At 41.2% G+C, this 72,089-nt stretch overlaps 1 protein-coding gene across 1 annotated transcript; it reads left to right on the top strand.

Moving 5' to 3' along the window:
- The first annotated feature begins 23,992 nt into the window (after positions 1-23,992).
- Positions 23,993-54,599, top strand: b3gnt2b (UDP-GlcNAc:betaGal beta-1,3-N-acetylglucosaminyltransferase 2b). The gene is made up of 3 exons (XM_083988758.1): positions 23,993-24,412; positions 44,166-44,327; positions 50,232-54,599. The coding sequence occupies exon 3, from the start codon at positions 50,257-50,259 to the stop codon at positions 51,454-51,456; it is 1,200 nt and encodes a 399-aa protein (XP_083844884.1). The 5' UTR covers positions 23,993-24,412; positions 44,166-44,327; positions 50,232-50,256; the 3' UTR covers positions 51,457-54,599.
- Positions 54,600-72,089: the final 17,490 nt, after the last annotated feature.

Below are 72,089 nucleotides of genomic sequence, written 5' to 3' on the forward strand. Positions count from 1 at the left end.
ATTTGCTCAGATTCATTTTTATTTTTTTATTACCACCATTAAAAGACTGCTGGTCTGAATCTACGTAGGGATTATGTTGTTGTTTTCAGCATTATATAATGACTAATTGTTATTTGTATATCCCCTTTAATACAATCTAATGTGATTCAAAGTGCTTTACATAGTGAAAATGGAAAATATGTCTTCTTGACACATCAATGTTTGTCTTACCCTTAAGAAAACCATCAGGGAAAACTGATGAAGAATGAAAATAGATGCACGTAAGCAAACAAAAAAAAGATAAAAATGTCCATTTCTTAAAATGTTTAAAACAATCAGCGAAGATATGATTATCAAATAGGGTCACAATGACAGACAGGAGGCCTATAGTATATCTGAAGAGGGAGAAAAAGGAACAATAGATAAATATTAGGAACTGAGTCAGACGAGGACTCACTCAGTAATCATGGGTCAATAATCAGACAGATATTTCAGACATTTCTGTGGTTTTACACATAGATAAGTCTCAACGCAAGACCAAGTCTCCAAAATAAGCACTGGCTCAATTTAAGCTCAGCACACACACACACACACACACACACACACACACACACACACTGTTCCAGTTCTGAATCCGTTACAAGTCAGAAAAACAACTCTTTGATTAGCTTTTATTATTGTTGTTAGCATTGTTAGCTAATACCAGGCCATAACTACACACTGCATGATAGTTTGGGTATGAAAGCAATATAACATGTCGACAGGTAGAAGTTGCACAACACTATTGACTACTACAACTAATTTAATAATGAAAAACAGCACTAAGTGGCTGATAAACAGTGTAATGTTCACCTTTTATTCACTGTTGATGCACAGAGCGGCCATATTGGATCGCTGTCTCGAGTGTTTCTAAAACTTTCATTCATTCCTCGGAAATGAATTGAAATCCTGACTTCAGAGTGCGTTAACGGAGACATAGTCAATGGAAACTCGATTGTAGTGTGCAATATAGTGTGAAGACATACTGTACTGTACAATCAAATAGTACAGGGGTGCAACATGGGTGATTAACAAACAACAGTACAATACTAACAAGATGCCAAATAGGCAAACAGAGAGGAGACGAGAACAAAACAAAAACAAGACAAAAAATAAAAGGAAATAAAATGAAATAATAAAATAAAGAATAAAAGGTTGGTTAAGATTTTTTCTAGATAGGTAGTAGTAATGTATCCCCAACCTTTAGACCTCCAGCTTGCCCCCGAGGGCCAAGACCCCCAGGGTGACTTCAGAAGTTCAAAAGTAAATCGTCTTTGTATCTGTTGATTGGTAAACTTTCTTTTTGTTTTTTTGTAAAAGTAAAAAAAAAAAAAAGTCTTGATTTACCCAGAATCCACTGTGCCTCAGTCTGGTTTCAGACTAAACTGCTTTGTGCAGCAGATAGACTCAGTGTGAATGTGTCAGAGTCGTTGTGACGCTGGTGGATGATGACGATGGACGGATGCAAATATTTTTCTACCGCCCTGAACGTCTGTGGGAGTGAAAGCAAACGCAGCGAAGCATGTAGCGTTCACTTCATCTTCATGGTCTGTTGAGTCATTAATTTGTTTGTGTGTAACTTCAGCTCCAAATCTGTTCAGACAAATGAAAACCGAGGACAAAGGCGTCTCTGTGGCTGTGGTCAGAGAGAGGGAGAGAGGGAGAGGGAGAGGCAGCGCTGTAATACGGCTGCAGTGATTCCCCTTCCCTTTTACAGGCATCACAGCGTCTTCCAAACAAGCGCGGGGTCAGATTCAGATGTATCAGGAGAGAGTTCCTCTTTCCTCTGGGTTTGTGCTCATACTTTTCTCCATGCGAATGTTTGTTCTGTGCAGCTTCTGTTTACATATCTTGAATTCAGCCCCCAGTCCTCAAACGGCCCCTCGTAACGCCACGCATGAGAGCAGCGTGCAGTGTTTATCCTCGACTTTCCCCGAGCCCAAAACAAGACCATGTGAAAGTCATGAGCTCTATTTTTAGTAACAACTATTCAGAAATCAGTGATGATAATAATAACCCCGGTATAAATTCTTCCCTTCTCTTTGATCGTCAGCATGAGAACAAAACCCAACAGTTTTTTCATCTAATATTTTATATTCTGGTCAAATTAAAAACATATACATTAGGTTTTCTTATTCTTCAACAGATGCAGCCCCGAGTAAAGACACAAACACTTTAATTTAGCTTCACTGGTGTTTACTACGACATATTTTCTAGCTTCATCTTCACTTAGTCTGAGAACACGGCGAGAGTTTCCCTTCATTAAACCATCAACAAGCAGCTGCAGGGTCACTTACTGTATGTGGACTCTCTCTCCCCTTCCCTCCCTCTCTCCCTCTCCGTGTGGTGGGGGCAGTGACTCTGTGGAGTCTCTGCTCGTCGCCACAAGACTTAATGACAGGAAGCTACTCGTCCTGGGAGGGAAATAGTCGGACACATATGATATCAATCTTCTCTTATACCTCTCAGCATGAAGACGGTGAATAAGCACTTTTCTTTCATCTCCATCTCATGCAGTTTCTGTTTGGACACAATTACAGAGTAGATCAGACCCACTTCTCTTACTCAATTATCTACTTTATTCACTTTCAGTGTCTTTTTTGTCTTTTATTGTGAAGCGTTAATGATGAATAATGAGTAAATGTTTTTAAAGGGATAGTTCAACATTTTGGCAAACTAGCTCGTTGCCATAATCCCTATAGTCGTAGCAGTAGCTTTGTTACCTTTATTTGTCGGTGCAAGCTATTTTTAAAACGGCAGAGCAGAGCGACGAGCTGCTCAGAGCTACGCTACGGAGGCTAATGGGATTTCTTGGTTTCCCTCATCAAACTCATCAAAAGCACAATCCAACAACTCCAAAACGCTCTGGTGGACAAGTTGTGACCTGCACATTCACCACGCTATGAGATAATAACGTAACGTTACCAGACAGAGTTGTTTTAGAGGTAAATGCAGAGACTGCTTGCTGAAAAACTGCCTCTGACGGGAACACATGAATGTTGTTTTGCATGAATTTACCTCTAAAACAACTCTGTCTTGTAGCGTAGCACTGAGCAGCTCACGGCTCTGCTCCACCGTTCTAAAAATAGCTTGCACCGACAATTAAAGGTGACAAACCTACTCCTAAAACTATAGGGATTATGGCAATGGGCCAATTTGCCAAAAAAAAGTTGAACTATTCCTTTAATACATACTGAGCAGGTTTATTTGTATAGCACATTTCATACACTAGGGCAATTCAAAGTGCTTTACAGAACAATAGCATAATAGTATTAAGAAAAGGATACAGATTTTCAATAAATAAGTACAGACAAAAAGTATAGAAGGTAAAAATAATTGATAAATAAATGATTTACAAGTCAAAAGTAATTTAAAATCAAGTTTAGAAATACAATAATAGTCACTTCAGGGTGTAAATAAGTAATGTTTCTAGTTAGTTTTTTTTAATCTAGGCTGATTTAGGCACTGTGTCAGCTCCAGCGGTGGAAACACCATCTCCTCTAGAGGCCGTGCACGATGTTCAGGGAGCTCTGATACCGTGATCTTTGAAGTTACACACTGTATCTCCTCCCGTGATGTCCCTCCATTCACACACACTCTGTCCGGTCAACACCCACGGCAGCGTTGATAACAGTCGGAGGAAGTGGCTCATTAAAGGCGATGGCTGCTTGATCTGAACTTGCTTTTTTGCGTAGATGTTTTTTGAAGTGTGCGTTTATGCATCTGAAACACTTTTGGCCGCTCGTGGGGCCTTTTAGTTTGTACAGTAGCTACATGTGCACGTGGACGTGATTTCGCCTGCAGCTCTGTTTGTGTTTGTGGCTCCTCCTGACAAAAGGACCTTGATGTTGTTCCAGCGGTGCTCTGCGGCGTGGTCCGGTCCTGCTGCAGCTCTCATCTCTTCCTCTAATCTCCAAAACACAACCTGACCGTTCTGTTCCTGCTCTGATTAGACGGCCTGGCTCCTCGCTGTGCGTCGCTGGCAGAGCCACAAAGTCTGCTCCGACGCACAGCCACACTGGACGCCTATTAATCTGTAGCTGCATACAGTACATCTGTGGAGCCTGCCTCGTGTCATCCTGTCTTTACTGACCATCAGAAAGAATTTCCTTAGATGCATTAGAGCAGGCATGCTTTTAATTTAATTAGTGCCACTTTAAGCTTCCAACGCTTCCTGTTGATTATTAGTCAGCTTTCTTTCTTCAGAGCTTACAAGATAAACTTCCGTGGCTTTGATGTGTCCTGGTCCCTCTGGATAATCCACAGGCTTGGCTGTGCACCGTTTTCCTTAGTAGCAACTGTGCAACCAGGGACCAGGACTTTGTCTCCGGAGAGACTATGAAATTTCATTTTTCTACAAAAACAAAACAAAACATCCCATTAAAATTTCCACATTAAAGGGATAGTTCACCCAAAATTGAAATTTCACTCATTATCTACTCACCCTCATGTCGACTAAAGGCTGGGAGAAGTTTCAGAGTTATCCGTGGCTTCTCTGAGTTACAGGGGGTCTCGGCGTAGCAGTGCATGTCCATATAACGGTTGCAAATGGATACCAATTGTCTTCGTAACAAAAAGACACACCAAAAAACATCCAAATACCTCCATAGTGCTCGTATGTAATGTCCGTCTTGTATTGAAGCCCCAAAATGAGAAATTGTCCCGAAAAAAGTTAAATAAGTCTATAGTATTTCAAGCTTGTTTGTAGTGGAAGCTCCTCTTCCCGGTTCGTCCAAATTTGATGAATATGTAGACTTATTTAATTTTTTTCGGGACAATTTCACATTTCGGGGCTTCAATACAAGACGGACATTATACTGTACATACGAGCAGCATGGAGGTATTTGGATGTTTTTTGGTGTGTCTTTTTGTTACGAAGACAATTGGTATCCATTTGCAGCCGTTATATGGACATGCACTGCTATGCCGAGACCCCCTGTAACTCAGAGAAGGCATGGAGGACTCTGAAACTTCTCACAGCCCTTAGTCGACATGAGGGTGAGTAGATAATGAGTGAAATTTCAATTTTGGGTGAACTATCCCTTTAATCTCCAGGATCAGCTGATAAAAGAAGCAATTATGGGAGGAAAAAAAAACTGTACACAAAGAACATCAAAAATCATGTGATGCCGCACGTCACATGTGTCATACAATACAGCACAATGTAAAAACTTGGCATGGCAGTGATGACTGACAGTTGAGTCACCAGAGCTAATGAGCCATGTGAGATGGATTAGCAACCAAACCAAAAGAAAAAACACATATTGCATGATGAAGGGGCTGCAGGAACAATGATTTTGTTGGTGCCGTCCAGCTGATTATGTGGTTGGTCAGATATCACCCTCGTCCATCCTGGCTGCCACCATGTTCATCCACATCTGGCTTCATCCACATCTGGCTTCACCATCCCTTCATCATCTCAGCTGAGAACAACCTCCATGTGCTCACAACAACCTTCTTTACCTGATCTTCTTACACTCATTCAATTCAGTCGCTAGTGTTTCCTTTACAGTCTCTTCCATCCCACATGTTTGTGTTTGTGAGTCACTTTGTATAAAAGTGAATCAGATTGATGTCATTCATAAAAGTCAGACTTAACTTGGAGTTAACATCCTTTCTCTTTTGTGTGTCACACTTTAAAAGGAAGTGAACGTGCAAAGCGAAGCATGCTTCTTACAGGCAGCGGTTACTGTAACTTTAGTTTTGCTCTGAGTAAAAACCAGAATGAAAAAGAAAAAGGTTTTCAGCTTCACTGTGTCTCCTCCTTTAGGGTGAGTCCCCTTCTTCAACTGCCATCAAAGTACAGTGTATACTATACACTTTTCTGGTGGTTTCCTTTTCCTGAGAAACAGAGTCAGCGAGGTTTTACTGAAATCTTTTTTGAAGCTCATTGTTCTCTGCTGGAGGAGGAACTGCATCAGGAGGCAAATAATTTGAACACTGTGTCTCAAACGCCTCATTGATTTTGTTCCAGTAAAAGGCCATGTGGTTTTTTTGAGGGGAAATTATTTTTAATTAAAGCAAAAAGTGAAAATTTGCACAAAGACAAAAAAAATTAAACAAAACTAGTTCAAAACCGTGTATATGGTTGAAGCATTTACAGTAAAATCTTAATTTTATAACTGCAACGCCTGACAAAATCACAAAATGCACAAATGAAAGACAAAAGCTACTTATCTTTCTACTTTTCAACTATTTTTGTCCCTCACAGCCTCCATATGTAATGTAATGTAACGATACCATTTTATTTTCCATAATAGAGGTGAAGCTCAGTGTATTGGAAGTGCTCCTCTGCTTCCTTGGAGTCAGTGATACTCAATGTCATAGGTCCCGCCAGAAATACTGGAAGCACATTCATTAATTAAATAATTAATGATAACAATCCACCCAATGATATAGCTTCACTAAATGTCTTTTAGCTGATGTTTAAAGGGATACTTCACCAAAAATTGATAATTCGCCAATTTTCAACTCACTGTCATACCAAGGAAGGGTTTGGAGAACTTTCAGAGTCATGAAAACGCTTTTGGAGTTCCAGGGGGGGTCCGGCTGGCAACGGATTTTCATATAATTGCGGCGGATAGAGTTCACTTTTGAATTGTCCAAAACACACACTATGAAACATCCAGATACCTCCATACTGCTCGTCTGTACTGACCCAAGTGTCCTGAAGCCGCCACATGAAAAAGTTGTTGTTAAAAAATTAATTTGATCTCTGTTTTTAGCCTTGTTGTAGCAGTAGCTCCCAGTGGCTGCGTGAGATTTGCTGCGAGATGTTCTTCCGTGTTTACATCATACATCCAATGGTTTACAACGACGAACGAACATCTCGCAGCAAATCTTGTGCATGCGCACAAACATCAACAGGGCCACTAGGAGCTACTGCTACAACAAGGATAAAAACAGAGCTCACATTAATTTTTTCCCAACAACTTTTTCATGTGACGGCTTCAGGACACTTGGGTCAATACCAAGGGGGCAGTTTTGGTCTGAGAAGTGAGAAGAAGCTCACTTCCGCGTTCAAAAAACTGCAATCCCCTCGGCTTCCTCTGGGTGCTGGCTCCAGAAGGGAGCAACTCCAATTGAGTCCCATGTTAAAATAGCCGACTTTACAGCATATAAAAACATATTTACAGCTTGGTACATTTTATTTTTTTGGTCTCAACCGATTTCTACCCCCGCACACACTCTGAGGGGGGTGAATTTTTTTTAAACTCTACCGTTTTACTATTATTAGGTTTAAAATTCTCGCCAATTAGGGCGCAGAACCGTTGAGTGACAGGTCCGAAGACCGCTGCTTCGAGGCCAGTGGGCGGGCCCTCGGCCAGCTAACCGCCGCACCGCTCCAAATATGGCAAGTAAAATCCAACATGGCGCAGTTCAAACCCCCGTAGTAGCGGCACAAAACAGACTCCCCCAAACCAATGGGTGACGTCACGGGTGCTACGTCCATTCTTTTTACAGTCTATGGTCAGTACAGACGAGCAGTATGGAGGTATTTGGATGTTTCATAGTGTGTGTTTTGGACGATTCAAAAGTGAACTCTATCCGCAGCCATTATATGAAAATCTATATGAAAATACCAGCCGGACCCCCCCTGGAACTCCTCTGAAAGTTATCCAAACTTGAAGTATCAATTTTGGGTGAAGTATCCCTTTAATTGCTGCCATCACTCGTTCTCTCACCTGCAGGTTGATCTCATCATCGTTCCAGGTGCTCGCCCCCATGCCCAGTCCTCGGCCTCCGTGACCTCCGTGTCAGCAGCAGCAGCACGGTGAAGGGCGGCGGTGCCTCGGCAGCAGGATACATTAGCACGTGGGCATTTTACTGCACAGCATTATGACTGGTGATGAAGAAGTCTGGCTTCTCTCTGATATTATCCATGTTCCCTAGAGTCAGCACTTTGTTGAAGAGCATCCACAGCCTTCCTGCTTACACCGGTTTCATCTTTCTGATTTGTTATCGGGCAGATATAGTTACAAAAGGTCACAAAGAGGGTATGTGGACCAGGTGATAACTGTATTTGACTTCAAGAGTTTCTTTTAAATACTTTTCTCTCCCTTTTTTTATTTATTTTTTACTTTGCTTTTATCGTTTCCTGTGAATAACACATTCTTGGAGGTTACTAAACATTTTTTTCCAGTTTCTCTTTCGATAAGTACGTCTGCTTGACAATACATTCCTTTAAAAAAGCCATTATTTATCAGGGCATCATTTGGAGAGCAGCAGCATTAAGCACATTAGAGTTAAAAAAGAAAAAGAAAAAAGCTTTCAGGAAATGCATTGTAGCCTATCTACAATCAGCACTGTCCAAACACAGGGAACAAGGATCTGGCATCTGCCCAGGCGTGATGGTGAGAAACAAAGGTGAAGAGTGTAACTGAGGGAAACAGGGAACATAAAGCAGCACGTACTGTAAGGTGTTTGTGTTTCCCAGTTCAGTGTTTCAACCAATCCTCCAGGTCAGTTCAACTGCTAACAGGGCAATTATTAAAACCCCAGGACTTAAAACATGATTTTTAATTCAGGCGATAATTTAAGATAAAAATATTCCTTTATTCATCCCACAATGTGTCCAGTATTGCAGCAGCAGACATCAATCAAAAGAATACAGAGTTGCACTTTGCGATGCAACGATAAGGACTTACTGTTATTTCAGCTCTTTGGACAACAGTGACAGACTCCCACTAACCCTCCATGTCTCAGAAATTAGCATGAAAAATATCAAAAGATGAGCTCTGATATAATATCCACTCTGTGAGGGAATATTTTTGTTGAAATCTGAAGCTACAGTATCAATTTATCAGTTTACTTAATGATAATAGAAAAAGTTGGCTAGCTTCAGTGAGGCTGGAGTCAGCTTCAGCACCTGTTGCAGTGTCAGCCCTCACATTCTTCCTGAGTTGCTGAGCATGTCCATGTTTTCGTGGTTAAAGTCAAACTCGTTCTTGAGCAGTTTTAACAACGGTATTTGGTTTTAAACGACCTTCAGGCCTGAAAAGAAAAACAAAACAAAAAAAACAGCAGAACTGACAGGAGGTCGGGCACAGACCGGTCGGTCCGGTCTTTAACGTTTAGTCAAAGCAGATGTGTTCAGAGCCACGGTGTGTGTTTCCCTCACACAGCAGAGTACACAGACTGTGGAGTGTGATTTAACACGGCCGTGGCAGCAGCGCTATTCATGAGCCGTGAGCCGTACGACGACATCACCTCCACTGTGTGTCAGGCAAACACACACTGACACACACACACACACACACCCGTCAGTTGGAAAAATGAACAGTGTAAACTTTTTTGCTTGAGCGAGTGTGACAAGTCTGAGTGCTGATACGCACAAGCTGCAGCTGAGTTACAGTAATTACTGCAAAAACAGAGCACAGGGACACGTCTGTGCTCGTTTTTCTGCATTGAAATCAGCACAATTAAGGCAAATCCCTATACGTGTGTGTGTGCGTGTACTTGTAAATGCTACATTGTGAGGACCAATACTATTTTCCCACAAAGTGAGGACATTTCTGGAAAAAGACATTTCCAATTGCATTTAGATGGTGACATTGGTGGTTTTAGAGTTAGAATCTGGTGTTTATTTTCTATACAGATCCTATGAAGTTTGACGAAGTTGGACGTTTTTTGTCGACGTGCTCTCAACGCTACGAGTTCAAATCTGTTCAACTTTTAGAACAGCGCAGTGCTTGTCTATGTCACTTTTCCCACTTTGACCAATCAAAATACAAGAAGGGGCGGGACATACTGTATGTTACCAACAATAACACAATTGCTCATTGTTGTGTTTACATTAAAAAGGAAGGAACACGGAAGTGTCACAGGACTCAGCCCCTTAGGTTGATGTCAGGGTTGAGCAGTTTATAGTGATGGTTGTTGAAGAGCGTCCGCACAAAGATATAAGTGCAAGAGTGTGTGTATGTTCTTGTATTTACTAAATACAGAAATGTGTGTGTGTTTTTCTGCTATTATTGTAGAGTTAAAATGTCGATTTAATCTATTCAAAGTCGTTTTTTGGGTTGTTTACATGAGGTATGATCCCGGATTTCCAGGTTTTAGACTGTTAACACTGAGTGTTTTTACAACATGGGGCTAATTTTCATATTTTGAATACAACTTTATATTTTATGATAACATTTGCCTACCAAATAACTTTTTCACATGACCTGTTCAGTTTAACCCCTCTGTGGTTTTGGTAGGTTTAGGGTCGGAGATGACCAGCGCCACAAAAATAAGAACCAGGTTGGAAAAAAAAATAACCGAAGCGAGTTGGACGGTAAATATAGAACGAGGTGTCAGCGAAACCTAATCACCCTCACCACAGACACACTCGTGTATTCAGATTTTGTGCACGGTTAGTGGCTGCATGTCTCTGTCACACACACACACACACTGGGGACACAGTGTGTGTGCGTGTGTGTGTGTGTGTGTGTGTGTGTGTGTGTGTGTGTGTGGTAGCTGCACCTGAGCTCAGGTGTCCCAGGAGCAGGAGGCGGAGTGGATTTGCTTTGTTGTCATGTTCCCATGTGAGCGTGTATCACAGACAACGGCAGCAACACAGACACACATGAATTCACTCGACACAACACACCAGTGCTAAACTCCACCCCGACTGTCTGTAACTGTCCTCAAATTAAATAACAAATAAAATCCTGTTTTGTTTTGTTTTTAATGTTCATTTTTTTTGTCATTTTCTAACAAATTAATTTTTTATTGATTCAATACTTTTGTCATCAATCATATAAAACAAACATTGTATCCTGTGTTGCAGTAAGCAGATACAATGTCTATACATTATGATATGATTCAATATAGTCAATTTAAATAATGCAATATGAAAATATACTCATACATGTAAGTAATCACTGTAAATTGTTTGGGGAAAAAGTACATTTTAGATCCCACAATTTCAATTACCCCTATGCGCATGTATTATATGTACATATATTGAACTTTTGAATATGAAATAAAACTATATAGCATGTAAAAAATGTACATAAAACATTAGAAATATCAACTATTTCATATAATGACATATATACTTTAGGTCTATGTTTTTGTATGTTTGCTTACATTGTTGACGTGAATGTAGTAGGCCTATATCCATCCCAAAACCTATTATGTTGATAATTACAGTGGCTTCCAGTATATCCACAGAGTGTTTATATGTGTGATAACAATCCCTTTTAAAGGTGATTTATGTAGCAACATCATCTTAAATATATGAATATACTGTAAAAATCAATATCACAGTTCTGTTATTGATTAATTTAACTTGTATAAAAGTGTTTTCATGTCATTTGCAGACAGTGAAAATCATCAGTGTCTCTGCCTCCAAACTACATTCCAGCTACATGTGTGAAAACCGTGGGGGGAGGCCTCATCACGGATAATTGCAGAGCGGTCAGGACAGCGGGGAGACCACAGATGCAAACAGCGGCGCTGAGTGCGACGGTCACAGTAGGTGGTTTGGTGGGTGGTAGTGTCTGAGGAATTTCCTTTCACGAGGACGAATCCTGCTGATGACAGAGGTCACAGATTTACGTGTGTGTTTATGCAGAGAAACAGTGAAGTGTGGACAAATGAAATGAATAAACAGAGCGAACGTCTCCTACATCCACAGATCAGTGTTTATACACATCAGATAAACATATTGAACCCACTCAATTTGATTCTCTACATATACAGAGTTAAAAATGATCCTCTGCTGCCTGTCGGCTGCTGCGTGTGCCATTGTTTTAGTTTAGTTTTAAACTCGCACTTCCTGTTTTATTTTGACTAGCACGAACTCTCCCGCTCGTTTCAGATTCACTTCCTGTGTCTTCATGTGTGTTTCCTGCCACTGTCCTAATACACTCCCCTAATGTTTCTCCTGCGGCCTGAACCCTGGACCTTCACACACTTAATTGACGTCATCTGGCGAGTGATTCATTGTAAGAGAGGCTGCTCCGAATGGTGTAAAGAGGTTAATATGAAGGCTGTCATGTAAAATTACGTTAGTTCATTTTGTGCTTTCTTGTTCACCATTCTTCTATCATGTGATTTTTGTCTTATTTTTTTCTTTTCTCATTTCTTTTATTGTTTTTTTTAATGCTTCTTTAATATAACCCCCATTTCAAGCCCCACTTTATACAATTTTAGGCCTAATTTTGGGGTTTCATATAATGATGAAAGCCACAATATGTTTTGTTTTCCCAGATGATCACTTTCAGTTTTTTTTAACATTAGTTCACATAAGCAGTAATTTAATCCCGCTCTGTGAACAGAGGATTTCAATGACGAAGCTGCTCAGCGATATAAAATGACACCGGGCCATTTCCTGTGAATCCTGCTCAGGATTCAAACACACACAAACAAACTGTACACCACCAGATACTTCAACTGCAACCATTTTATTTTCATCACATCGACTGGGTTTTTGAAGGTGATGCTGTCTGACTGGAGACTGCAAACTGAATTGCCCTATTTGGGATAAAGTTGTTTGAATTGAATTGTTGTTGTTCTGTTGCGTTTGATCACTGTCACCACAAACCGAAGACAAAGTGTCAGTGATGTCCGCCTGCTCGGCAACGACGCAACAATTAGTCACCTGACGCTGACACAGTAGACCCGCGTTAACCCTGGAGGAGTAACAAAGTCACTATGGAAACGGTCTCCTCGTCCGCATCACTACACAAAACAGAAAGCGATGCAAACACTCACAGCCTCTTACATGTCTAAAAGGCCTGACAGACACACAGCAACACAGCAACACACACACAGAGACACACACATACATTTTCCTATTCAAATCAACTTGACTGTGATAAAAGAAAACGCTCAGGCATATTTACATGTATTATGCACAATATTGTTGCTGCCTACAACCGTCAACAGACATTGTCCTGTGCTGTTGTAGTTTAACTCCTCGTGTGCTGCAAGATTTAAAGCACATTCACAATTCACTTTCATATGTGGCTTTATTTCGTGCATGCAACTTCCAGTTTGTGAAGCCCACAATAAGTCTGCATCACGTCTGCTCAATGAGGCGCGATGCACCGTGTTGTTTCCTCTGATGTGTCCGTCAGAGTCCGTCTGCGTAACGTGAGACCGGGCATCATTTACAGCATCAGATTCACTGAAGAGTCTCGTTTCAATTCTGCAGAATAAAATAGGATCTTAGAGGATGAGTCACTGCTGTCGGCTGAAGTATGGAGTGATGGTTACAGTATGACAAGACGCCTCAGTATTGAAACACAGTGGAGAGAAAGAAACAGAAATATGGTGGAGCTGGAAAACTATATACTGTAGCCTATATTTCAATCTCCGTATTGTAACGTTCCATTATTATCTCATAGCGTGGTGAATGTGCAGGTCACAACTTGTCCACCAGAGCGTTTTGGAGTTGTTGGATTGTGTATTTGATGAGTTTGATGAGGGAAACCAAGAAACCCCATTCGCCTCCGTAGCGTAGCTCTGAGCAGCTCGCGGCTCTGCTCCGCCGTTCTAAAAATAGCTTGCACCGACAATTAAAGGTAACGAACCTACTGCTATGACTGTACCTGTAGGGATTATGGTAATGCACCAATGTTGAACTGTCCCTTTAAAGCCTTTAAACAGGATTTGTTAACACAAAAAACATGATAATGATGGTATAATACGGAAATATTGTGTCATTCCACTGTTGGTCGTGTTAAAGTTGATGTTTCCTGACATCGTGGTTTCACTGTTTGCATCACGGTTTATATTTATTTGAGGAATGACATAATAATTCTGAACTATACACATACATATTTGTATTATAACATCATTATCACATTTTGTGTCTCAGCACCCTGGTGTGGTTAGGAAATAATGAGACCAGCTTTATGTGTAAGCTGAACCTGTGTTGAACCTCATTATTTAACAGTGTGAACTACAACAGCTGCTGCAGGTGTTGCTCCGTGGGGAAGTCCGTGCCACAACTCAGATAGTAAAAGTGGCAGATGCTCTAACAGTGTGAGATAGCGCTGCTGATAAGTCACTTTTATCGCTCTGTCTGACTCACATTGGGCCGTCGGTGCAGCGGAAACAGATTCATGTCAAATCTGCGACTACATTTCCCACAATGCATCTCAGAGTACAGTCAGAATACCTGACAGTGTTGGTAAACAAGCATGCGATTGTCTCCATTTCCGACCTTGTGGTGTTCGGCCTTGACCGGCAGCTCCTCAAGTGACATCTGCGTCACGTGAGGAGATCACATGACTTTCTCAAAAAAAACTCTGAATGAAAAAAAGGAGTTTCTCTCTTTTGTTCCGTTTTCATTTCTGCTTTGTGTCGTGTCGTGCTGCACCTGAACAAACCATGTGGTTTTCAACAAAGATGACTCGTGCAACAATCGCAGGGAAGGGAAGACACACTCACACGGCAGCGTTTTGACACACGCAGCATTTCAAAACCGAAGTCATGGGAGTTTTCCACACATCAGGGGATCTGGTCCCATGACCTTGTGGGTCAGATGTGAAACAATCATTTATTTTTAAATATTGGCTCTCAGCTTGAAAGGCTCGAGAGTGAGACAACACAGACTTATGGGAAACACAGAAATGGATCTCTGATGATCTGCGGTGTGAATGAAATACTGATGTGGCAGCAGATACTGAACATCCTGTTTACACTCAGAACCAATGAGAGCAGTTCAACCAGTTCGTACTTCTCATAATGTAATGATCTCACTTCATTAAAGCCAAATAATCAATCATTTATAATATTATATTATTATTATTATGATGATAGTTTAAATCATCCTGACACTGGATGCACAACAATCACTTAGTTTTCAGATATTCACTCTCATGATCTAGTGTTTCTCTCTCTAGAACAGTGGTGGACAGTAACAGAGTAAATTTACTTAAGTACATATCCAGAGGATTTGTACTTTACTTGAGTATTAGATTTCTTTGGTACTTATTACTCTTACTTTAATACATTTCCAAGACAAATATTTTTACTTTTACTTGAGTTGATTTCTAGGAAGGCTGAAAAGTACTCTCAGGTCTGCTCTTTTTTTTCTTTTCTTTTTTTCTTTCTAAAATACTATTGGCCACAAGCTGTGTTTGTCGAAGAAGGAAACCCCAACCCTAACCCTAACCCCTAAAAGCAAGCACATCAATGCAGGTGGTTTCAAAGAGTTAAAAGGTCCTTAAATTCATTTAGAAAAAAATATAGTAATTCATTGATGTGAAAAATAAGAAATTTACACTTACTCTTACTTTTACTTTTACTTAAAAGCATGTACTTTTGGATACTTAAAGCAGAAGTAAGTGATATATTTGTGTTAATATAAGTCTTAAATAGTTATATCTTCCGACAGCAATCACTTACATAGAGTGTTTGGACCGAAACACGGGTCTGTCAGTCCCTCTGCTCTGCTCTGAGCCGAGGAGAAAACATTTATCGTATCCTACAGTTTTTATCCAATGAGGAGAGAGAACGGCATGCAGGGCTGTGTGTGCAGCCAAGGGACGCCGTGAATGTGGCGACGTAGGGACGAGGACTGTTATGGTGCGTTCAAGGAAACTCGTAACTCGTGTTTTTCCGACCTGTGAAGTCATACCAGTTCGATCTGGTACAAGTTCACCGGTCAGAAGTTACGAGTGGCCGTTATAGTGACTTTCACAGGTAAAACAGGTCGGAAAAACACGAGTGGGTTGCCTGAAATGCTACAAAGTCGTAAGTTGTGACTTGAAGCTGTAATTTACGGTTTCAAAAGCCTGCCTGGAACGCAGCATTAGCCAAAATGACCGGATCGCTTACTTCTGCTTTAATTTCTAGGAAGGCTGAAAAGTACTCCTTACTTTCAGGTCTGCTCTTTTTTTTTTTTTTTTTTCTAAAATACTATTGGACACAAGCTGTGTTTGTCAAAGAAAAGGTCCTTAAATTCATTTAGAAAAAAATATAGTAATTAATTGATGTGAAAAATAAGAAATTTACTCTTACTCTTACTTTTACTTAAAAGCATGTACTTTTGGATACTTAAGTACCTTTAGAAGCAAGTACTTTTTTACTCTTACTCGAGTAACATGTCGACTGAGCCACTTTTACTTGTAACGGAGTAAATTTTGACCAGTAGTATTTGTACTCTTACTCAAGTACTGGGGTCGAGTACTCTGTCCATCTCTGCTCTAGAAACACTTCCACTTACTTCCTCTACAACTCACCAGTCTGATCATTGATGTGTTTTTTATCGTCTTGTCTATGGGCAGACAGTCTTCTGATCTGACCGCAGCAATCCATGGGGGAAAAAAGAAGAAGGGGAAAAAAGAGGCTTGTGTCGTGTGGATTGTGTTAGAGGAGCGAGCAGACGGGCACCCGGGCTCCAAAGTCACAGGACCCGAGGACGTCGCTGCCAGGGTCTGAGCGAGGAGCCACAAAGCTGCTATTGTTGCTGGGAGAGGAACCTCGAGCAGACAAATGACAAAGGGAAAAGTCAACGAGGACGACTGCTGTTTATCTTTCAATCCATAACTTTTCCAAAGAGAATTTAATTAATTTGCACGTGTTGTTTTTCTTTACATGCACACATATGCATACAGTACATTTCAGGTCGTTGATACTGTACAGCAGCTGGAGGGGAAACTGTAGAGTTGACCGACATAAATACAGACTGAAGAAAGTGAATATTCACATCTGCTGTGATATAAAACTATAGGAGCACCTCTTTAAGATAATAAACTTGATAAACGGCCTAAACCAACTCATCATAATGTGACTTTATGACACTGAACCTGTTGACTTTCTATCTGTGGTTGGAAGTTTCCTGCTAAAAGATGCTATACCAGACGGTTTGTAAGTGTTATACATTAGATTTATGCCTTTTTACAGACAGTTTTTATTCAACACATTATAAAATATTGATTACGTTTTTGATTTATAATCAAATGTGTCCTGTCTGATTACAGGAAAACCTGCAGCGAAGGCGACCTCTGACCTGTCAGACATTTGCACGTCACACAGAACAACAGGTAACGTGTTGTTCACACTCAACTGTGTGAAGGTTTATTTCTGCTGTTTGTCACACACTGACTGTTATCTTCGGCTTTTCCCCATGACCGTGACCTGATGCACATGCACACAAGTGTCTTTTTCTCTGGGCGGCTGTTTTTCACATGAAGACGACAGGATGCATCTTGATGTGTGTGTGCGTGTGTGTGTGTGTGCGTGTGTGTGTCAGGGGTGGAGGGGTGTCTGCGACCACATGATGAGCGGTCTAGTTGCCCGCCTGACACAGAATCACAACGTCTCAGCTGCCCCGGAGATGTCAGGGAGTTTCCAATCGTGGTGGTGGTGCGTTTGCCCCCCGGCCTTCATGTCACAGCAGGTTGTTGTGGTTGAGATGACCTCTGTTGTGCTGCTTGGAAAATGTTACAACTTCCAGAAGCCTTCATATGGGCTCCTTAAAGTGTTGAATATGAACAAAAAAAGACATGATATGAACCATTGTGTTAACTGGTGAGGAAGATTTAATTTAAGAAATCTGAAGTTGGCGTATTTAAGAGTCTTAGAATATCTTTTTTATGTCTTCTTTAAATCCAAAGCACGAGACAAAGGGCGGCAGAGAGAATCGAAATATTTTCATAATTAAAAAATTTAATCAAAACTCAAATACAATCTCACTGGAATCTCGTTTTATTTGCAGCGTTATGGTGAAACCGGTCCAGTGTCCTGCAGCATGGGAGTCGCATCATTAAAACATCAGGTACCTAAAGATAATTTGAGTGACTGACTCATCCTGATACTAATGATAGAGGAAATAACTCAATCTGAAACTTAGGTCAGAGTGGTGTTCAAAACACCCCCGTTACGAAACACATTAAAACATCCCTAATTCCGAAACAAGAAATTGGAGAGAAATTGTGTCAAAAATCAATTTAAAAAGTAGGTAATAATAATTTATACTTATATTAGTCATCTATTCTACTATATATAAACTGTATATATCCATGTCTGCAGCACCTTTTCCCTGTTATTTAAGACACAGATTACACTAATGCTCAGATATTTGCCTGAGCTCCTTAAAATAGCTCCGTTAAACGCTTCTATAAGTTTCATTTACCAGAAACGGTTTTGTGTTTTCTGTCCAGGAAGTGAGCGTTCAGTCTCTTAATGATGTCAGTTAAGTTTCTCAGTAGCTGTTGCTCGGTTTCGACAGGAAGTGACTCACCTCTTCCCTTCCTCCCGCATGTTTAACGTTGGCACAGACAAATTTCACTGACTGCACCCAGGTTTAACTTTTTTACATTGTTATCACATGTTGTCACAATAACTGATTTATTTTGTAAACAAAAGGTTTTGGCTCACACAGACACACACACTACCACACACACACTCTGTGATGACAGCAGTCAGACATACTGTATCTTTGCTGTAGCTCTGATCTCACTGTGCCAATGTGATTTTTTTCCCCACAGGAGTAAGTTATGGTTTGACACCTCTAACCACGGGCAGCCACCCCCAGTAACCACTGTGCCCCTTTAAAGATGAGCTGCTCTCAGATAATCAGATAACTGTCTGACCTGTGCCGACCCCTGCCCCTTCATAGAGACAGTTGAACAATCACGTTCCAACCTCACAGAGTGTGACAGTGTGCAGGTGTTGAGACTGAGACTGACTTAAGTCTTCCTTCAACTAAAACATGTATTATGTTGCACAAAATACATTTAGTTGAGATTTTCCTTTTAAGGTGTACAGAAATGGCCGCTTGTCCTGTTTGTCGCGCTGAGTTTTCACGAGTTGCCACACGAGTTTACCCGAGTGAGGAAAACGAATTAGTTTGGTCGTTATCGAGCAGGCGGGATATTCAAAGCTTGGGGCGAGACCGAGCTCGGTGTGTGTGTGTTTGTGTCTTAGACGTTTGATTGACGGATGTCGGATCCAATATCAGTGGCTGATGAATCGTGTACAGGCTGACGTATAATCCGTGCGCCTGCATTATCCAATGCGAAAAAAAAAAATACCACACTTTCATCCCGGATTTAATCAAAAATAGAATTTTGCACAAAGTTTGGCCTACAACGTCTGATAGATGAGTTATTACACTAATGTTAGGACCCAGAGTGGGCTCAAATTCAATTTTCTTTTCTGTACACCCACCCTTTAAGACCCAGTTAAGGTCGCCTTTATCTAAAACTGTTGCACAAAACAACTTCAAGTCTTCTCAAATGTTTAGTTTTCTTTCTGAGGAAAAATGAGTCTTAGTCCCTCTTACTCACTGTGTGTGTGTGTGTGTGTGTGTGTGTGTGTGTGTGTGTGTGTGTGTGTGTGTGTGTGTGTGTGTGTGTGTGTGTGTGTGTAGGGGGTGGGACTTCAACGATTTCAACTGTAAAAGACCAATAAAATATTTCAAAATGTGGTTCAGTGTTGCTGCAATTAATATTTTATTGTTCCCTATTTCCCAATCATCAATGACTTACTGGAAGCTGTATAATTGTGTGTGTCCATGTGTGTGTGTGCGTGTGTTGTGTTGTGCGAGGCTGTAATCTCCCACATCATTTAGGGTCAAGCAGCATCACGCTCATTAAATATACAGACGAATGAAGCTGAACCCGAGAAGCTGCAGCGTCACGACTGAGCCATGAACGCCTCGTCAAAAGATCTGTCCAGATGTAGAGGAAAAATATTAATTCACTACAATATGTAAGAACATATGAGTTAATCCATTTTTTAGCAACATTTAAGCTCTTTTAAATTAATTTCCATCTCAGTTACCAGAATCTGCTGGAGCCTCTGTGGCTGAAACATCCTCATTGTGGCGTGGGAAATCTCTCAATGCAGCACAAAAAACCCGAATGAAAGTTCAGGTTTGTCGAAATCTTCTCATCTGACTCATCAGAGCTTCCTGTCGTGCTCTGACCCTTCGGCTCTTCTTCTCCTGCACCTCATTAACAGCAGCAGCGTGTTTAGTTGTTGGATTAAATCTGATACAGGAGCAGCTGGGTGGCAGCGGTGGCTACAAGTGCCAACATGTGCTCGTCAGACACCCTCGGGTGATCACGTGCACGAACAAACAACGCCTCACTGACCACCTGAGACTCCGGGAGGAGGAAGAGGAGGAGGGAAGAGACACCTGAGTCCTGGCTGTCTGCCGGTCTCTTCACACCTCTGCTATATCCTGTGTCGTGAACGCTGTTAGCCTGGGTGAGCTTCCTGCCCTTCGCTCGGATAACGCAGCAGCGACTGGTGGTGGATCTGCTCTGATGTACACGAAGCCATTCAAGGGATAGTTAAACAATTTGGCAAATTGGCCCATTGCCATAATCCCTATAGTCATAGCAGTAGATTCGTTACCTTTAATTGTCGGTGCAAGCTATTTTTAGAACGGCGGAGCAGAGGCGCGAGCTGCTCAGAGCTACGCTACGGAGGCTCATGGGATTTCTTGGTTTCCCTCATCAAACTCATCAAATACACAATCCAACAACTCCAAAACGCTCTCGTGGACAAGTTGTGACCTGCACATTCACCACACTATGAGATAATAACAGAACGTTACCACACAGAGTTGTTTTAGAGGTAAATGTAGAGACTGCTTGCTGAAAAACTGCCCTCGATGGGAACGCGCATCAGCGGTTTTGCATGAATTTACCTTGAAAACAACTCTTCTTGTCTTGTAACACTACATTATTATCTCATAGCGTGGTGAATGTGCAGGTCACAACTTGTCCACCAGAGCGTTTTGGAGTTGTTGGATTGTGTATTTGATGAGTTTGTTGAGGGAAACTAAGAAATCCCACTAGCCTCCGTAGCGTAGCTCTGAGCAGCTCACGGCTCTGCTCCGCCGTTCTAAAAATAGCTTGCACCGACAATTAAAGGTAACGAACCTACTGCTATGACTATAGGGATTATGGCAATGGGCCAATCTGCCAAAATGTTGAACTATCCCTTTAACTCAGACACACAGCAGGGTGTGGACCTTATGCACACATGCATTCATGAGTATGACAGTAATGAGTCAACTGATGCTGCGGTAATCCATCACATTATTGTTAATCCTTAATATATTCAAACAGTTAAAACCGGTTCCTCCTGCCTCCAATACAAAGACGACATCTGGGGCCCGTCACAAAGGCTGGGACACAACACGTAAAACTACATTCAGTTTATATATGACTTCAATAAAAGAAGTGGTAATGACAATACAACTAGATGGCTTCATAGTTGTTTTAGGATTAGGATCATATATAGTGCTGCTTTCCTCTATTATTATAATAATAGGCCTACTGGTTCATGCTGCTCCAGGTCTCTTGTTTGCTTCTGCCCCACGAGGTTTCTACCTGTTTCTTTGTCTCCACTGTTGCCATGTGCTCGTTCAGTGTGGCAACTGATTTTGATTGAATTGAAAATGAAACTAAAGTTATTATAATAATGTGGTAAAAAAAAAAAGCTTACACTTTCACTAATCACTGGCTGGTACATCTGATCATATCTGCAGCTGCAGAAATGAGTCAGACCCCATCCACATTTTGAGTAAAACTAGACTTTATGTCCAACAAAATACACTCAGTAACTCAATTAAGACGTTTTAGGGCATTTTTATCTTCTTTTTTTTCCTATAATTAAAAACTGAAATCGTCACATACAAAAGTAACAATGTGTTGCAACATCTTATTATTTTATTACAGACCTTGTACCTTGTGTCTTGAATTTGGTTGGATTAACACTCAAAACATACAGGAAATTAGAGTTTTTACAACATCCAAATGACATCTGGTGTGTGTTTACAATATAATATGTAAAATGGACGTTTAACAAAGAGTTTTTATGTCAGCTGTGCTGTATCTTTGATACAGACAAATCTTTTCTCCTTCATGATTTAACTCCTATACATTTATTCTTTGTCGTTTTACTCAATATAAAGTTGATGTTACAAATTATTTGCATACTTTTTTCTTGTTAATGTACGTGTGAATACATATCGATATCATTTTACAACCATTTTCTATTATGAAAATGAGCAAACACTCTTTTATTCCTCATTAGCTTCCCGTAATGCAGCAGTATAAATAGCTGTCTATGTCTATAGCAGTATAAACACAATTATTATCTTATCTACCTTGTTGGACATTATTACCTTCACCTTTGCAACAGTAGCACGGCAACCATGAAAACACCTCTTCATCTCAGCTGGAACAGGGTGGCATCCTCCAGACTTGCTCCATTTTCAATCATAGAAGCTCCTTGACTGAAGTAGCTACTGTGTCCATCAGTAGTGGACAAAATATGACAGAAACACAAGAGAATAACACCAGCCATTCAGTGCAATAAATGGGACAATTTGTGCAATACTGTCCACAAAATTGTTTTCTTTATGACTCGAATGATTGTGTACATGCATAATTATTCAGGCATGGCACAGTGAATTTTGTGCAATGGCAGTAAAGTCTATCTATCTATCTATCTATCTATCTATCTATCTATCTATCTATCTATCTATCTATCTATCTATCTATCTATCTATCTATCTATCTATCTATCTATCTATTCAATTCAATTTGCTTTATTGGCATGAACAGAGATTTGTTTTTGCCAAAGCATTTTAAACAATACTTATAGGCTACTATGCACCACAACATTGCAATTCATATTCAGAACAGCACAAAATACAAAACAAATATTCATCAACAAATACAAATCTATGCATCTGTGATGTCATACTATCTATCTATCTATCTATCTATCTATCTATCTATCTATCTATCTATCTATCTGTCTATCTATCTATCTATCTATCTATCTATCTATCTATCTATCTATCTATCTATCTATCTAAAAAACAAAGTAAAGGTAGTAAAAACTCAGAGCTACCACTACCAGACTTTGCTGCTACCAGCTGAAGCGCATGTTCTAGAAAGAAAAAAAGAAAGAAAGAAAGAAAGAAAGAAAGAAAGAAAGGCAAGGCAAGGCATCTTTATTTATATAGCGCATTTCATACCAAGGCAACTCAATGTGCTTTACATAAAGACAAAACATTATAAAAAAGAAGAAGAAGCATAAGACAGAATAAAAACAAACAAAACACTAAAAACAGAGTTAAAAGCAAGAGCAAATAAAAGAAAATAGATAAAGTTTTAAGTTCTCAAAGCACGTGAAAAGAGAAATGTTTGTAACCTGGATTTAAAAGTGCTCACAGTTGGGGCTGATCTCAGTTCTGCTGGTAGTTTGTTCCACTTGTGTGCAGCATAACAGCTAAATGCTGCACACACAGAAAGAAAGAAAGAAAGAAAGAAAGAAAGAAAGAAACATTTAGACCGAAAAGGTGTAGGCTGAAGCACAGCACAATATACAGTACTACAGTACAAGCCTCCCCTATTAGTTTGGGTGTGTGAGTTCAGGAGAGAGAGAAATGGGTGAATCTATCTATCTATCTATCTATCTATCTATCTATCTATCTATCTATCTATCTATCTATCTATCTATCTATCTATTTGCTTTATTGGCATGAACAGAGATTTGTTTTTGCCAAAGCATTTTACACAATAGCCTACTATACTATGCACCACAACATTGCAATTCATATTCAGAACAGCACAAAATACAAAACAAATATTCATCAACAAATACAAATCTATGCATCTGTGATGTCATACTATCTATCTATCTATCTATCTATCTATCTATCTATCTATCTATCTAAAAAACAAAATAGAGCCTAAAGGTTGAGTAAAAACTAAGAGCTACCAGACTTTGCTGCTACCAGCTGAAGTGCATGTTCTGGAAAGAAAGAAAGAAAGAAAGAAAGAAAGAAAGAAAGAAAGAAACGCAATAGACATTTAGACCGAAAAGGTGTAGGCTGAAGCACAGCACAATATTCAGTACAGTACAGTACAAGCCTCCCCTATTAGTTTGGGTGTGTGAGTTCAGGAGAGAGAGACATGGGTGAAGCCTGCTGCTCGTGCTCCGCCCAAAACAATACGTCACCGTCTGCTCCACCGATGAAAGTATCAACGGGCTGCGCTCGCGCTGCTACAGCAGTCTTCAGTCGTCGACGCCGGAACAACGGCAGCTCCTCGCGGCGATAAAGGAAAAGAAAAAAAAAGAAAGACGACGGTTTGGTTTGCTCGCCGACAAAAGACTCGCATGGATTTACGAAACTTTTCTCCCGGTGTTGCTGCCGTGACTTTGGGTTAACGCAGGGAGAGGGTTGGGGGGACAAGTGTGGAGTGAGTTGACCCAGCCCCGGAGGAGTTTGTGTTTGGGTTTTTTTTTTTTTTTGTACTTTTTTTTTTTTTTTTTTTTTTTTTTTACTGTCAGGACGTCACGAGGAGTTACCTGGCGTCATATCAACGGACAAACCATCTAACCGTTGACAACCGTTGACCCAGCTTGAACTTAGCAACCACCACTACTACTAACGTTACAACTACTACTGCTACAAGTAAGTGTACGAGTCTAAACGTAGCTAAAACATATGAGGGGGTCTGTCTGAGTAATGTAGGTACATGTGGTTGTAAGTTTTGCTGATAAAGAAAAAAGAAAGAAAAAAAAACACACAGTCAGGAAATAAATATCTGTGAAGGTTCCTCTCAGTCACACATTGTACTTACAGGTTCACACACAACGAGCTCTGCAAGAAAAGTTTGTGTTGGTTTTACGTGACGTGAAGACAGTAGCTATCCACGACCAGCCAAGCAAGCAAGCAAGCAGACAGACCAGACTACTTCAGGTACCTTAGGGGAAAAGGAAAACGTAAAACAGGAAACGTAAAGTAGCTAAATCATAATGAAGTTTATCTTATAGCTGAGGGCTTTGTATTGTTCGCTTATTATGCCATGTTTGAGTTACTGTATTGTATTGAAATGTGGGGCAATACATACTACATGAGTATAGCACAAAGCCATTGTTTTTGTTGCAGGAAAAGGAGCATGAAGAGGAATACAAAATGTTGATTTCAGGGAGTTGTTTGTTAAGTCAGGGCTGTTGAAGCTCAAGGAGTTGGCCTCAATTTGGGGACACTGTAAATCTGCACAAGTTATTTGTATCAGTTTAACAGGACGACAATCACAGAAGAAACTTTAATGTTGCTGTTTAAAAACTAAATACAGCCAGGAAACAAGATATAGGCTATGTGAAGGTTCCTCTCAGTCATACCCACAGGTCACAGTGAGCTCCCCAAGAAAAGTTTGTTTTGTTGTTGGTTTTACCTGACTTGAAGTATCCACAACCAGCCAAGCAGACAGACCACTTCAGGTACCTTAGGGAAAAAGGAAAACTAAGTCATAATGAAGTTTATCTTAATTGAGGACTTTGTATTGTTCGCTTTTTTATGCCGTTTTTGACTGACCGTGTTATTGAAATGTGGGACACCATAGGAGTAGCACAAAGCCATTGTTTTTATTGCAGAAGAGAGCTAGTGTTGTAGTACTCCCGAGACCACATTTTCATGATCTTGTCTCGGTCTCAGTTGAGAAGGACTGGATTTTTTCTCAAGGCCAGTCAAGACCACAGATGCGGTGACATCTCTTTTTTTTTAGCCCCAAATGTCTCTCTCTGTAACTCACCCACTTTGGTTTAGGCGGCCTAATGTAATTCAATAACTTTAAGATAGTTAAAATTGTTCTACCAGAGTATATGCTTGTGTAACCATCTGAAAAACTTGGTGGCACCAGTGATCAACCCAAACTTTGTTTCAATTAAATATGGTATAGATTTTATACATAATTAATTATCTTTTCTTTTTAGCTGAGGAATAATGTATATCAAGCCAATACAGTAATGGGCTTGCATTGGTTTGGTCCCAGTTGGACTTGGTCTTGGTCTTGACTCGGTCTCGACTCTGGACCCCCTCAAAGTCTTGGTCTTGTCTTGGTCTTGACTCTGTCTGTGGTTAGATGGTCTTGAATACAACACTAAAATGAGCACTAAGAATAATACACAATGTTGATTTCAGGGAACACACAAATGGGTTGTTTGCAAAGTCAAGGCTGTTGAAGCTCAAAGAGTTGGCCCTAATTGGGGACGCTGTTGGTTGTTTCACAGAGCAGAAGTTATTTGTATGAAGTTCACAGGACGACAATCACAGAAGAAAATTTAATTTTGCTGTTAAAAAACAAAACACAGTCAGGAAAGAAATATCTGTGACGGTTTCTCTCAGTCATACCTACAGGTCACAGCCAGCTCTCCAACGAAAGTTTGTGTCGGTTTGAGCGAGGTGAAGTATCCACAACCAGCCAAGCAGACCACTTCAAGTGCCTTAGGGAAAAAGGAAATCTCAGGGAAAAGGAAAGTCAGTCAGAATGAAGTTTATCATAATTGAGGACTCTGTATTGTTGGAATGAACAAATAAAATGAAATGATTAAAGTCATTTATAAAACAAATCCAGTGTAGATGTTCTGCTCTTGTTTTTAAACATCTTGTGAGTTTTAGATGAAAGAAACTGTTTTAAAGTTGTCAGAGAGAAACTACTTTTCTCTAAGCAGCTGATGTCTTTGTCCACTGATGAATCATTAATGAAAAACACTAAGGGAGGGTTTCTGCCCCGGTCTGTGTGTTAATACTGATTTATCACAGTAAAGTGCCATGTGTCCCTGAAACCTTAGAGACACAAACACAGCACAAATGAAGCAGCACCCAGCGTTAATCCAATATTTGCAGTGGACACCTGAGAGAATAAATTGTGAATGGCGCTTTTGTCTGCTGCTTGGCACGCCGTTTATTTCTGGTAACCTACATCTTTTCAAGCTGGAGCGCCAACCTGGCAAAGTCTGCTCCTATCTCCTCCTCTCTCTGCCCTCTCTCCTCTATCTCTGATGCCATACTGTATGTGCTCAGCCTCTGCAAGATATAAGTTTTTAATCACATGAGCAACATTTTCCAGAGTTGCCCTGCAGATGCGTGTGTCATCTCTGAGGCTCTGCTATGTTTAGCCGGGAACGTCCAAACCACACATTGGATGAGTTGCCTCCATCCAGTCTGGAGTCTTAATTTACGACCAGAGAGTCAACATTATGAAACAAAGTTAAGTTTAACGAAATTAAGACTTGGGATCATCTAACCATGGCACCGAACCAGCCTCGATGTTGATCTTGATGTTGATGTACAGTGACGCATGAGTGGTCAGAAGTCATTACCATATAATCACATGATTGCCCAGCGCTCATGGCTCGGACCACTCCCATCTTCAAACTTGGCCTTAAAACTAGACACCTGTAAAGTTTCAGGGCTTTATCTTGCATGGCTGCGACGCTATCATGGTGAAGGTTTGTTTAGATATAAAAAACACTTGCCAAAGTACTCTACCTCTGGACTACCTCTGATCATTTCACCACAGTAGCTGTTTTTTTTTTTTATACCAAAAACACAACCACATACACACACAACGATTCAAAAGAACAAGCTCTGTTTTCAGAAATCACTCTCACAAGTTGTTTCCTGTCATGGAAACCTCTTACCTGATTGTTTACAGTCTAATTAGAGATTTAATATGATAATAAAAAATCTACTCCCAGTAATGATCATCAATTTATGTATAGCTTCCTGCTCTGTTTGTCAGATGCAGTGTTTGCTCTACATTCATTTAGGAGTGGCGGGCCACTACTTTACCTCAAAAAATCCTAGCGGAAACTCGGAGATGTGTCCAATATCTGTGACTATTCCTGCATATCTACTTCCTGTCGTGCATGGTTATTATAGTAGCTTGTGATACAGGTAGCTCAGTACAGATTAATGTGTATGTGTTGTGATGAGCAGCCTCCGATAAAGGAAGTAAATGTGTTTCTTGTGTGTGTGTGTCTGCAGGGACTAGTATATTTGAGCGCTTGGCCTTTTAGGAGATCCAGGTAGCTGCTCATTTAGGCATCAGGTTTCTGTGGTAGAGGCAGAGATACTGGGGATTTGTTTGTCAATTTCATGAGAATAAAGCGCAAACAGTAGCGACGATGGGTCTCCTGTATTGTGTCAGCCGAATGCACTATAACAGAGGCGCTTTGGTCATCTCAGAGCCACTTTATTGATTCAGACATAGCAGCCACTCCGCATAATCAGCCAATGATTTATATCCACATGAACATGTCGAGTGCTCCCTCCTCCCTCCTCCAGCTCAGCAACAGTTAGCGAGAACACGCAGATCTCCGCTTCCCCGTTCAAGGACACTCTGACCGTCATGGGATGTGCACTCACCTGATTAAATCCAACCGGTGACCTTTTTTTGGCATCGGGGCAAATCACTTCCCAGTGCTGCTCCAGCCATTCCTGATATTGGCTGACTAACAGTCATGGATGTGGAAATGAGCAGCAATGAGTAAGAAAAGCCGAAGCATGTCATTTTTTCCTGGAATTTCAAAACGCACAACAAACGTCGGCACTTTTCATTTGACAAATTTGCATGACTGGTGTGTGCGGAGAACAGACGGCTTTAGCTCCAGACTGTTTGTTTTCAGCTAAGCTAAATCCTTCACCGTGCATGCAGCACATTGCAGAGAGATTCTGTAGTCGGTACAGTTTAACAAAACAAAACTTGCTTTTCCACAGCGTTGAACGAGGTGCTGCAGCGTTTTTTTGGCTCAGTGTTTCCTTTTTGATAGAAAAGGCTCTGGCTCTTCACCAGTTCTTGTTTCATTACAAGGATTTCGAGGTCAAGTCATTTCAGCACATATCCCTGATGGGAGAGACCCTGGAGGTTCCCTGGGGGGTTGCTGCTAATTATGGGGACATCCCATCAGGTCTGTACTACAAGCACATTGCTGTCATTCATGTTGGCACAGAAATCTGCACCGTGCTGTGTAGAAGACTCACACATAGAGACAGTTTACAACACAGTGCAGGTTTCAGTGTTCAGTGTGTTTAGGTGATTGTTGGTCTGAGCTTTTAATCGCATTCAACACACAACAGAACATTTATGTTTGTGCATTTGTAATGAAAACAACCAACATTGTCTTGTTTATTTTGCTAACTAGCTGTTCACAAAGGGATATTTTAACATTTTGGTAAAATTGCCTTGTATCATAATCCCTATAGTTTTAGGAGTAAGTTAGTTACCTTTAATTGTCGTTGCAAGCTGTGTTTAGAACGGCGGAGCAGAGCCGTGAGCTGCTCAGAGCTACACTACGGAGGCTAATGGGATTTCTTGGTTTCCCTCATCAAACATATCAAATAGGCTACACAATCTAACAACTGCAAAACGCTCTTGTGGACAAGCTGTGACCTGCACATTTACCACGCTATGAGATAATTATGTAACATTACGACACATGAAGCAAATACTCAGAACTTGCTTTTGAAGTCACTCGCCAAGCAGCCGTGTCGGGAATGTAGTTCTGGCTGCATTTACCTTGAAAACAACTCTGTCTAGTAATGTTACATGATTATTTCATGGTGAATGTGCAGGTCACAACTTGTCCATGAGAGCATTTTGGAGTTGTTGGATTGTGTATTTGATGAATTTGATGAGGGAAAGCCTGGAAATACCACGTGCCATGCAGAGCTCACATCTGGTAATGAACCTACTCCTAAAATTATAGGGATTATACTGTAGCAATAGGCGAATTTGCCAAAATGTTGAAATATCCCTTTTCAATTATTGCAAAGCAGAAACGCCTAGTGGTTTTTTCAGTTGTTGTGATCTTGTTCTCACTGGTAGTCTCTTGTAGATAATAGTTCAGGACAGCGTCTCCATCTTTCCTCTGGTGTCAGCAAGAGAAACAGTCCGCAGAGAAATTCAGCTTAATCCAGCCCAGGTTTAGCTAACATTAGTGGGAAACCACAGTGGGAGTGCTGCGCCTTGGCCCAGTTCGCCTGCTGCTGAGCTGGTGTTACCACCGAACATCAGGCAAGACATCAACACTCAATCTGAACCGCTTGCTGCTGCTGCTGCTTTTATTTGTTTATTTGTTTTTAGCAGCGAGTTCTGACTCACACTAACTCGCTTTCACTCACAATTTTTAAAAAACAAATGTTGACGAGAAGATTGATGTCAGTCTGATTGGCATAGAGAGTGTTAATGCATCTAAGCTTAGCACCAAGGTGAAACTGGGATATCAAATGACCTTCAGTAGCTAAAAAACTGTCCTACTTAGGTGTTAGATTTAATTAGCTCAGAAGTCGGCCACTGATACGTTGAGTTTTTTTTTTTTTTTCCACATGCAACAGTCTTCAAAACCTGAAGCCCCACCATGAGAACTATTGAATAATTCGTGTCGTCACTAAACACAGCTGCGACTGACCGCACAGGTTTTGGTCAAGAAGTCGTTCCACTGCTCTGTACACCGCAATGAGTGCACGTTTGCACTTTCCACATGTGTTAAACGCAACAAGACAAGTTTCATCTGACATCTGACAAGAGCTCAGCGCAAAAGTTTTCCTTTTGCTTTAAGCCTCTGTGCTGCGCCAGACAAAAAACCCCCAGCCCATCCTGGATCTATCATCCTCAGGACGTACTGATAGGAAACTGGTGGTGCACAGTACATGCTCACTTGGCTGAATATATCTTGATAAGTATAAAATAAACTGTTCTGAAAACACTGATTATATTTAGTGTGACGTACGCAGCAGTGGTCATAGTAGAGAGTAGTGTTTGGCAATACTTTATCCACTATTTCTGCTTCCTGGGTTTGTCATCAAGTCATGAAAGGTCATCCATTATCCACGCTCCCGCCTTCTTCCTCTGTCCATTAACTTCTCTGCCGACTGAAGTTTTCATTGTTTTTTGTGTTTGTTTCTGTGTTTGTTTGTCTTTTCTCAGTGTATAGACGTTAGGAATGACTTAAGTACTTAACCTATCAGTCGTAGTTCAGCCATGAAACCTTTAAAACTTCTTAAATGACTAGTTGATCTGGATTTTGATGCAGATGACGACTGTAAATCCTGATCAGTTGTGTTTTTTTTGCCAACGTCAGAGCCAACTGCTTTTAAGTGCTTGGCTGCCACTTTTTTCCGGGATCCATTAAAAACAGCTTACAGGAATATACTGCGGCACGGACACAACTAATCCATAATGTTAAAGCCAATTTGCTAACAGCACCAGCTCTTGACTGTGGCAAATACATCAGCAGGTTTTAAGTCTTTTTAATGGCGAATGGAAAAAAAATAAACTGATACCAGTGTTGCCAATAATGGCCAACACACACACACACACATTCACACACACACACAGAGCCTTTATGTAAGCGATACCTTGTATGTACCCAGTGCACTGAGCAAACTGAAGACTGACTTTGTTCTGATTAGTATTCAGACAGTAGGAGGATGGGGACATGCAGTATGTGTTGTACTTTAACTGTAGGATGTGACACTGAGTGTGGGTTAATGTCTCCAAGCTTGTACCACAACCATCTTCAGTTCCTGCTCCGTCCAATACCTTGGTCCCCCGCCCCCAGTCTTTGTTCTTTTCTTTTTTTACAAATGAAACCAAAGGTTAGTTTGATTTCAAATGGCCGAAAACGACATGATTTGCTAAAGAGTAAAAAAAGAAGAAAAGAAAACGCCCTAAGCTAAAAAAGTTAAGTTGACTAGTTGTTCAGTCGTCACATTTTTAAGCAAACGTTTGTTTGCCAAACATTTTCTCAACTTTGAGATGTAGAATTTGCTTCCTCTCCTTTTTTTTCCATTGTAATATCCTGACCTGTTTGAGTTTTAATTTAAACGGTTGGTTTTGCAAACATAGGTAATTTTGCAGGGACCATGATGAAAAACTACTCTCAGTATCCGCCCTACTTGCCTTGATTTTATGTTGAAGGCTATCACTGCGCTGCAACATTCAACCGCCATCCATGAAAAGTCATTTACCTAACCATTCCCCTAATTTGAATGTGAGCACCAGTAAACACAATTATATTACCATGCAGTGTGCAGCCAAACAATAAAATCAAATCACTGTGTGTTTTTATGGCATCATATAAATCTTTATCTCTTTAGTAGTAGCAGCTGAAATGTTTCATCCAACCTTTAATGTCGCTGAGCTTTCCGCCTCCTTTTTATACATTTTTCCTGGTGCTATTGTGTCAGTGGGGAAGCACCACTTCTTGTCAGCAGTGTATATTTAGCTGGAGAGAGGGAACCCCTTCACCATTGTTGTGTAGATGTTTTCCAGTGCACTACCAGAATGAATGGAAAGGAAATGTATTTAGGGAGTGGGCCGGGAGTAGGAATTTGATTAGGGGAAAATGAGATGAGCTGTATTAGACGATGGCGTGACACAATTATGGCACCAAGATGTTGCTCGACAATAGGTGATGATGATGACCACATCGGAGCCTAATGCCGACTTTAAATCTCATATGTTTTTCAGAGTGTGTCTCCATTGTCACTGAGGTTCTGCTTTTGTTTCCATCCACACTGGGACACTCTAAGGATTCAGTTTCAGTACTGCTTAGGACAGTTTTTTTTTCAACAGTTCAAATAAAATGCAGCATATAAAAATATCTGAGCTGGCCCGTCTTGATTGAGGGCGTGGGGTCGCCAGAAATTTGTGATGTCAAAATGGGGTCACGAGCCAAAAAAGGTTGGGAACCACTGGCTCAGGAGCTGATACTAAATTCAGAGTCTGTCATGTAGAGAGGGAACATAATGCATCATGGACTGGAGTTAATAAGTTAAATGCTCTAGTGGAACATATGTTTATGAAATACTAAATCACAATTTAGTAGAAACCAAAGTGACATCTTCAAATGCTTTGACCAGAAGTACAAAACTTGAAAGTGGCTGAAACTATTGAGACAGAGTTTTTCCTTTCTGTTAAGTTTTTGACACAGTTTGGGTTGAAATGCTTGAGCAACAGGATATGACTGTTTGCAGGCAGCGACATCACAGATCAAACGTACATTGCGGGAAAAAAACCAACAGAGACATATTGAGGATTTTCTTTGAATTACTCATGTGACACAAGGACCTCAGTAGAATTCAATAGATTCTTTGGTTGTTGTTAATCGTGTTAATCATCTGTTAGCATATTGAAGCCTTGTGCAGTATTGTCTTCTCTCTTCCTGCCCACAGTTCCTCAGGATATGTAACGTACTTATCTGGCCATTTATAGTTCATCATTTTGGACATAATTTCAGATTTACCACTTCCCACCACAGAGCCCAGTCCGGCGCGTCTATAACGGTTTATTTGTAATATTTGCAACCACATGTTTGGTCATTACCAGGCTGCTTTAAGCCATTATTTTTATTTGTGTTAAGGGTGGACAGGGTGGTATTATAAGGTTGATCAAGGCTCCGGCTTCATTGAGTGTGAACGTTTGTTTGCAAAATAATCTAATTATCTTCTTGTGATTTAGATCTTAGTTGACATAAAGTGTAGAGCTGAGTCTGTCTGCAGTTTTTCTGGTCTCGTACAGGAGCTCAAACCAGTTTGACTGATGTCATTGGCACAGGTTTTGTTTAAAATGTGCAAGAAGAACCAGTTTCAATGGCATCGAAGCTCCACCAAAGCGAACTTGTATTGCATTACTAGTGACAGGACGAGGAATGACAAGCTGAATTGAATTGTAATTTTGTGTTTGTTTGTAGCGGGATACACTGAGCCGCTGGTGTCTGACAGGCAGAGACCGGTAGCATGAAGGAGATCAGGTTTCAGTATTGGCAGTTTAGAGGCACATTAGTGCTGCTAAGTGGACCGAAGCTGCTACACCCTCTCATCCATGAGTCTGACGGTGTTCGGCTCGGTGTAGATGAGAACAGGCTGGAACGTTTTCTCACCTGCACAACCTGAGAGTTTAGCTCGGTTGAACATTATGTGATGGGAACTGGCTAGTGCACTGCTGCTGCTGCTGCTGCTGCTGCACCGTGGAGAAACAAACCTCAGTGCAAGGTTGAGAAATGTGGTCGTGCATGCAGCTCATTGTGTCAGTGTGTAGCGAGGGGAAGTGGAGGTGGTCGGGTGGGCGTGGCTGAGCCAGCGCGCACTCATGTTGTGTCATGTTGTCTGACTTCTGGGTGGATTTTGTATCGAACGGTGAGAAAGTTTGAGTGCTGAACGTTACACACACTCTTATCTGGACTTTCAAAATAAGATGATTTTATGTAACTGCAGCTTTTATCCTCCTCCCTGCTTGTACGTAGTAAGTGCTCCATCTATGTAGATTTGATTTATCTGGGGAGTCGCTGCACTCCATCACTTAAACAGCTTAATGAGACCATCGCCTTCCTCACTCCATTGCCATTAGGTGCGTTACTGTAAACAACGTCTCTGTGTCTCTGTGTCTTTTCTCGTCTCTTACAGACACACACTCACTGCCTTGCCTTGCCTCACGTTACGGGCCATTTGTTTGATGCTTTCCTGTTTTCTTGTGTGTGTTTGTTTTAAAAGAAGCACTCAGTAATACTGATAATGTTTCTCTAGTAATCTATTTGCCTTCCTGTAATAACTGATGTCATTAGCTGCACTGGGCGTTTTCCACTGAAAGTCTTGACCCGACCACATCGACCACAGCTACAGAGAAGAAGGCTGTTTGTCAGTTTGTCAAGTAAAAGTAAAGCTGGACGTCCTGTTTTTATGCTCGGTTGCTACTGTATGCATAAACGTTTGTCAAAAATTTGAATTGTGCGTCTCTCTCCTACTGTTTACCACGGAGCTCTGCCTCGTTTCAAAGGTGGTGTGTGTGGAAAGACGTCATCTCCGAGATGTAGAATGTGTATTACAGAAGAGAAACACACATTTCAGGGCAGAACAGACATGTCCTTTCATATTTAATAGAGAAGGAACAGTACCTGGCAGTAATATTCTCAGCTGTTAGAAATATCTGAAAGTACAGCCATCATAAAAACCCAGAGAAAACCATGATAGTTGAGTCCATTCACTGAAATGTGCACATTGAATGCAGGACTTGAATTATCACCCACAACTGTACTGAAGAGTTGCACTGTTTACTTCTGGAGTGGGTCATGTTAAATAAGTGTGCATGTTGTAACTGCTTTTGGGTACATTTTTTGATGCACATGTACAATTTGCAGCATTAGTTCTGTGAAAATCTCTTTAATAAGTATTAAAACTGAAATTAATCGACATTGAATCAAATCGAAAATCATATCGGAAACGAATCGATTCAGTAAATTAGCAGAGATACTCAGCCATATTGCTAGCTATTTGGTTTGCAGAGCAAAAGCTGAGCTAAAACAGTGAATATAAGACATTAAACTCCAAGTAGGCTAACTGTTAAATGCTTCTCCGTATCCATAATTGGAAATGCCTCACCAATCATGGTAATGCTGCTTTTGATTCCAAGCTATTTGTTGTGTCCCATGACTCCACAGATAGATGCTGCTGTGTACAGACTGTATCTCATCATGCACTATATATACAGGACTGTCATGAATACTGTTCCCAGAACTGCTTTGTTCATCAGGTCACACTGTGACACATGTGTGTTTTTACGTAATGTGTTTAATGAACTTCTGACAGGCAGGGATGGAGCTTACCATGCTTTTCAGTCCACTCATACATACACACCCATCTACACACACACACACACACACACACACACATACAGTATATATACAGACACACACGCCTTTTAAATTTAGCTTATGTTGAGTGTGAGTGAACAAGGCATGTCATGGAGGGAGGCGACCTTTAGCATATGGAGCCTGAGTGGCACGTATTTGTTGATAATGAGTATTTCCATTCTATTTTAAGTGGGCTTGTGTGTGTCTGTGGGGGGGGGGGGGGGCAGGATTATTGTCTGCTTATGCAACTTGTTCTTTCACTGCTAGTTTGTTTGTGGTTTGCAGATAAAATCCTTTGTTAATCTAGTGTCACTTAAAAGCAAGATACTCAGACGAATGAAACAATGCAGCCGTTTGCCTCCAGTTGTATTTTTGATTTCATCATCCCTCCCTCAGCCGAAGGGGGTCCAGGTTCACGCTTTCATGTTGTAATCTATACCCCTCCACTGCTGATTGCTGCTGAAGTGTTGCTGAGCAAGACACAGTGTCCCAATCAGCTGCCGGCATGCAGAGTCGACGCTGACCGACCTCCATGGGAGTCAACATGCTGCCAGAGTTACTCACTTACTAACTTGGGCTGGGTTTTAAAAATCTATCGATTTATATCGATCTTCATTTGAAAGATCCGATATTGATTCATAAAATCCTTAAGTCGATCTTTTTTATTTTTATTTTATTGAACTTTTATTTACCCAGGCAAGCAATTAAGAACAAATTCTTATTTACAAGTGCAGCCTAAGAGAAAAGAGGAGACCGCACATTTCAGCTCCCTTACGTGCTGTTTATTTACCACATCCAACAACAAAAAGACAGTAACGTTGTACGCTTGAAACGTTACTGTCTTTTTGTTGTTGGATGTGCTAAATAAACAGCACGTAAGGGAGCTGAAGTGTGCGGTCTCCTCTTTTCTCTTTTCTGTCTACATTTATGTTTGAGGCCAGCACCTTTTTGAACTGGATGTGCGCGACTTTTCTACTTTTTTGTACTCAAGTGCAGCCTGAACCAAAGAGCAAAGGCTGTTTGAGGGGGAGGAGGGGTGCTGAAAGTAAAACTAAAATCAAGGTTATAATACTTATAGAATAACAGTACACTGCAATTAAACAGTAAAACACAGAAGGACGTGACAAGTAGGCCTGCTCAACAGGTGCAAGAGTCAACTGTTACTTGTTGTAAATGTTGTTTAAAGACGGTGAGTGATGATGTGAGGACAGTGAGTTTGTTTTGTACAGTGTTTCAGTCATTAGCTGCAGCAAACTGAAAAGCGCCGGTGCAGAGTGGGAGAGGTGCAGAAAGGAAGGGAGGTAGAGAGAGGTGTTAAACCAGGTATGGTTTTGTAAATGAGCGGAAGCCAGTAGCGGAGAATGAGATCGATCTTTTAATGTACACCGTTGCACTGTTTACTTCTGGAGTAATGTAACTTTGGTGCTTTTTTGGTTAATTTAAAGCAGAAGTAAGCGATATATTTGTGTTAATATAAGTCTTAAATAGTTATATCCTCCGACAGCAATCACTTACATAGAGTGTTTGGACCGAAACACGGGTCTGTCAGTCACTCTGCTCTGAGCCGAGGAGAAAACTTTTCTCGTATCCTACAGTTTTTATCCAATGAGGAGAGAGAACGGCATGCAGGGCTGTGTGTGCAGCCAAGGGACGCTGTGAATGTGGTGACGTAGGGACGAGGACGTTATGGTGCGTTCAAGGCAACTCGTGTTTTTCCAACCTGTGAAGTCGTACCAGTTCGATCTGGTACGAGTTCACGGGTCGGAAGTTACGAGTGGCCGTTATAGTGACTTTCACAGGTAAAACAGGTCGGAAAAACACGAGTGGGTTGCCTGGAACGCTACAAAATCGTAAGTTATGACATGAAGCTGTAATTTACGGTTTCAAAAGCCTGCCTGGAACGCAGCATTAGCCAAAACGACCGGATCGCTTACTTCTGCTTTAATATAATAAACATGAATATTTTTAATAATGCACCAGGTTAGAGAGTTTCATCTTTGTACAATTTGCAACATTAGTTCTGTGAAAATCTGTTTCCTAACCAAACAAATTGGTATTAAAACTGAAATATCTCAATTTCTGTTACGAATCGGGACCTTGTGAATCTGAATCAAGTCAGCCTTACTTGGGAATGTGAATGTCATTTAACAAATTATGACAGTGACAAAAAAAAAGAAGAAGCTATATATATTGTAGCTATTTTGTGAATCAAAATGAAACCAATACCACTAATATTGCCACCACCACCAACACCAACGCAGCACAGTCATCAGTCAAGCCCACGTGTCTGTGACTGGCTCCAACACTCGCAGTGGGACCTTTAACCCCTCTGTGAATCCTGGTGATGACTGTCGATATTTGGTGGGCAGGCTCCAGCTCAGGCCGCTACCTCTCCTGGTTTGCAGCCTTCAGGCTATTTATGGTGCTCTTCTCTTCGCACCGTGTTGCCATCAGGCCCCACATTCCCTCCCGCTTGAAACATCCTCATATTCTCTTGACCGGGGTCAAGTTCTGCTCCAAAATATCTCATTGATAGTTATAACATGCACACACCAGGTGCTGGAGGGGAAACAAGGAAAGTTAATTTACATACCGCAGTCTATGCTTGAGGCGGACAGCTGAAAGTCCACTGCACATAACAGCCATTAGACATTTAATACCAGAGTATCTGAAGCTCTTTTATACTCCTGATCCTGCTACTCCACTAATCCTCCATGGGAGTGTTTGTTTGTGTAATCATAGATGCTTTTATTCAGAGGCCGTTTCTGGGACACACATGGGTCAATGACAAATGAAGGTGTTTTTAAAAAGTATGTTTAATATAGATGTAATGCATATTTTTATGTTTAAACAAGTCGCATTTATTGAATAACTTTTCTAACCGTTTTAACTCATTTTTTAACAGTATTTTTAACTTTGCGACCAAAAAATATCAGATTGTGCAACCAAATATTTATAAATAATATATATATGTCCCTAATATTTATTTAAAGATAAATCTTTGGCAAGTATTCCTTGGTGTCTACACTAGGTAAGGTAAGGCAATTTTATTTGTATAGCCCATTTTTACAAACAGTTTGTCTCGAAGGGCTTTACATCGCATCATAACAACATCGCCTGCCCTTAGACCCTCACATTGACTGAGGAAAAACTCCCAGTAACACATTATTTTTTTGTCATTGTGTTTTGTTTTTACAATAATTTAAGATTTTTGCGTTCTGTAGGTCAGGTTTTCAGTATCATTAGCATCCAATTTTACATTTAAAGACAGGAAAAACAATGACACAAATACACAGATTCATAAATTTAGTGTAATAACTACACACATTACATTAAAAAAAAACATTTGGTCACTTTACCTATTAGCCTATTTATTGGTTAAAATCGGTTGCACCACCAACACAACATTAGTAATGACATGAAATATGCTGGAAAAAATGCATTTTTATTTCAAATAGTAACATGTGTTTTGGTCATCAGTCTCTATTTAAGTTTTCTGGAGTAAAAGTTTTTTTTTTTTTTTTTTAAGAATGGAAGTAGTAAACGCATCAAAAACACTTCACATAAGATTACATTCGATACAACTCTACAACGCAAAGCCTGTGACCGTATTTCAGGCAGATACTGTACATTTTCAGCATGGTAGCCTGGTGTGCTCTTCCTCCTATTTCTCACCCAGAACGTCACATCGAGCCCCACTGTGGAATTTCAGAAGTACAGCAGCAGGAGGAGGAGGAGGAGGAGGAGGAGTTCATCAAATAAACGAGGGCCGCCACCCCTTTTTTTTTATAGCGCTCATGGAAGAAGATTTACTTGGAAAAATGACCTGATGATCATCGGCTCTGTATCTGTTGGACCAGCCTTGTGCCTTGTGCTGCAAATTGAACCTGATTCCAGTCCACATACCCCGGTGCAGCTTGTTCAGACCTGTGGAGGAGCCCACAGAGAAACGATTAGACGTCAAAACCACACACACACACACACACACACACACACACAGACAGACTTCACTCCATGCAAACACTGAAAGTTTTTCGGTAACACTTTACTTGAATAGGTATTCATTCATAAGATTGACATAAAACTGTCATAACCATGACATAACAGCTGTCGTTAAAGGGATAGTTCACCCTAGAATTATATTTCGCTCATTATCTACTCACCCTCATGTTGACTAAGGGCTGGAAGAATTGTCAGAGTCCACCGTCCCTTCTCTGAGTTACAGGGGGTCTCGGCGTAGCAGTGAATTTCAATGCAACGGTTGCAAAGGGACACCGGAGCTCTTCGTAAAAAAACACACACAAAAAAACATCCAAATACCTCCATGATGCTCGTATGTAATGTCCGTCTTGTGCTGAAGCCCCAAATTGCGTAATTGTCCCGAAAAAAATTAAATAAGTCTATATTTTAAGCTTGTTTGTAGCGGAAGCTTCTCGAAGCTCCTCTTCCTGGTCCATCCAAATATCGCGTGATTCGCAGTAACCGCACTGACGCCGGCGCAAATCACGCGATATTTGGACGGACCAGGAAGAGGAGCTTCGAGAAGCTTCCGCTACAAACAAGCTTAAAATATAGACTTATTTAATTTTTTTCGGGACAATTACGCAATTTGGGGCTTCAGCACAAGACGGACATTACATACGAGCATCATGGAGGTATTTGGATGTTTTTTTGTGTGTGTTTTTTTACGAAGAGCTCCGGTGTCCCTTTGCAACCGTTGCATTGAAATTCACTGCTACGCCGAGACCCCCTGTAACTCAGAGAAGGGACGGTGGACTCTGATAATTCTTCCAGCCCTTAGTCAACATGAGGGTGAGTAGATAATGAGCGAAATATCATTCTAGGGTGAACTATCCCTTTAAGTGTCATTTGGTAAGTTATGTCACTTTTGATGCAAAGTTGACATTGTTTGAGATGTCCTTGTTATGAGAACTTGACATCATTTTTAAAGTTTGGCAATTAGGTCTGCTATGACAGTTTAAATTGTCTTTATGTCAAGTTGTCAGAACAAAAACATCTCAAACAATGTCAACTTTGCATTAAAAGTGACATAACTTACCGAATGACACTTAACGACAGCTGTCATAAGTATTCATTGATGTTTATGACAGCTGTTATGTCATGGTTATTATTATGACAGTGTTATGTCAGTCTTATGAATATCTATTCAAGTAAGGTGTTACCAGTTTTTCTGTCATGTATCTGCGGCGCACAGTTGAAAATATTTCAATCAATCTGGAAGGTTGCCCTCGGCCACCCCACCCCTCCCCTTCCCGCTCCGTCCCACCCCTCATCTGTCAGTTATCAACTCGTAACGTAGTCCATAGAGACCTGATGTGGGTTCAGTGGTGGACACTTGTCTGTTGTGCCGCCTCCTTATCTGCTATCACACACACACACACTTACACTATGAGTTTGTGTTGTGTCTGTCCTGACGGTGACCTCTGTGACACTAAAAGTCTGTCTGAAAAGGTTTAATTGCAGCAGCGAGTGTGAGCTCACATGTTAGCCTTTCTTTGTTGTTAAAGCATTGACTTATATGGGGGCAGCTATACAAATAGAGACTATTATTAATGAGTCACTCTCAGATATTAGCTCAGTAGTGCGTGAGGAGGATGCACCTTTATACTTTCGTGGCCCTCTGAGCCGTGGGTTTTGCAGTGAAACCAGGTGCTACCTGAATATTTATATGGCTTCAGGTGGTTCAACCATACTGTAGCAGTTTAAAATATCCTGTGGTGGAGCTGCAGAAAGTAAAATGTTCTCAAAGGCACTGCATGATGTAGACCGCGAGCTTTAAAAAAAAAGAAAGAAAAAAAAGGTTAATTCAGAATCCTGCACACTGGGATGCTTTATTTAGCAGTGGTTTATTTCGGTCTGTTCAACAGAACATAATACATACACATGCAATTAGGAATTACTTTCTCAAGTAGGGCCGAAAAGGTGTAGGCTGAAGCCACAGCTTATTTAGCTTAATCTATTTAAAAAGAAAGAAAGTTGCACAATAGAACAAGATAACGAGATAACACAGTTTTAAACTTTTAAACTAATTTTTAACTAAACCGGAGACATTAAATAAGATTAATCTAAGCAAGAGTCTTACAAATTATCAAGTTTATATACAACTTGAGTTTATTTATTTGGTCGATTAGAAACAACAGACATAATGCATTGATTGGTCAGTAAAACATGGACCGATGGCTTATTATACCTACCCTTTTTACATCAAGATGCATTTACAAGATGAAGATAAAGAGCAAAAACAAAAAAAAAACGGACAGAATTAATAGAATAACTTACATTTGCAAAACAAAAGAGAAGACTAAGAACAGACAAGCTTGATTTACGAGTTCTACAATGTGTTGATATCCATGATGTATAATACTCGCTCATTATATACTGACACATACAGTGCAAGTTCATGCAGGTCAATACAGTCATTACATATCATTAGTAATTGATGCATTTATCCTTGTTTATCGCACTGTATTTTGGTTTTAACTTGTCATTATACATTATTGTCTTCAGTTATAACTAATACTTACATTAAATACATTTTATATTTATTGAATACCTTAGTTTTAAACATTTTTTTTTAAATTTAGTGACCGATATGCATTTACAGGTAAATAATCCGTAACAAGTAACTTCAAAGGTGAACAGCTGGATTTATGTTGCAGTGTTATTCAAAGCACTTCACCGTCTGCCTATCACACAGTCCTTCACACACATAGACACTAATGGCAGCAAGCCACTGTGCCAAGAAGACTCTGACTCAGTGCCATTTCATGCTCTTAATGTTTTGATCCTCACACCTTCATCACCTCGTTACCTTCAATTACTAATTATTTAAAAAGATGGTGCAAAACTAGACATTGGAAAAGGCTCCAGTGACCTTTTGAATGTCATTTAAAGTTTAAGATAAACCAGGGAGAAAAGGTTTGAAGTAGCAGAACATAACGTTTTTAAAAAAGTGCTTTTATTTTGTAAAGAAAACCACAGCACACAGGTCATAGATTAGAGTTAGTAAGTAGCTCCAGTGGATAATAGACGCATTCCTCTGCTCTTACTTCTATTAACAGTGTTGGCTGTAGAGTAATCTCCAAGTGAATGTTTCTTTACCGGCGCACAGTGAAAGCTGATATGGCGTCATTATCTGCTGACCCCTCCATATCTAACCAGCACAACCAGTGAATTAATGATTAATAAAAAGCCAGTCATGTGTATAAAGAGAGTTTTCCACACCAGTGTGTTTGGTCAAAATGATGGTGTTGTTTTTTAATTCACCTGTGTTCACGCAGAGACAAAGTGTACAGTTGTTTTTTTGGGTGACTCTCTTGGTGTACAGTCGGGCTTTGGCTGAGACTAAACCAGCATGTTGGTGTTTACACATATAATGTTGCCCCTCCTTCTGCATTTGACTTCAATCTTGTTTACACTCTGCAGTCAAAAAATGCGTCTTGTTTTTGATGTGATCATCATGAGCTGGCAGTGCAGAGAGACAGACGTAGAAACAAGTACAGACTTAGAAACAAGGTTTCCCGAGAAGCTGGGGGAAAAAAATGCAAAAGGCAGAAATGTTGGTGCTAGTTTGTTACCTGCAGCATACAGCACGCAGTTTAGATAGATTATAGATTAGCACACTTCCAGTAACAGGGGCGGAGCTCTGGTCGTGCCTCGCTGAAAACAGCAGATAAGTGTGATGCCAGGTTGGACATTAAGAGCCTCCAGCTTCACTGGCTGTGCAGCAGCATGTTTACATGAGCAAGAGACTTCACAACTCACAGCCCGAGGAGCGAGGGAACATCACATGGAGAAGCACAAATGTCTGTAAACTGAAGGAAAATCTTTGAAAACAACTACTGGGACAAACCCTCTGGTTTTTCTGCGGTGGGAAAAAATGTGAGTGATTACGTCTGAGTCTCCTGGTAGAGACAGAAAGTTCCTCTGTCTTGGTGTTTGTTCTGCGTGTTAATGGTTCTCTGATCAGCTGCTGATTTCATTATATCACCTTGAAAGTGATAATTTATGGTTAATACAGTTGTTAACTTCACCGCCACAAGAGCTTACCACCCTGCACAAGGTTAATATTATTTAATTTATAAATAATGAAAGGTATTAATATTATAAGTATATCATAGTACACGGTTAAGTATTTTAAATGCACAAAGGAGTTATCAAACAAAGGTCGAGTTCACACCGTGATCTCAGGTTTCAGACACTAATTTCATTACATCTTCCACAAACATTCAATAATCTAAATCACGAGTGTCAAACTCTTTTTAGTTCAGGGGCCACAAACAGCACAATTTGATTCAAAGTGGGCCGGACCAGTAAAATAATAGCATGATAACCTATAAATAAAAAGAACTTTGAAATGTTCCCTTAGTTTTAGTGCATTATTAAGATGTTTACAGTTTATGAGCTATCCTTTTACGTGATCTTGCACAACTGCTTTTGTGGCTGTGACTCATGGATTCTTACACTAATTATGACCTAATTGCACACAAATGTTGAAGTAAAAATGATTAAATGATGACATTGTAGAGCCAGACGGTCAAAGGTCACCTGCAGAAACAGTTGTGTGACCGTTGCTCAGCTCTGTAACTCAGGAGCTGGAGCCGCGTTAGTGAGCTGCTCGGTGTAAAGACAAGGTGGTTATTATTCTTAGATTAAAAAAAGCGAGTGGTTCAGCAGCTTTTCAGATTTAATCTCCTCACAGATGGTTCTATTGTCTTGTTTTTTTCCAGGTTTAACCCTCCTCCACTCCCCTGCGCCTCAGCTCCTTCACTTCTTCATCCCTTCTCCCCACCGGCTCCTGTTCCCCAGAGGGGGGAGCTAAGTATGGGGTAAGAGAGTCGAGGGGAGACGCAAAGACGACACGAGCTGAGGAGGCCCACTGACCTGCACAGGTAAGAGCGAACACACACACATACACACACTATCTCTGGCCCATCCCCCACCCAGGTGAGACACCCCATCACCACCCCTAATTTTATCAGGTACAAACCACAATAGTCAAACACAGCCGGGCCATTGTCCAGTCGACCGCTGCCTGATCTAATCGGTGTTGCTGCAGCCGCGTCGTCCGTGCTCATCATCGGTGACTCTGCAAACAGCATCAAAGTCCATCTGGACCTCTGTTGCTGTGACGATCCAACCTGCACCTCCATGAATTATTAAAAATAGGTATGTTTTAAGAGGCCAACAGGGAGCCATTTCCTGCAAACACCGCTGGGTTAAAGGGTTTACTCTTGGTTTTTAGCAACGTTAGATTCTTTTAAAGAAATTAAAAGATATGCCTAGGTAAAGAGAAGATTGCAGGTTTCTTAATGTGGCGAAGACTCCACTGGTCACAAATCTGCTCTTTACTGTGGTGTAAAAACAACAATGTGAGTGGAATAGTTCTCTAGCTCATCCATATCAAACTCTTCATCAAAGGCCACATTAAAGAGGAACTATGCAGGATTTGTAGCTTAAAGGGATAGTTCAACATTTTGGCAAATTGGCCCATTGCCATAATCACTATAGTCATAGCAGTAGGTTCGTTACCTTTAATTGTCGGTGCAAGCTATTTGTAAAATAGCGGAGCAGAGCCACAAGCTGCTCAGAGCTACGCTACGGAGGCTAATAGGATTTCTTGGTTTCCCTCAACTACACAAATATACACGTCGTAACATCGCATATGGAATATAACGTTATCTACGGCTCTATTGATTGATTTCTCGCCGGTTTTGTTGTAAACAAATGCACATGGCCATGAGGAGGGTTAGCAAAACAGAGGAAAAGCGACCGGACTTGCATAGTTCCCCTTTCAATGTGACAAAGACTCCTTTGGTAACAAATCTGCTCTTTCCTGTGGTGTAAAACCAGGAATGTGAGTGGATTAGTTCTCTAACTCACCCATATCAAAAGCTTCATCAAACGCAACATTAAAACCTGTAAACGTAAACATAGTAAACCACAGTCAGAGTCGATCCACTGATGGAAAAAGTCTCCTGCCCGACCACAGGCGGTCACTCTGCGTAGTGAAGGTAGGTGCTAGTTGCAGCCTTGCACCACTGATGCTTTAATTAGAAGCAAGTCAACGTCTGGAAGCTTTTTGTCTTGTCAACATGTTGTTTAGCTTCCTGTAGAGCCCCCGCCGCCGCCACCGCCACCGCCACCTCCACCTCCACCTCTGACACCACCTCATTTCCCAGAAGTCTTCAGGACAGGAAGGCTTAATTATCCATGGGCAAAAAAGGGAAAGAAAGGAGGGGAGGGGCGGGGGCATAAAGAGGCGAGGATATGTCTTTCCTCTGCCTTGTCGGTAACACAACACTGATGCACAATTATCACAATTATCCCTCATCGTCTTGTGCTGACGACGCGTGTCTTTTTGCTTTGTTGTAATACGAAATTCAGGAGAGATGAAGGGAAGAGAAGGAGGAGGAGAGGAAAAGGAGGTAAACAAAGGACAGGGAGTAGGAAAGAGAGCAAACAGGAGCAGCAGCAGCACAGACTTGTTGCTAGGAGGCCGAGAAAGAAACACAATACAGAGGCAGGAAGGATACAAGCAGCGGTGCAGAGGGAAAACGGATTGAGCCCTCAGTTATAGAGTTGCAAACACATTTCATTTTTTTATGCATATTAAAAACAGAAGCTAAAACTTTTCATTGCATTTAAGTTGAGTTTCTGAACCTGGTTTTTCCTCTTGAGGTGACTGTTTGTGGTTTTAGGTGAAACATCCCAACTGCTGCTGTATGCATCATCATGTAACAACACGTCATCATCCCCCTGCAAAAATAAAAGTAACTTGAATAATCTTGGTCATGCAGTATTTATAGATGTTAAAGGTGCAGTTTATCAGTACTTTAACGATGATAACCCATGAAGCGAAGGAAACAAATTAGAGCACAGCTAAAATTAAGACAAGAAAAGAAAGTCCGATTCAGCAAGCGAGAGTGTTATCAGTGAGGATGTGTGAGTCTGCCAAAGCAGAAAGAAACCTGAGGCGGAGTCCCAACTTCCTGAAAGACTGCATTGTCCGTCCAGAGCCCACATACCCACATGGTGTCCTCGTTTTTTCTTTTTTTTCTTTTTAATGCTGGCCAAACAGAGTGAAAGTGACAATGCATCCGTTCATTATCTGCCATCCATGACACCGTCGTCTACTTTTATCCCGCCTCAGATAAGTAAACACTGCTGAGTCTGACAGAGAAACTCACCTTTGCAGTGCCTTTTGTGTTTTTTATAAGGAGTGTATGTTTTTATAGGGTTTATCTCATAACCTGAGCGCAGGTGTATCTCTTTTTTATGGTGGATAATTGTTTGATTGCTTTATTGTATTTAGTTTGAACCTCCGCCAGAACTACCTGTTAATCTCCACATGATTGTTGTAACCGCACACACACACACACACTAACCTGAAATCACATCTGTTGGTTGTTGATTTGCAGAGTTTGCACAACAATTTTCAGACTTGATGTAACACCACAGGTGAGCGCGATGGCAGCGGTGGATGATTAAGCGGAAGAGCAGAGCAGCAATCGCTAACAGAAAAGGATCTGACACTTAGCTTGTGGTGAAAGGAGGCGTTCCTCCTGAAGCATGTCTGAGTGAAGCACTGATGCAATCGCAGAGTGAAAGATGATAAACAAACGTCACATAGGGGAAATTAACCAATCACTGTTTAGTAGAAATTCCCAAGAACATCCAGCCTTTGGTTCCTGAGAAGCAGTTTGATATCTGACTCCTACAGGATCAGTGACAAAAGCTGTGACACAGTTAAAGGGATAGTTCAACATTTTTGGCAAATTGGCCCATTGCCATAATCCCTATAGTCATAGCAGTAGGTTTGTTACCTTTAATTGTCGGTGCAAGCTATTTTTTAGAACGGCGGAGCAGCTGCTCAGAGCTACGCTGCGGAGGCTAATGGGCAGGGATGCAAACAGCGCGCCGAAAAGCGAAACTCGCTTTTTTCATGACCAATTAGGTGACTTGTGTGAATCGTTCAGATCCGAAGAGTTTTTGTTTTTGGGAGGGTGGGGGGGTCTCAGCGTCTCAGCTGGGGTCAGTAAAATGTTTTTTCTAACAGGCTGACAGGCCGTTTTTTTCCCCCGTGCCTGTCTGTGGAGCTGTGCGCCGCGGACATGCACGGTTCCCTACGTTGCTGTCAGGCAGGTGTCTCCCACGGAGCTAATGGGATTTCTTGGTTTCCCTCATCAAACTCATCAAATACACAATCCAACAACTCCAAAACGCTCTGGTGGACAAGTTGTGATCTGCACATTCACCACGCTGTGAGATAATAACGCAACGTTACCAGACAGAGTTGTTTTAGAGGCAAATGCAGAGACTGCTTGCTGAAAAACTGCCCTCGATTGGAACGCGCATCAGCAGTTTTGCATGAATTTACCTCGAAAACAACTCTGTCTCGTAACGTTACATTATTAGCTCATAGCGTGGTGAATGTGCAGGTCACAACTTGTCCACCAGAGCGTTTTGGAGTTGTTGGATTGTGTATTTGATGAGTTTGAGGGAAACCAAGAAATCCCATGAGCCTCCGTAGCATAGCTCTGAGCAGCTCGCGGCTCTGCTCCGCCGTTCTAAAAACAGCTTGCACCGACAATTAAAGGTAACAAACTTCTGCTATGACTATAGGGATTATGGCAATGGGCCAATTTGCCAAAACGTTGAACTATCCCTTTAACTGTCATGGTAAAATCTGAATAAACTGTAGGTTTGTTGTTTTGCTGTAACTAACTTATCCCCTTTGAAGTTTTCAGGCTATAAATGAGTAGCCTGTAGAGTCACTGTGGCCTTGAAAGTTGTATCTTTTCTTCCCTTTTCTCTGGTTCCTGCTTAACAGAGAAAGGAAAAATAATAAAACACCACTATTGTGTAGAACTGAGGCTAAATCATTTAAAAAAAAAAAACATTGATCACTATCTTGTTTCCCTTCAAAATGTTAGACACATGATCATTAACCTGAAAACTCAATACATTTTCAGCTGGACCTGCACTTTAACCACTGATGTGAAAGAGAAACCGATCGACTGATATCTGTCTGACCGTTTTTATTGATGATAATATAGTCACTGATCAACCAAACACTGGATTTTCTCCCATTGGCTTTTATATAGTCAAAACATGTTGGTGTGAACAGTTTCTCTTGTGTAACTGGAGGATGTTTACAACAAATACTCAACAGTTTCCTTTTCATCGACTTCTCCATTAGGCTTTAGATATTTATCATCAAAACAATTTACAGCAGTTCAACAAACGCTTCCAGCTACATCCTCTATTTCAGACTAGCCCGAGCTTGGCAAGGGAATGACTGACGGGTTCACTGACCTGTGGTTAAGATGACAAGAAGGAATACATCTGACAATAACAACAACAACTGCTGTGTTTGTTTAGCAGATATTGACTTCATTCACTTTATGAATTATACATCTCTATGGCAGCAGGCTACATCAGTGATTAGTGTTGCTACAGAAAGTCGGTGCTGTCCTGCTCCACTCTGACTGATTGCTGCTCCACTTAACAACCGACACTTGTTTCCAGAGGACGTATTCAGTGACGCGTCCGGTTCTCTCCAGACATTTGCACAGTTGAATGATGTAAATTTGTTCATCTGTTGAGTTTAACCCTTTGTTGTTGGTTTTGTTTGCTTTTCTAAAGAAACCACCTGGGGATAAAGCGAAGCGGCCATATTTTTTTTAAAACCACAACTCTTCTGTCTGAGGGTGGAGCTAGAAGCTGCTCTTATTGAGCCACCTTTGAGGTTACTTTTTCCATCCTGTGACTTTTTCCAGCAGGTTTTTTCGCCGCTTTCCGTTGGTGGTGGTTGTTTACAGCAGTTACACAACCATTTTCAGCTACATCCTCATTTTTTACACAGCAAGACTTCCTGTCACGATCGGCCCGGGCTGCACAGAAGTGTGATTGTTTAGCAGCAAGACAGTTGTTATCTGTGTGTGTGTGTGTTCACCTTTTGGGTCGTAAATCTCAGCGGCAGCAGCTGCAGCAGGTTACTTCACTACAAAACCTTTAATAGCTCCTGTAAAAAACAGTTTGTGGAGTTTGTGCTGTCCTGCTCTGCTCCGACTGTTTAGAGCTCCACGTTACGACCAACATGAATTTCTAATATGATATTTCAAAATGCAGTTTGCAGTTGCAACTTTGTGGTGTTCAATACTGTAAATCTACTATTATTTGCATGTTTGCTGATTCAGAAGCAGATGAAATGTCTGTCTTTCCTCTATATTTACTTAGACCTTAGAGGTCTGAGTCTGTTTTGGTTGTTTTTGAATACTTTTGATGTTTATCCATAGAAAAATATTCACCATACCCATGTTTGGTATCTTTTTTTTTTTCAGCACAACTTAACCTGTGTGATCTGACAGATTTTTTTTTTTCACTTTAATCTACTTTATTTACACATTGGGTCCAAAGATCCGATGCCTAGCCATCTCATCCCACTTTTGCACTATAAATATTTTTGCAATATCAAATTAATACCGTTATATCTCCAGTTTTACATGGCCTATCAACGTCAAAGACAAACTGTCAGAGAGTTACAAATCCACACTTTCAATGAATGCTTTGATTATGTGTACATCATGTAAATATGTGCAATCATGTGAAGTATGTAAACCATGAATGGAGTAAATCGAAATTAAATGGAATTAAATGAAAACGTCACGTGATCTGGTCATAGACCCTGCAGAGTGAACAGTAAAACTACGGCTCAGTCTTGAGATCCAAAGTGTTTTTTCCGTCTTTAACGTCTTTTTTCCCCCTCTGTGTCTCTGTGTCTCCGTGATCAGGTGGTGACGGGCGCAGCTCTCTGTCATGGCGGTGCAGCGGAGGAGGCTGAAACTCGTGGTGTCGGTGATGATGATCAACCTCTTCATCTTCATCCTCATTTTCCGACAGAGCGGCCAGGACAAGAACGGGCGGCAGAAGGTCCGCATCCCCTCCGAGCCCTTCTGGGCCAAGCTGGTGCCGAACTCGGCCTTCTGGAACCGGCAGCAGCAGATCCGAGACCTGCAGAACAACCCCGTCCTCCTCGCCAACTCCAGCTTCACCGATCTGCCCGACTGGGCGGCGGAGACCGGCCTGACCTCCGACCTCCTCTGCGAGCGCAACGCCAAGGTCACCACGCAGGTGAAGGACTACAACGCGCTGCCGGACCGCTTCAAGGACTTCCTGTTCTACATGCACTGCCGCTCCTACCCCGTCGTCATCGACCAGCCCGACATCTGCAAGGAGCCGCCGCCCTTCCTGCTGCTCGCCGTCAAGTCCCAGGTGTCGCACTTCGACCGGCGCCAGGCCATCCGGCAGTCGTGGGGGCGGGCGGGCGTCGTAGCCAATCAGACGGTGGTCACCATCTTCCTGCTCGGCAACGCCACGGCGTGGGACTACCACCCGGACCTGTCCAACAGCCTGCGGGAGGAGAGCGCGCGCCACCGGGACATCATCCAGTGGGACTACCGGGACTCGTTCTTCAACCTCACCGTCAAGGAGGTCCTCTTCCTGGAGTGGATCCAGACCCGTTGCCCCGGCGCCCGCTTCATCTTCAAAGGCGACGACGACGTCTTCGTCAACACCTTCCGCATCCTGGACTTCCTCAGGGGCCTCTCGGAGCCCAAAGCCAGGGATTTGTTCGTGGGCGACGTGATCACCGACGCCGGGCCGCACCGAGACAAGAAGGTGAAATACTTTGTCCCCGAGAGCATTTACGTGGGGAAGTACCCGCCGTACGCCGGGGGCGGCGGGTACCTCTACTCGGGCGACATCGCGGCGCGGCTGCACACGGCGTCGGAACACGTGCCGCTGTACCCCATCGACGACGTCTACACGGGGATGTGTCTGAAGAAGCTGGGGCTGGCCCCCGAGAAGCACAAAGGCTTCAGGACTTTCGACATAGACGAGAAGTACCGGTCGAACCCGTGCGCGTACCGGAGTCTGATGCTCGTTCACCCGCGGACGCCGCAGCAGATGATCCAGATCTGGGCCTGGCTCAGCAGCCCGACCCTCAGCTGTCAGTGACTGAAACCTTTTTACGGTGGTTGTTCCTATAAAAGGTCAAAGTGAACTTTTTTTTTTTTTTTTTTTGAAATCTTGAACAGGGTCACGGCTCAAAAAGTTGGCAGCTTTGAGTTAAGATATTATTCTAAAGGTCACGTGGAGCCTCAGCTCGGTGCAATGGATGCGTTCTTATACCTCTCACAACGACCACCATAGTATTTTGACTTGATGTCAGACTTCCATAGACGAGCTAATAACCCTGCTTTACTGTGTCAAAGGAGCTTTACCCAAAGTGACCGTGTCTTTTTTCTCTGCGTGCACATATTTATATCACAACTATTTATATGGCCTTTAAAGAAAAATGCTTTAACACTGTGTGTCGGCTCCGCGATGGATGGAGCGTCTCGATGCTGTATTATATTATAAACAAGAAGACTAAGACGTGGGACGCGTTCACCAGGGAACTCCCTTCGGGTGGTGGGGGGAAACGACACAGTGTCTTTGTATTTCAAACGTACATAAAAGAAAAAAAAAGAGCGAGTTCTGTGTAAAAGAAAGATGTTTCCCCACACGCAGCGGTTTATCGCTGCTCGCTTCCTGGTGAACACGTCCCAGTTATTGTTGCTGGAGGCTTAGTTTGTGCTGCTATTCCCATCCACACTCCCTAAAGTATTTACATGTGACTCACTCCAACTCAAACTCAGCCAGTCTCTCCTCACTTTGGCTCGTTCTTTCTTGACTTTCTTGACACTTCATCGTTCAGTTTCTCCAAAAAAAATCCCAAAACTCTGCTCCCAATTTGACTTATTTATCTGATTCTCATCTTTTATAACGTCATAATGACATTATCACTATTAATTACACACCTTGAAATGGGGAGTTTGTTGGAGTGAATCCACACGTTGTCGTCAGGAAAATAAGGGGATGGGGAGCCCAGTCGGGTCTGGGCTTTTTCACGGATGGAGAAATCTAAATGCTGTCTAATTCTGCTTCAGGTTCCCACCTTACACACAACAGAAAGAAATGGCTGATAACGGATCCCAAGTGCAGAGACATTTCACGCTGCCAGAGTAGAGCTTGTTTATGATAAATAACTCACTATAACTTGTTTGGTGAAGTTGTGGTGTTAAAAGTGTTAATTTGTTTTGTTTTTAATGTTGCTTCACTGTCGGAAACGCTTTAAAACGCAGCCTTACTTGACTGATTGATTGGATCATTTCAAAATGTTTCCATGTTTGGATAAAAAAGTTAATTTATTTAAAAAAAGAAAAAAGAAAAAAAATCATGGTAATCCACAGCTCCAGATATATTTAGTAATTAGTTCCACCTACTTTCCTGGACTTTAAAAAAGTTGAAAAATGGCGGAAAAAACTCATTTGGGAATCAAAGTTTTCATTTTATTTTGAAGGTCACTGCTCAGCTCGATACCATATGGCTTCAGCACAGCACCGAGTCTCAGTGCTGCACATATTTAACTTTACGTCGATGTTACATATTGTTTATTTGTTTTCAGCTGTATTAGTCACACACAGACACTTGACACGTTGACTTTTTTCAGTTGCACCTTTGTGTGAAGTTACATAACTGCAGAGAAATTGTCTATTCAGTATTTTTACTCACTCACTCACTCGCTCCCAGTCCATGAAGTCGACGCTGTTTAAATTAAATGAAAATAAGTGACACAAATAGTTGGTTTTCAGTCCAGTCGTGATGCTGAGCTTTGACCCTGAACCTGCTCGTTAACACTTGAGCTGTGAGAGAAAGGCGTCGTTCCTCTGCCTCTGTTAGAGCGCCTCCTGCTGGTCAGGACGGCCATCTTTAGCTTCTTATTATAAACAGACACTGGCAACTCCCATGACCCAAAGCTGTAGTGTAACATCTAATTTATTTATATTTATATTTATATAAATATATATTATACATATGTATAAATGCGTCCTTCATCTCGGCCTTCAGTCTCCCCTAAATTAGCAGCTTATCTTGTTTTATTTCATTGTTTGTGTCACTGTGTTTGGTGGTTACTGGTGTCGGACAGCTGAGGAAAAACAAAACAACTTCAGACAATCACAGTGATGTGTGTGTAGATTGTGATTGTTTTTTTTTCTTGTATTTCCACCTTTTATATCAGACACTACTCTTTAATTACCTGCGTGTCTCTGTGTGGGATCAAACAAACACTAAATGAAAGGAGACACAGTCGGAGCCGAGGGCCGAGTGGAGCTAATTTAATCCTTTAGGTATTTAAGTCAAGTCTTTTTCTTTTTTTTCTCTCTGGGTCATGTGTCGTGAACATCTTCACACCACTCACACACACCAACAATAAATTACAGTCTGTTTTTTTTTTGTGTTGTTTTTTTGCTGCAAACAGTTTGTGGCTACTTGAAATGTTTACATGTAATTGTAAAAGTTGTCATCGTTTATTTTCATGGTAATGCGACTGATGATGATGACTTGGCCGTATAGAGGTAAAAGCAGCTTTGTCTTGTTCTGTGTGTATGAATGTAACCTTCACTGTCACTGCGCCTCATCCTGTCGTTTGGCTTCACTGTTGTCGTTTCTTTTGAAGGACCCTTTTGTGTTGTCATTGTTGTTTTTTTAATGAGACGCACAACTTTAGCAGTGCGTTCTTCTGACAGTCAGTGTTTCTCAGTGGCTCTGAGCTTCGATAGTTTCCAGGTGTCGTTTTTTAAAAGAAGTTAAAAAAAAAAAAGAAATAGAAAATCATGTGGGGAAATAAATGTCCCAGTATCTTTTATGTCCAGAAAAAAAACATATATATATAAGCACAAAGTAAATTATCCAATAATAATCATGTGATAAGTGCACACAACACAACAGCTCAATAATGTGTCTTATTTATCTAATCGATCAGGATCTGAATCTGTTTATAAACACAAATCATGAGTCACGTTCAGACGAATCCTCATTTCCATGAATCGTTCTGTATTGTTTTGTTTCGTTCCCTCCCACTGTCGACGTGTATTTCTGAAACCTGACGTCATCGTGTTGACGACACCTGCACTAGTCAAGAGATGATTACCAAATCTGTGCCTGATGTTTGTACGTACTGTATGTGTAAGATTATCCTCCAACCATGTTAAGTGTGATTAGCTTTTTTTTATCACCTAGAATGACTTGATAATTTGAATAAAGTTATATTTTGCTGTTTTTGTACATGTTGTCGTTCTACGCATTTTTTTTATTTGTCCCACAAATAACTTCAGTCGTTTGCTCATTCATCTCTTTATAAATGTTGTGTCCAAAAACACACGTCGTTGTTTTTAGATTTAACCAAACCAGTTCAGCCGGTGTCAGTGGAAACGTAAAATTCAAAACACTTAACCAAAGGTCGGTTTTCCTTGGGTTGTTGCATTTGAAGGAGGCCGGAGGAAGTGAATGTTTTCAGTGTTTCACAAGAAACTAATATAGTAATATGAGGTGACTGCTGAGAAATATGGAAATAAAGATGCATTTCTGAGGAGATACATTAAATAATCAATAAGAGTTTAATCAAGTGGGTATACAATCAGATGTAAAATGAGCTGCTTCCTTCCCGTGTCTCTCCAGCAGAGGGCAGCAGTGTATAAAGTGCCTGTGGACTGATGCTGCTGCATCTCCTATGTGGTCCAGACTGAAGGCAAGAATATCAATAAATACTCTGGAGAAAGAAAGTTTTCATGATTTATTTAGGAAATAATAAGTTTTAGATAAATGTGGAGATAACAGGTTTCATTGCTGGTTACGAGTTCTTGATGGACTGTGACGTTATCTCTCTGTTAAAGTAAGATTTAGATCGTTTTTATTTGTTTATTATTTTTGCTGCATAGTCAGTTTTAGATTTATCCGTATTCATGTTCACTTTTCAGTTTCTTTGGCAGGAACACCACCTGTAACCTGATTTTGGATCTGTTTTAATTGTTCTGTGAGCTTAAGAGATAATCCAGGTAAAACAGGTGTCGTCTTTATGTTGCGTTGCTTCCACTTCATTCATATCGTGTGTCTTTTCTGACACCACTAAGGGGGATTAGAGGGTTTAAACCCCGTCTTTTTTTAAGAGATGAAACAATGTTTGTGAAATAAATACATGTAGGCCGGAGTAAACACAGAAAGACAGCGTGAGATTTCCCAGAGACAAAGTCATTGTCCTCTCATGTTTACTCCCCCCACCTCCTCCCTCCTCACGTGAGGATAATAAGGGAGGGATGGGACGTGGTTGTCATGGGGAACATATTCCTAAGGCAGATGCAGTCGTCCTCTAGGTGCAGATGTGAGAGCACAAGGAAGGTTCACGAGGGATGTGTGTGATCTCACAGATAATGGTCCCGTGGCCTTTTAAGGGAGAAACATTTAAAAAGGGAAAAAAAAAAAAACAGACAAATGGTTTTTGGTTTCAGATCTTGTCCTTCGCCAGGAAAAGATTCACAGTCCACTTAGTGTAAAAAACCAAAAACAACAAAAACAGCACAGCCTTCCTCACCAACTCACAGTTAAGTAACGTTGTTGTATAACAACTTTAGAAATACAGTTTAGTTACATCAGAGCATATTTCATGTGTTATCCGTGTTATCTGAGTGCTTTTATGTGCTGGGTAAGAATTAGGCTACAACCAAAAGCACCACAGCAGAACAAACTCAAGGCCTGAATCTGGTGCGGGTTTTTGTCTGTTTTTAAATGGTTTCCTTTTCCTGTCCGAGCAAACAGTTGTTTCCTGTTGGCTCTGATTTATTCTGAGAGAGAGAAACTGTCCTGTAAAAACCAACAGAGCCCACCACACAGCTACAGGTTTGTCTGCTCTGGTCGGGCAGCAACTTACCTACCCAGAGATCCCTGGATAGACCAGAGCAGCTTTTTTATGCAAATGAGAATGACCGATGCATTCTGGGTAATTTAGGGGCAGCTACCGGCATTTTTACATTGTTCTCAGTGGCTTTTTGTGTTTTGATGGAGCGTAGACTAACTAACAATTAATCTGAATGTTTTATTTTTTTGTTTCTTTTGTAGCACTATGTCTCATAATTATTTTGACACCCTCTTTGAAACCCACCGTTCACGCTATCTTGAAAAATTACAATTAATGAATCTGCCGGTATGCTCATTTAGCCTCCCACAGTGATCAATGACCCCACAAAGTGGCCAGAAATGTCTTATCCAGACATCTACACGTATTTGGTCGAATCACCGGGGAGGTTTTGGCTAAGTGTTGTCTGTTAATAACCTGTTAATAGCCAACTTTTTTGTTAGTTAGTTTGTCAAGCCAGTTAGGCTGAACTTTTCAATGGAGGGATGCTGGTAGCTGCCCCTAAATTACCCAGAATGCATCGGTCATTCTCATTTGCATAAAAAAGCTGCTCTGGTCTATACGGTTGTTGCTAGGCGACATCTAGCGGCCGTGCGGCAGCTACGACAGAAGCAACCAAGAGAAACGTGCGGCGACGTAGGCTGGCGAGCGACAAAGTGCTGTTTTATTTCCATGCCAAAAAAAAATTGTGTGTTTTATCCATTGTTAGGATTGTAACCAACAACAAAGATCGTAAAACACAGAGTAAGGGCGTGTTTTTGTACTTTTTTCATACAGCTAATGAAGCCATGGCCGTCACTAGGCTACAGTAACCATGGCGACGAACTGTTATCTGCCGTTCTAAACTACCTTTTTTTTTCATTGAGGTAAAGTGCAAACAGCACATAAAATCATAATTTTAAAAGCATATTACTGTCAGTCTGTCAGTGTTGTCTAAAAAAAAGAATTAATATGAGAAAGGAGAAGACATTTTTTATCTTAAAATGAAAAATTACTGTTTGTGATTAACAAAAAAATAGCAAAACATAATTTTTTTTGGGGTGGGGGGTGTTATCATGATACTGTGACATTGTGCTATCTCTATTCTTTCGCCCTGAAAGATAGCCTGTGTGATAAACGTGCAGTTTGTACAGATTTATGATGTCGATGATTCATGCCGGTGTTCAGATCCATCCTGATCTGATTGGTTGGAGGTCACTGAAACAAAACGACCTTCATTTTCCTGAACATCTTGAACCTCTTTCTGGAAGCAGCAGGATGTCAGGATGCTGCAGATGAGCACACAGCTGGAAAACAGCTCTCCTCTTCATTCACACACGTCCTGGCAGGGTGAGGTCATATAGGTAGCTATATATGAACATGACACACAGCTGCTGCTGCAAGAAGAAGAAGAGGAATAATAACAGGAAGTTGATTTGTCATCCACCTCTGTTGATCTGGATCAAGGGGGCAGTTGTGGATCTGAGAAGTGAAGCTCACTTCCGCGTTCAAAAAACTGCAATCCCCCCGGCTTCCTCCGGGGGCTGGTGTCAGAAGGGAGCATTCCCCATAGACCCCCATGTTAAAATCGCCGATTTTACATCCTCAGTAAACATGTTAAAAGCCTGGTGTCAGAACGTTTTTTTTTCTCAATCGATAGTTTCTACCCCCGCACACACTCTGAGGGGGGTGAATTTTTTTTTAACTCTACCGTTTTACTGTTATTAGGTTAAAACTCTGGCCAATTAGGGCGCGGAAATGTTGAGTGACAGGCCCGAGCAGCTCCGTGGACAGCTGCTTCGAGGCCAGTGGGCGGGTTCTCGGCGGTTCTCGGCCGGCCAATCCAACATGGCGCTGTCCAGGCCGCCATATTTGAGTCACAAAAACGACTCCCCAAAACCAATGGGTGACGTCACGGACGCTACGTCCATTCTTTTTACAGTCTATGATCTGGATGCAGAGAGGCTTCGTTCGCCCACCTGGCACCAAATAATGGGGTTTAATAAAATGAAAACCAGGAATCACTAGAATCCGTTTCCTGATCCAGATCTGGACGAGGCTGAGTCACTCTGACCACTGAGCTGTTTTCCTCTTTCTCCTCCAGATGAATGATTTTCAGCACATTCAGCTCGGTGTAATTACAACCTCTCTTTCCATCGTGTCTTTTCTTCTCCTTGTTGTTTCACTCATCAATTTAAACACTGACAATAACAAACCTAGCTGGGAGCATGGCCTTCATAACCTCTATATATTATGGTGATTGCTGATAGCTAATTGCAGCTAATTGCAGATCAATCGTCAGCTTGGATTTGATTGGGTGAGGACGGTGATGATCAAGTCTGAGCAGAGAAACGCTGACTACATCCTGTCTCACAGATGACATCATCATCAGTACGCTATACCGGGAAGCCGAGATGATAAACTGGATCTTAAGTTCTCGGAAATTGATGGGAGTAGCAATTTTCTCTGCCACACACACACACTAATGGGCTGATTTGGAGTCCAAGGTCCCGGGAGCTTTGACTTCTTTCATCTCTCATTGAAATTAATGTAATCTCTCTCTGTGGGACTGAAGCAGCAGCACCCATCGCTTATCTTCACCCTCACTTTCTCACCCACTGACTGACACACACACACACACACTGTCTGGATGGAAAGTCAAGGAGTTGAAGAGTAGGCTACACGTTCCCATTCTAGTAGGCCTAAATGTATAATGAGGGTGACATCAAACTTTCAGACCCCACTAAAAGCAAACAAGGACACGTTTTTAAAAGCCTGAAGCATCAGCTGCTGCAAACAGATAAAAAGAAAGAAGAGAAGTTGATCAAATGACTGAATCGATGTAGCAGTTGTGTTAAAGGGGATATATCATGGAAACATCACTTTTTGAAGGCCCTTTTACATATATTTGGGTGTTTGTCTTGCCTTCTGGCCCCCATGTAAATGTAAGAATTGACCAAAAAGACTATAATTTTCAGGCTCCCGAGATTGAAATCCATGTGGTTTTACAAGCTGTTCCCTCAGTTGTCATTCAATGATGTCATTAGTTTTCAAATTTGCATAATACCACCCCTACCTGTGAGTAATGGGACCGGTAGAGGGGGCGGGGCTAGTAGTAGCTCATTTGCATTTAAAGAGACAGGCACTGAAACCAGCCGTTCTGAATAGGGCAGTTTTGAGCAGCTGAAAAGAGCTGTGATGTTTGATCCTTGGGGTATTTGGACAGAAGCATGTCACAGATATGTCTTTAAGACACCTGGGAACTATTTTAATTTGTGGAAAAGGGGGCATAATATGATTCCTTTAAAGGAAGAAGACACTAATCACAGTGAACATCTCAGACTCTTTTCGTAGAAGCAGAAGAGGATAAAATAAAGATGGAAGAAAAGCTTCTCTGTACATTTACATTGAGCAGCAAAGCTTTAAAGCCGAACATACACAGTTTGCAAACTCACTTGTTTTATTTGAGATAAACAGAGTCCTGTAGGTTGATTCCTAGAGACTTTGGAAAGTTTTTAATTTTTTCCAAACTGCAGCAGCAGCAGCGGTAGCAGCAGTGGAGGAGGAAACAGTGGGTCACAGTGAGAGTGGAGGTTTTGCTTGGTGAAGGACGTGACACGGAGGGAGTGACTCACTGCTCTGATCCACATCTCCACTTTTCCAGCTAAATCGCCACCGTGACAGGAAATGAGGGTTAGTTGATGATGTGTTTAATGCCACAGTGCAGCAGGTAGCTACATTAGTCACTCTTTTGTTTGAGGAGATGAATCTGTCGGCGAGGATTTTATCTGTGGCGCTGCACAGCTCTGAAAAATGTTGAACAGGAACATGAACATGTGTCTGTAATCAGCACCTGTTTTCATTCAGTGGAAAGTGGAATCATTTTATATTCCTGTGGTCTGAAAGTGGGCAATTGCAAAAAGGTGGAAAATGGAAAACTGAAAATAAATTCTCTTTAAAAAAAAAAACATTACAAGTGTTGAAAATATAAGATATCATCTATTATGTCCTGATGTTTGATTGTTATTTTCAAAATAAAAAGTGTTTTATGATTTGGCCTCCATATTGTTCAGGTGTGAACCACCAACAGAAGGTTTGTAACCATCACTGCTACGTTTAATTTATCTATTTATCGGCTGTTGTCATGGTTTGTGTCTCTCGTCCCTTTAGTTTCTGTTTTATTTTGAAGTCAGTGTCCTGTCTTCTTGTGTGCTCCCTGCTGTAATTACCTAATGTGTATCACCTGTGTTGATTCCCTCACCTGTGCCTCATTGTTTTTCCTCATGTCAGTGCTCATCATCAGTGTTTTCCCATCGTCTTTGTTGGATCATCTGTGTGTTTCCTGTTGTCGATGCTCTACGTTCACCCTGTTGTCAACCTGAGTTTTTCCTGCGTGTTTGGTGAGTTTAATAATAATCTTGTTGTTCCTTCATATCTGTTTTTGTCTGTGGTCCAGTCTCTAGAAAACCTGACAGATGTGCACTTGAAAATAACTGTTGATGCACATACAGATGTTGTCAGTGGAACGAATGATGCATGGATGGACACGATGCTGCAAAATGAAACATGTTGGTGGCATGGACTGTCTTCTGCGTTTTAAAAAAAATTGATGTTTGAGGTGTCAGTGTTGTTTAAGAGGAACTGTGCAAGATTTTCACCTTAATTAAACAGCTTCGGCATAATTGAGATGGTTAAATGATTCGTTACAGGGCCTTCCACCTAGCATCTCTTGGCAGAAAACCAACCTTGCAAGATCAGCGCCTCCAACTCGGTGTCCCAGCTGTGGTCTCACAAGAAACTCGGACCGCTTTATGGCACAGATTGCCTTCTCGCCAGCTTCCTTGAAAACAAATGCACATGGCCAGGGGGGGGAGGGATGGGAGGTTAGCGGTGAGTTTTTACGACAGTGGAAATATGCACTTCAAAACTGTAGGGGGAGCTCTGTAGAGGGAAAAAAAAACAACCAAAACATTGAAAAAGTGACCGGACTTCCCCTTTAAACAGCCCTCTCTGCAGGTGACAGGTGAGGTTTGGACAATGAGATCAACTCCACCCGGTCCAGCTGCAGTAGAGGCTTCATCTGACAGTCACATCTCTCTCCTTTAACTTCCACTATGTTTGTTTCTGTTGTTTTGTTTGACTTTAGATGAATTTTACTTTTAGTCATTGAAGAACTCGTGCATGATCTTTCCCACTTTGTCCAGCCTTGAGTCGGGCTGTAACAGAAACAAACTAGAAACAAGAACAACTCAGTGAGACGCAGTGATTCTTGTGAGACATTCACACTCTTCACTTTAAACACCGCCGGTTCCTGTTCTTCTGTTACACAGCAGCAGCCGCCGCTGCTCGCCACATTGATCTGCCAAGAAAATCAAACTCTCACCTCTGGCAGACGCACTGATGTTTTCCACTGAGCCACTTACCAAGAAAGAAACACTTCACCAAAGAAGCATTGATTACAGTAATAAAAAATAATGATCCTGCTTCAACCAAACCCCCCAACACGGCAGTGTTTACCCAGCACCGGCGTCGGCGGCCAAGTGGTACCTGGCTCTCCCAACATCGCAGAGAGACGATGAGGCGTTCAACTGCAACACGGTGCTGAAACGGTGACCTCAAGGTGGAGGCGACGTGATGGATGATCCACCTCCTGGTTTTAATGAACACACAGCTCACAGCTTCCCCAGGCTGAGTTTCCTGAGGCGAGGGGGGGGAGAGAGAGAGAGGGAGAAAGAAGTCGTGCTCTAATTCTCTGCATCCTTTTACAGGGAGAAAAAAAGAAATGATGGAGGAGCTGGATCAGAGAGGGAAGAGGGAAAATGAGGGAAAGAAAAGGCATTCAGAGAGGAGAGGAGGAAGTGGTGACAGGAGGTGTGAGGAGGGAAATGAGGAGAGCTGCTGCTGTTGTTGCTGAGGATCTCATCACTCCAGAGCTCACAGAGTCAAAAGAAGCTGAAAATGCAAAGGTTGCAATTCAGAGAGAGGCTGCAGCACAGTGAGCAGCAGACTAACTAACTAACAATGTGACTGACTCCACCCTGCTGCAGCACCAGACCTCCACCACCACATGTACAGCTGAGGACTGGTGGTGTTATATACAGTAGACTACTCTGCAAATATACTGCCCATTTATGATGAAATTAGAAAAGCATAAAAGCTCAATTATCCACCTTTTTCCACTCGTCCTGTTCACCTCAGGCTGTCTGCACGTTGGACAGATGTCAAACCAATTTTAAAGCGGAACTACGCAGAATTTGCACCTTTAATTAAAGCCCCGGTACGGAGCTTTTAACTGGATACGCAAAAGTCTCTGGTTTCTGCTGATGTGTCTCTGTTACCTACAACAGCAAATGAGCCCATCAGTGTGAAGATACGCTATTTCTAAGTAGTCTAATTCTATACCTCTGGAAGGCATGGTCGGGTCGGACCACTGACGAAACAATACGAATAGATACATTACTACGCACGCTGCAGATAGCTGCTAAAAAAAAAAAAGTTTTCAAAGCAAGTCCCGTCTTCTTTCCGACATTTCCAAAACAAATCTACACGCGCCGACCAGACAAACGTCTTCACGACGGTGGGAAATGCAGTCTTCATTCCGGCAAAACACCACCGCTTTCGTCCACAGGGGCCGCCAAAATCAACACTAAATGAAAAGTCTGTAGCCTACAGGGGCTTTAAACAGCTTTGGAGTCACTGTGATGGTTTAATCAATGACGTGTAACTTGTTACAGGGAGAATGGAGGTTCTCTGCCTTCCACCTAGCGTCTCCTTGAAAGATCAGAGTCTCCGACCCGGTGTCCCAGCTCTTGTCTCTGCAGCACCATGAAACAAACCCATAATCTCCTGTTTATGACAGATAAAACTACGCAAATATACACATTGTAACATCTTATATGATATATAACATAACGTACCGCTCCTGGTATTGACACCACACACCTGAGGAGGATTTGGACCAGTGCAGCCACTGTGGCTTTAAATAAACTTGACTGTTTATGAGTTAGATAACAAGTCTTTCTTCTACTTCTTCTATTTCTTCTTCTACTTTATTTTTCCTGGCAGTGGCTGAGTGTTGAGGAAAAGTTAAATCTCTCCTGAACTATGCACCAAGGAAAAAAACATCTCCGCATGAGTTGACACAGGAGAAGTGGGCAGTCTAATGTCTAGTGTCTAGTGTTCAACTGAATTATAATTTTGTATTTAACAGCATAAATATAGACGTTCAGAACAATTAGTGGCTTCATGACGCATCAAATCGCATCATGGTGCCAAATGTTTTGCTGATTGATCCAGTTTCCAGACACGTTTTATAACAACTAGTCCTGGTTTCCAAATCAGACTCTTTCGAAATGAAGTAAATAACTTTGGTGTGTAACTTTGTTATCGGCAGGCAACTGAAAAATCTTGAAACTCTCCACACAGTGCAGTAAATTATGAGACCTGAAATCAGCATCAATCAATAACTGATCATTACTGATACACAAACTGGCCCTCGTCCTCAGGATATCTGGTTATTGTTGCTAATTTGTTGCTTGACTAAGCAAAAAAAAAGTTAAAAACTTTATTTCCTGGGGGAGATTTTCGGTATAAAGCTCAGAAAACCTTCATTAACTTGTAATCTTAGATTTCCTCTCTCAACCTGTCATAAGTATTGACGACTACAGACGTTTCAGTGAAAGGGAAACACACTTATTCTTTCCTCATCTTCTCTGTTTATTTGAACCCAGGATGTCTTCTTCTCCTGGATCAGGTGACCACACCATCACGCCATCGCTCTCTCATCAAGCAGCTCCGTCTGCACCAGATAGTTTTCCCACTGTCAAACCAAACAGTAACAGAGTAAAGTTCACAGTAAAAAAAAAAAAGCTCCAGATCGACGGATAGAGTTTCACAGGCCTGTTTTTTTATTTTTTATCCGCCTCCATGAGAGCAGATGTTGCTTTTTGCTTTTTTAGAGACGAGTGGTGGCAAAGTATCTCAACTGGAAAAACTGATCTCAACCTGCATCTGTGAGGATCACGCTCAGCTTCACCTGCGCCGCTCCAGTTCAGTGCCACACACTCTAAATCTGCCTCCGATAGAAGAAATGGATGTGGATGTGTGTTTCCACAGAGAGCAGAGAGTTCTGGCCCGTTTGCTTCAGATCTGTATCAGGAAGAAGAAATCTGGTTGCTGCTGGTTTTGTTTTTTGTTTTTTGTTTTTCTGATCTGAGCTACAGCTGCTCTCGTTTAGAGGAGGAGTGACTGACGAGGCCCAGAGACGACGCTGGGGTTAAATCCTCTGCTGCCATTGGGCCTCACGCCTCTTTCTTTATCTATAAATCTACAAATCTATCTATCGACCTATCAATGTACATCTATCAATAAGTCCATGTGTCTATTTATTAATCAATCTGTGTCTATGTATCAATCAATTTAATGTGTCTATGTATCTATGTATCAGTGTATCTATGTAGGCTATATATCGCTCTATCAATCTATTGATCTATCTGTCAATCAATCGATCAATTGATCTATGTATGTATTGATCTTTAATCTATAAATGTATCTACTGATCTAGTAATGTACATCTATCAATTAATCCATGTGTCTATCTATCAATCAATCTATCCATATATCAATGTATCTATGTATACTGTATATCTCTCTATCGATCTATTGATCTATCAGTCAATCCATTGATCTATGTATCTATTGATCTTAAATCTGTAAATCTACAAGTTGATCTATCGATCTATCAATGTATATTTATCAATCAATCCATGTCTCATATGTCTATCAATCAATCTATGTGTTTATGTATCAGTGTATCCATCTATGTATCTCTCTATCGATCTATCTACCTGTCAATCCATCAATGTATGTATCTTAAATCGATCAATGTATCTATGTATCTTTAAATCAATGTATTTATATATCTTATATCTATAAATCAATGTATCTATATGTATCTTTGTATCTATAAATCAATGTATGTATCTATGCATCTTTGTATCTATAAATCAATCTATTTGTCTTTGTATCTATAAATCAATCTATTTGTCTTTGTATCTATAAATCAATCTATTTGTCTTTGTATCTATAAATCTATATGTATCTTTGTATCTATAAATCAATGTATCTATGTATCGTTGTATCTATAAATCACTGTATCTATGTGTCTTTGTATCTATAAATCAATGTATCTTTGTATCTATAAATCAATGTATCTATGTATCTTATATCTATAAATCAATGTATCTATGTATCCATCCCTTCCAGCTTCATGTCACTTGCTGCTGAGTGACCGGTTTTAAATCGACTCAGTTTGTTTGCAGAACTAATGAATTGAATTATTCTGATTGAATTATCCTGTTGGTTCAACCTAACGAGCTGATTATTCGTTTGCTCTCCTCACAGTCGTCGAGGTTCAGTCCGTCAGACGAGGTTCAGCCGTTTGTGATGGATCCATGACATTCGTCTCAATTACAGACGACGACATTAATGAAACTGTTGTTACGCAGAGTTTTTTTTCCATGTGAGCAGGAAACCGGAGGAAGCAGCTCTTCACTTCCCTCCCGACCTCAGAGTTTCTGACCCTGCAGCGATTCACTCGACCAGAACTAATGATCCGTGTCCATCGTTTTTTCCAAAATAGAAACTTCTATCAGTTCTTCTTCTTCTGGCTCCAGATTTATTTTGAGTCTATTAAACTCTTGGGGGGATTTTTAGCCTCAGTCTTGTTTAATCATCTCGTAGCACAGAGAGATTTCTACTCTGTGATCGCACTTTTCTCTGCTGAGCTGCACAAAGGCCTGTCTGTGTGATCCAACAGGAGCAGAGAAGACGACTAAATGTTAGTTTACTTTAAAATAATTAAATTAAAATCAACCCAAATTGTCACTATGCCTCCAATTGATCATGTGCCCTGGCTACTTGGCCAAGGGGATGTCCCTTTGGGTGACTGGCAAGCGCGCATGACTCTTACCCGGGAGGTGTGGGTTCAATCCCCGCCCGGGCCCTCTTCACCTTGTCACATACACACTATATTAACCATCAGATAAGCATTACCAAACTCTTAATTTATCATTTGTGAAGCATAAATCCTACACAACGTAATTTATAAACACAGTTATGAATGTTTTATAAGCTCATCTATGACAAAACATTCACTGATCAATAGTAGGTGTTTAAATCATTGTATTTTTAAGTGTATGCATGAATAGTTTGTTAATTATTTACTTATAAATGATCTTTGAACCACTAAGTAATTGATATACCAGTTGATGTATAAATACTGACTCCATCACTGATAAAGTATGAAAATATAGTCATTAAAAACATTGTAGATTATCTTATTTATACAGATTTTAACATTTATAAAAGTAGCTAATACTTCATAGTGTGTGTTGGAAAGTGTTTCCCATCTTTGCCCCAAAACATGACCATAGTAGGACTGAGCCTCTCTAACTCTGGCAGGCAGATGTGGAATGAGTTCCCACAACAGCGACCCAGAGTCAACCAACATCTGGTTTAAATTTCCCTTTAGCTCAGTTAAGTAGTTACCTGCTTATCTGATTTGAGTCACTTTTTGTAATTCCTCATGCATAAGCGACTCCATCATCAAACACTGTTTTCTGCCTCCGAGTGTCGGCCCTGTCTCGTTAGCAGCAGGTACAGAGAGTACAGAACAACATCATTCATCACCGGACACATTAATCGACTAAAATGGGATCCAAATAGCCGACATTTACGCAGCTGTAACGCTTAACGGCGCTCCTCTGACACGAAAGAGACCTCCTCCTCCACAGATCAATGACCTGTCACAATATTATCAATGTCCTCCACATATCTGCAGCCATTTGTGGTTCAGCTCAGGACACAGAACATGATTTAATAGAGAACAAAAGCCATAAAAGAAATAATAAGACAGGACAGGACAGGATAGGAGTGGAGTGGGGTGGAGATGTGGAGATGTGGAGATGTGGGGGTGGGCTGCATGTCGGCTCGTCTCTTAATGGCTGATATCTGTGTCTTTACAGCTGCAGAGAGAGAGAGAGAGAGAGGCAGAGAGGCATAGATATGAGACGTTTTACTATCTGAGCTGCCTGGAATCACTTACATTTACAGCAGCATGCAGGCCTCAGCTGAGAGAAGGAGAGGGAGATAGAGGAGTGGAGGAGTGGAGGAGTGGAGGGATGGGTGTGGAAATATGTTCCCAGTGAGCTGCTGGAGCCCCGACCCGGACCCCCGGCCCTGGATCGGCCCCCGTGTTATTACACCTGCAAGCAATGAGTGGGCCGGCAAAGATCCTCTGCTCACTGTGGAGATCAACCCCAGGCTGCATGTGTCGGGCTTCCAGCTGCTACATGTTCTCTCATTACTCCTCTGTTTTCTCATCAGCCCTTTTATTTTCACTCTGTTCATTTCACTCTCAGCTGTTTTTAAAAATATTAAACCTAATCAAAGGAAGCCTGATGATGAGCGTGGAATGGACTCACTGTTTTCGCCTCAGGACAGTTTGACGTCACTGTATTCAATCAATTTTTGTTGCTTTTATTTTGATTTTTCCATCCCCCATGCACCCCCTTTCGTCTTTTTTTTTTCCTCCCTGCTTTCAGTCTTTTCTTTTCTATGAATTCTTTACTTCACCAGTCCAAGGCTATTAAGTCTTCCACTCCTCTGTCTTGGCTCCGATGTGTTTGGACAGCCACAGAGAAAAAGTCCTGATAATAAACTCCAGAGCAGATCAATTATCTCTGTGCCAGCCTCTGTTAGAGAGAAAGGAGAAGAGAAGAGAGAGGATGGAGCCAGGACTCCCAACACACAAGGAGGAACTAGATTTTGTGTCTCATGAGCTTCAGGCTTCAGCTACATCAGCAGATTTTATAAAACATTGTCTGAGTTTGTCAATCTTCAACACGACTGCTGAGTCATCACATTGTCATTAACTTCAACCTATGTTTTATATATGGATTAAAAGGCTGGGCAAACACAAGTGGAAAGAGCTGAAATAAAAAGGTGATCAAACAATTTCGATAGTTGATTATATGTTTCAGTAAAAATGTGAGACATTCTTTAAGATTCTGTGATATATTTATTTATTTATCTCATTATAGTTCATTAAAGGGATAGTTCACTCAAAATTGAAATTTCTCATTATACGATTTGCAAAGCCGTGAACTGGGTGTCAATGCAAATCGCACTTCCGGCAGAGCAACACTGGGAGCTTCCGCTACAAACAAGCTTAAAATATAGACTTATTTAATTTTTTTCTGAACAATTTCTCATGTCGGGGCTTCAATACAAGAGGGGCATTACAGACAAGCTGTGTGGAGGTATTTGGATGTTTTTTTGGTGTGTCTTTTTGGACGAAGAAAAGTGAGGCCTGTTCGCTATACCGTACATATGGACATGCAGTGCTGCACGGAGCCCCGCTGTAACTCAGAGAAGGCACGGAGGACTCTGAAACTTCTCCCAACCCTTAGTTGACATGAGGGTGAGTAGATAATGAGTGAAATTTCAATTTTGAGTGAACTATCCCTTTAATATTTCAGGGATCTGGATGTCATGGTTCGTCTCTGGTCTTCCTGTGCTCGCCCTCCTGTGATTACCTGATGAGTCTCACCTGTGTTAATTGCACCACCTGTGTCTCGTTCCCTTGTGTATTTAACCTCAGTGTTTTTCCCCGTCGTCCTAATTGTCTGAACGTCTTCGTTGTATCCTATCCCCTGTTGTACAAGCTCTGTGTTTCACACCCCTATTCCTGCTTCATGTGAGTCCCTGTGAGTTTTTTTTATTGTTTGTTTGTTTTCTAAATAAATATTTTTGTTTCATCGTATTGTACCTGCTGTAACAAATCTGCATGCTGAGTGAGATCAGATAAAGACTCATCGTTTATAGATTATAGGGCCTACAGTATACACATTGATTAACTGGAGTCCTACTTCAAGCATAACAAATAATGACAATAACTTTAATAAACACATAAGTAAATGAAATAAAATGAATGAATTTGATGCTTAAAAAGTCGACTCATGAGGGAATAATCAACAGTTTTATCACAGCTTGTCAGTGAGTGTCAAGAAAGTAAAAGCTTTATTATTATACAACTACAACACTAAGAAGTAGGGTTGCACAATTTGCAATTATTGTGCAGTGTGATCAAAATCACTATAAAGTTGTGTCTCGTCAAGTCTATTAGATTTAGCACCTTTTGTTTGACCTTTTACCTTTTTTGTGAAGTCATTACAAATACGGCCAAGTGCAATGTCCAAATCAGAGGAGCAGCACATTTTTGATAAAGATAAAATGTGTCACAACAACATTGTTGTGTTTGTGTAAGTGTTGTGTTGCTACAGAGACCAGAGCCGAGGCCAATAAATCAGATTTTGAAGACGTGAAAAGACAAGTTTGTTTGGTACAAGACTCGACATACATCACTTCATCAGTTTTATGTTTTCAAGTGAAAATAAAGCAGATTTGACCTTTGACACTGGAATCACAACATCTGTCCATATAATCACAGTGTGATGGGGTTTACACATGGTTCAGTCCATTTAATAATTTATATTCAGGTATCCCGAAAGAGTAGAAATGCTGAATTTTAATATTCATCCTGATATATTCAAACTTTTTTTCTTCTTCTCATGGTGAACTTGTGACCTGACTCTGACACTGCTGCGGGAACTGGATCAGTGTTTCACTACAACTGCTGTGAAATGAGGAAACACAGTGCAGGGATTTGCTCAGACCTGACGCTTCGGATCTTTTTTTCTTTTTTCTTTTTTTTTGCTTTGATTTGACTTTTATTTGCAGCTCAAACACGACTCGTTCTCACGTTGTTCCCTCTGAGAGACAGTGATTTATTCTATTTAGCAGTCACATACACACAACACAGCTGATAATAAACAGACAGGAGCTGCTCTCGTGTCTTTGTGAAGAAAATGTTTTCTTCCGTAGGCGGCGGCGGGAAACATTAAAACGAGAGAGAAGGGAATTCACAACAACCTGCTCTGAGTCTGACATCAACACAAACAAAACATGTGAACGTACATCTGATCTGTGCGACTCTCTGCTGCTTCGTCAGAGTCACTGGGTCTTTATGAAATAATTCCCACTCTGTCAGAGCAGAGTGATAACTGCAGACGAGAGGATAATTACACCGTCGTCCTGCTGACTCAGAGAGCAGAGCCTGTAAAGTGGCACAAACACTGTTTACATTGAGGGGAAGCATGAAAAGTGGAGCCAGGCCAACGGAGCTCAGCCGAGTATCAACACTGATCTGGGTGGTGGAAATGAGGCAGGGTCACACTTCCTCTTCCTCCTCCTCCTCACAGCCAACAAAACTGTTTCTATCAAAAACATAACGACCCCTCCCTGCCTCCCTCACAAAAAACAGCTCTTCACATCTGGATGCATTTTCAGATTAGTCTCTAATAGCAGAAGACGGTGCAGGATATTTGTCAAAATGTCAAGTTTTTCCACACGTAAATGCTTCTTTTTCTCCTCCATTCTTCCTCTAAGACTCGACCTGAGCTGCTGCACAGGAACAGGCTCATTTAAGTGGTGCAGGATTTTCACCAAATTGCCCTCACGGCAGAGAGTCGACTTTAATTAAAATGAGAGGAGGAGGAGGAGATCTGTTAGTCCCTGAATAGATCCTTATTCAACCTGAGATAAGTCAGAGACTTCACATCATTATATTGGCTGAATCCAAAGTTATAAAAGCTTTCAGGAGTTAGATGTCAAAATCGTGTCGAAATTGGGGGCATGTGTGACCCTTTTAAAAGAAATGACTTAAAAGCCTGTTGACAAGCACTTAAAGAAGTGTGAGTGTGTGTTAACAATGTGTGTTCGGATGTAGGATCACTGAGGTTACCGCAGTTCATCATAACAGGAGTCAATCAAACCCAGTTACATGAATTTCCCTCTAAAACAACATTGTCTCGTAACGTTCTGTTATTATCTCATAACGTGGTGAATGTGCAGGTCACAACTTGTCCACCAGAGCGTTTTGGAGTTGTTGCATTGTGTATTTGATGAGTTTGATGAGGGAAACCAAGAAATCCCATGAGCCTCCGTAGCGTAGCTCTGAGCAGCTTGCGGCTCTGCTCCGCCGATCTAAAAATAGCTTGCACCGACAATTAAAGGTAACGAACCTACTCCTAAAACAGGGATTATGGCAATGGGCCAATTTGCCAAAATGTTGAACTATGCCTTTAACGTCAATATCCATGATTTTAGCTATTATTATTGCAAATATGAGTTGTTACCTTAGCTTTTGTCTTTGGATCCAAGATGGAGAAGTGCAAGTCATATGTTTGTTGCAAGTATGTGCCCACTTTCTAAGAAACTGTGTAATGTAGCTATGTGTCGACTTAGCCAGGCAAGTAATGGGATCATTGCAGCCCTAGCTGTGCCTGCACATAGTGATACAAAATATTTGTCATGCTTCTGGAAACACTTGCTTTTTTTTGTATTGTCCATGTCCTTGTTTTTTCTTTTATTTACTTTTATAAGGAACTGAGTCTGTAATGAAGAAACCTATCTATCTATCTTTAGCTGTACTGTGTCCCTGGAAACACTTCTGTCGTATCTTTGCGGCTCATGTGTTGTCGGAGTGATGAAGTTGTTTTCTGATGGTTCGTGTCTTTGCATGTGTCTCCTCTCGAGTTGCAGTTGCAGTTGTGTTGAGCCCTCGGGGGCCACCGTACATTAAACAGCACAGTGATCACACTCTCTGGCTCCTGTGTGTTCCCCCAACGAAAGGGAAAAGAAAGGAAAACCAATAAGGAACACCGGAGAGAATCAAAGGCCCTATTGATTTCAGCATATTTAACCGAGCCCTGTGGTGTTGATTAATTACTTCCAGTGCTGAATCCTTTAATGACTC

The sequence above is a fragment of the Trachurus trachurus genome (assembly GCF_905171665.1).
Source record: "Trachurus trachurus genome assembly, chromosome: 15".
Classification (NCBI taxonomy): domain Eukaryota; kingdom Metazoa; phylum Chordata; class Actinopteri; order Carangiformes; family Carangidae; genus Trachurus; species Trachurus trachurus.

Coding starts and splice junctions, on each gene's coding strand:
- b3gnt2b (XM_083988758.1), top strand. CDS start 50,257: ATGGCGGTGCAGCGGAGGAGGCTGAAACTCGTGGTGTCGGTGATGATG.